Source organism: Dreissena polymorpha, chromosome 2, assembly GCF_020536995.1.
Source record: "Dreissena polymorpha isolate Duluth1 chromosome 2, UMN_Dpol_1.0, whole genome shotgun sequence".
In the NCBI taxonomy this organism is placed as follows: Eukaryota; Metazoa; Mollusca; class Bivalvia; order Myida; family Dreissenidae; genus Dreissena; species Dreissena polymorpha.
Window position 1 is genome coordinate 40,737,749 of NC_068356.1, and position 63,516 is coordinate 40,801,264.

Sequence of the window (63,516 nt, forward strand, 5' to 3'; positions counted from 1 at the left end):
CCCGAAATAGTAAAATGGTTTCCGGATAATAACTCAAGAACGCTTAGGCCTAGGATCATGAAACTTGATAGGTAGATTAATCATGACTCGCAGATGACCCCTATTGATTTTCAGGTCACTAGGTCAAAGGTCAAGGTCACAGTGATCCGAAATAGTAAAATGGTTTCCGGATGATAACTCAAGAACGCTTAGGCCTAGGATCATGAAACTTGATAGGTAGATTGATCATGACTTGCCGATGACCCCGATTGATTTTCAGAGGTCACTAGGTCAAAGGTCAAGGTCACGGTGACCCGAAATAGTAAAATGGTTTCCGGATGATAACTCAAGAACGCTTATGCCTAGGATCATGAAACTGCATAGGTACATTGATCATGACTCTCGGATGACCCCTATTGATTTTCAGGTCACTAGGTCAAAGCTCAAGGTCACGGTGACCCGAAATAGTAAAATGGTTTCCGGATGATAACTCAAGTACGCTTATGCCTAAGATCATGAAACTTGATAGGTAGATTGATCATGACTCGCAGTTGACCCCTATTGATTTTCAGATCACTAAATCAAAGGTCAAGGTTACGGTGACCTAAAATAGTAAAATGGTTTCCGGATGATAACTCAAGAACGCTAATGGCTACGATCATGAAACTTCATAGGTACATTGATCATGACTTGCAGATGACCCCTATTGATTTTGAGGTCACTAGGTCAAAGGTCAAGGTCATGGTGACCCGAAATAGTAAAATGGTTTCCGGATGATAACTCAAGAACGCTTATGCCTAGGATCATGAAACTTAATAGGTAGATTGATCATGACTCGCAGATGACCCCTATTGATTTTCAGGTCACTAGGTCAAAGGTCAAGGTCACGGTGACCCGAAATAGTAAAATGGTTTCCGGATGATAACTCAAGAACTCTTATGGCTAGGATTATAAAACTTCATAGGTACATTGATCATGACTGGCAGATGATCCCTATTGATTTTCAGGTCACTAGGTCAAAGGTCAAGGTCACAGTGACAAAAAACATATTCACACAATGGCTGTCACTACAACGGAGAGTCCATATGGGGGGCATGCATGTTTTACAAACAGCCCTTGTTCATAATTGCTTTTTAAATTTTGAGTGATTGCATTTTTCTTCAAAAAAATATTTAAGACTTCCAAAGACATTTGAATTGACCGTTGATTTAATGTATATGCATTACCTAGTGCATGCACCATGTGTAATCGCGTTTGTTTGTACGGCAAACGTTTTGAGCTCAAACAGACTGGAAGGCTTTAAGCGTTTGCGCTCGTCCGGGCGCCCTTGCCTACGTTCATACGTACTTTTCTTGTGTTTTACACTCTTCCTTCAGTTTTTGGTGGATCTCGCTTTAAAAACAAATTTGGATGACCTCAATGTGTATATAATCGGAAAGAAAGATTTACTATGTCCAGTTTTGGCCCTTATGGCCCTTTGTTTGTTTTACAACTGTAGAAAATAAAGTCCACAGAAGCTCGTGTTTTCAACTGTTCATTAACTACTGGGTGAATCTCGCTCAAACTTTCACAGTTGAATGACGTTAAAGTGTAGATGATCGTAAGAAAGGCACTTCGTCTCCGACTATTTTTGACAGAATTATAGCACAGAATGAGTTTGTTTTCCACTAAAACTTCACGGAAGCGGACAACGACAACGAGCGAGGCATGGTATTGTAATGCGCATGGGGGAGGGGGGTTTAGAGGGTTACGGTAAGGGTTAGGGTAAGGGGTCGTGTTTGGGTTAGGGTTAGCCTAAACCCTAACCTTAACCCTTACCCGACCCCTAACCATAACCCATGGTTATCTCCCCTATACCATGCCTCGCTCGTTGTCGTTGTCCCCTTCCCAAAACTACATGGTCTCAAATTTATATGTTTTGTCTACTCCTCTTTAGCTTAGGGGTGAATCTCGATTATACTTTCACAGTTTCATGACCTCTATGTGTATATGATAGTTAAGAAAGGAATTTGGAAAGGATTGGGCTGAATTATGGTCCTTTTTCAAACATTATTTCGGGGGCACCAGTGTCTGTGACATATTTCTAATTTTATTTAGTATTGCCGAGTTTGCTATTTGTGTAATATTTAATGATTATTGTAAGGACTTAATGCATACATAAATATTTATGTAATTAGAATTGATTTTTGTGGAACTATATGTGTCAATTAACTTTCATTGTGTTACCAAGTCCCTTTACGTTTTATTATATCAAATTGGGTTTAATATCAGTATAAGTATTACGTGTTCGCTGTTAATTTAAAGAATTTAGCATGCATTATTATGCCCCCCTTCGAAGAAGATGGGGTAAATTGCTTTGCACGTTTCGGTCTGTCTGTCGGTCCGTCCACCTGGTGGTTTCCGGATGATAACTCAAGAACGCTTGGGCCTAGGATCATGAAACTTCATAGGTACATTGATCATGACTCGCAGATGACCCCTATTGATTTTGAGGTCGCTAGGTCAAAGGTCAAGGTCACGGTGACCCGAAATAGTAAAATGGTTTCCGGATGATAACTCACGAACGCATACGCCTAGGATCATGAAACTTCATAGGTAGATTGATCATGACTCGAAGATGACCCCTATTGATTTTGAGGTCACTAGGTCAAAGGTCAAGGTCACGGTGACCCGAAATAGTAAAATGGTTTCCGGATGATAACTCAAGAACGCATACACCTAGGATCATGAAACTTCATCGTTAGATAGATCATGACTCGCAGATGACCTCAATTGATTTTGAGGTCACTAGGTAAAAGGTCAAGGTCACGGTGACCCAAAATAGTAAAATGATTTTCGGATGATAACTCAAGAACGCATACGCCTAGGATCATGAAACTTCATAGGTAGATTAATCATGACTCGCAGATAACCCCTATTGATTTTGAGGTCACTAGGTCAAAGGTCAAGGTCACAGTGACCCGAAATAGTAAAATGATTTTCGGATGATAACTCAAAAACGCATACTCCTAGGATCATGAAACTTCATAGGTAGATTGATCATGTCTCACAGATGACCCCGATTGATTTTGAGGTCACTAGGTCAAAGGTCAAGGTCACGGTGACCCGAAATAGTAAAATGGTTTTCGGATGATAACTCAAGAACGCATACTCCTAGGATCATGAAACTTCATAGGTAGATTGATCATAACTCACAGATGACCCCTATTGATTTTGAGGTCACTAGGTCAAAGGTCAAGGTCACGGTGACCCGAAATAGTAAAATGGTTTTAGGATGATAAGTCAAGAACGCATATGGCTAGGATCATGAAACTTAATGGGAAGATTGATCATGACTCGCAGATGACCCCTATTGATTTTGAGGTCACTTGGTCAAAGGTCAAGGTCACGGTGACCCAAAATAGTTAAATGGTTTCCGGATGATAACTCAAGAACGCTTACGCCTAGGATCATGAAACTTCATAGGTACATTGATCATGACTCGCAGAAGACCCATATTGATTTTCAGGTCACTGAGTCAAAGGTCAAGGTCACGGTTACCCAAAACAGTTAAATTGTTTCCGGATAATAACTCAAGAACGCTTTTGCCTGGGATCATGACACTTCATAGGTACATTGATCATGACACGCAGATGACACCTATTGATTTTCAGGTCACTAGGTCAAAGGTCAAGGTCACAGTGACAAAAAACGTATTCACACAATGGCTGCCACTACAACGGACAGCCCATATGGGGGGCATGCATGTTTTACACACAGCTCTTGTATTAAATTAGTTTTTCCCGTATCAGTGGACTTTTCAGATTTATTGCTTTTTTTTACAAAATGGCCATGAAAAGGCATGATGTGTCAATATTTGTTGATAAAAACATTCCAATATGGTACATTTTATTGAAAAAAATGCTCAAATTTGCCATTTTATCGAATAAAAAATCCCAATTACCAGGGTAGACTCAAATTGGCTTGGAAAACTGAGACTGCATGCATACACAGTGAATGACGGCTGAACTGTCTGAAACTAATGTTGAAAAAATCATTGATATATATTTAAGAAAAAGGACAACGACATTCAGCTGTGAATATTACATTCATACATACATGTGTATTCATATAATAAATTTCATTACATATAAAAGAGTGAATTTTTAGATTTCCCCTTTTCCTAAAAAACGCCGCGTTTTTCCCGTTTGGATGGGCCCCGCCACCATTACCCTATAGGTGAAAAAAAACACTGTTAAGACATGGAATGTTTAATTAAATGTCTAACTTTTCTTGAAAATGTTTTTATTCAGAATAAAAAGTCAATGAACTCTGAATAGTGGCTGAATATGCTTGAAAACAGGTTATATGCTTATCGAAATTAAAAACAAAATAAGTACTTAAACTATCTATGCATTTTCTGATCAAAAGTGTTATTTATATTTATTTTAAGAATAAACATCTGAATTCTAAATGTTTTGCAGAATGTGTGCATTTTATCCATTAATCCCATAATACCAGATTTTGGTTAAAAACCAATAGCATTATAATAAAAGTTTGCAACCCCTTGTTCCGAAATAAAAATCATTAAATAATATGCGGAGTAATTCATTTAAACAAACAGAAAATGAATTCTTAAACCCTAAATAGGAGTCCTGCAATCATTTGTAATCAATAACTTATGTTTTAAAAAATCATTGGTTCATGCTACCAATTGTAAAATATTGCAACCAATCCCTGAATGATGTAAATATGCCATGACGTTGGAATAACATATATTTTCATTTTCATTTGATCTAATATGGCGACCAGCATGTATGAACTTGATGATATTCCCGACGAAGGTCGCTGGGAAATGGGAAAAAGGCGCAAGCGAAATACAGGCGAATATCCGACACTTGTTGTTGATGAGAACTCTTTGAGTAAATCACTGTCATTAATATATGATGAACTGAAATCTATTAAAGCAGATACAAGTCATACTCAAAAACTACTTGCCTCACAAATTGAGAACATCACACATATCAACAAGAAATTAAATGAGGTCACCACCGTTGTAAATACACAAAGTGAACTTATGAAAACATTAGCATATAGGTCGATAGATAGTGAGGCCAGAGACAAAAGAAACAATCTGTTAATTTTTGGTGTTGGTGAAACGAAAAATGAAAACTGCTTTAGCGTAGTCCGTACGATATTGAGTGAATGTCTGAGTCTTGATAGTGACAATATGTACCTGGTTAGAGCACATCGATGCGGAAAATTCAAACAAAATAATTCAAGGCCAATAATTGTCTGTTTTCGGGACTTTCCGGACGTTGAACTCGTAATGAGTAGTGTCTACAGATTGAAGGGTACAAGGTACTCTATTGATAGAGACTTCCCGCTAGAAATTCGTCTAGCACGAAAACGACTATGGCATGATTTCCATGACCTCAAATCAAAACATCCGAACTCTAAAGTACAAATAGTGTACCCTGCTAAGCTGGTACTTGACAAGCAGGTGATCCGAGATGAATTTCCAGACTGGTTCTCTATTCTTGGCAAAAACAGATTAATCACTATGAGTAGTATTGACCCTCTTGTGAATGGAGCTCAGCAACAATCGTCAGTTCATCGGCAAAATGAAAAGAGCTCCATACCAGTGTTCAATTTTTCAATGTCTGACTCACGACAAAGCACATTGGAGCCAAATACACGAATCTTTCAGTTTTCAGCAGCTCAAAGTCAGTCATCACTTTCGTCCACGGTTAATGAGCGTCCAAGTACTCAATCCCTGGCGATGACGTCTTCATCTAAAGCAGCGCCTAATACCAATCAGTCAACGGGGTCACACAATATCAGTGAACACGCGCCTTCTACTGCGCGCAAACCAAGGTCGCTAACACGTAGCGATGGCGCCCGCCAGCGAGTTCATTCATCAGTCGTTACAAGCCGAGAGCGCATAGCATCAAACCGAATGGCTAGCAAAAATGCAAATCCGAGCACTACTGTAAACTTCTCGCAAAGCCAGGCTAATCGTTCGCAACGCACAAAAAGTACGAACAGCTCTCTAGCGGCGACAATTATCAATATTGCCAATGCTAGTTCAGTGAAGACGCAGTCGGCTTCAAAAACAAAGTCTGGTGACGTGCCACGTCCACAAATACCCGCGTCCTCCATGGACCCGGCGAGTGTCACTCCGACAGAGGTCAAAACACCAAATGTTAGCTTGCAGGCTGAGAGTTTAGACCCAGTTGTATAGGGAACGCAGGAGAAGGTCAAATTACGTTTTTCGCTCCTAAACGTTCAGGGTTTGATAACTAAGCGTTTAAATAAACTAAAAAGTAGTGAATTACAAGCATTATTCAATAAAAGTGATATAGTTTTGCTGACAGAGACATGGTCTGAAGAATTCATTGATTACAAGGTTGACGGTTTTGACTATTTCGCGCTTCATCGAGTAAAGAATACTAATAGCAAAAGGAGCTCAGGGGGGATTATGATTTATATTAGAAATAATTTAGTAACTGATGATATAATCTTTATGCAAGACTCAGATGATCTTTTGTGGATAAGGATTAACAAAAATCAATTAGGGATATCAGATGATTTGTTTATTGGTTTATGTTATATTGTCCCAGAATCCAGTGCGAGATACAATCTATATGAAACAAACCCATTCGATAGAATACTGGATTCGATTGTGAAAATTAAAAGCGTCTCAAATAGTTCCCAATTAATCCTTTGTGGTGATTTTAATAGCCGTACATCTGATATACCAGATTTTGTCACTAACGATGTTGATTCAGATTATTTACCGTTACCCGATGATTATGATATTGATGTATTTTTACCTAGATTTACACAAGATAAGTGTGTTAATAACAATGGAAATTTGCTTATTGATATGTGCATACAGTCGGGCTTACGAATCTTAAATGGAAGGGTAGGAAACGATAATGGTATAGGAAATTGTACTTATATTGGAAGCAGAGGCTCTAGTCTTATCGATTATGTTTTAGTAATGCCGGAATGTATGCATATGTTTAAAACTTTCAATGTAGAAGATCCAATTGTTCTATCGGATCACTGTGTTATACATTTTGAATATGAATGTATTTTGCATAACAATAGTATTCACAGCACAATACGCAATGAAGATTGTAACACGGTTCAATACAAGTTTGTTTGGAACAAAGACTATGAAAATGATTTTCTCGATGCAATTAGAAGTGAGGCTACACAAAACCAATTTTTAGCAATATTGAATGCACTTGATAATGTACATGAAGATAAAAATGCCTTAAACACATGCGTTAATGATTTTGTTGATATTGTTGAAGGAGTAGCAGTCCCGTATTTTAAAAAACAAACAAAGAATAATAATAACAATGATAACCATAGCAAAAACAACAACAATACATGGTACGATGATAATTGTAGAAATAAAAAGCTGCATTTCAATTATACATTAAATAAATTTCGACAATGTAATTCCAATCAGAATAGAATTGAGTTAGTAAAGGCTAGAGGTGACTACAAGAAAACCTTACGTAAGTGTAGACTTGAATATGACAATAAACAATCAAAACTGCTAGATACTAAACGCGTAAAAAATGCGAAAGAATATTGGAAAATGCTTAAACAAAGTGCTGGCCTGCCGACACCAAACATACCTATATCTTGTTTTGAACAATATTTTGAAAGCATAAATAATCCAAATGATCACTTCTTTAATCCAAATGAAGACGTGTTATATTTTAATGAGAGGTTTGTAAAACAAGAATTTCAAGTAATGTTTGATGAGCTTGAATGTGAAATAAGTCAGGAGGAAATAAATAAAGCAATAAAACAATTAAAAGGAGGGCGTAGCCCCGGGCCTGATAAAATGATTAATGAATTTTTTATGTACGGACATACAGCGTTTTCGCATTGCCTACTTTCTATATTTAATAAAGTATTATCATTAGGATTTTTCCCGGAAACATGGTCAGAGGGTTTTATAGTTCCGCTTCATAAAAAAGGGAGTATTAATAATTGCAATAATTATCGCGGCATTACTTTATTAAGCTCAATGGGTAAACTGTTCACTAGAATTATTAGCAATCGAATAGATTCATGGGCCGAAAAGTATTTTGTCTATGTTGAAGCGCAAGCAGGTTTTAGAAAGGGTATGAGTACCACAGATAATATTTTTGTTTTGCATGGCCTTATAACACATATGATTAATAATAATAAACAATTATACTGTGGTTTTGTCGATTTTAGCAAAGCATTTGATTATGTGGTCAGACCAAACCTGTGGTGTAAGCTTATTCGTCTTGGTGTAAGAGGTAAAATGCTAAATGTTATACAAAGTATGTATCATTCAATTAAATCCAAAATTAAAATTCATAACACAGTTGGAAAAGACTTTAACTGCCTTTTGGGTGTAAGACAAGGTGAGTGCCTATCTCCATAACTGTTTTCTCTATTTTTAAACGATTTAGAAGAAACATTCATCTTAAATGGGTACGAAGGGGTCGACCTTTTGATGTTTCAAATATTTATTCTCTTATATGCTGATGACATTGTACTATTTGCGGTTACACCTCAAGCCTTACAATGTGGATTTGAAATTCTTAGCAGCTACTGTCAAAAATGGCAATTAAAAGTTAATGTTAACAAAACGAAGGTAATTGTGTTCCGAAAAGCGGGACCACTTGCAAGGAACTTACAATTTAAATATAATAATGAAAATATTGAAATTGTTAGTAATATATCTTATCTTGGAGTCGTTTTCACGAGTGGTGGATCTTTTAACCAGACGCAAATAACCTTAGCAGGGCAAGCAAGAAAGGCCATTTTTAAAATGAAAAAATACTTATATACCATTACAAATATAACAGTAAGCCATCAATTAGAATTGTTTGATAAACTCGTTAAACCAATTTTGAACTACGGTTGCGAAGTATGGGGCTTTCATAAAGCACAAAATATTGAACGTCTTCATACTCAATTTTGTAAAAATATCTTAGGTGTTAAAAGGGCAACTCAAAATGATTTCGTTTACTGTGAGTTAGGGCAACATTCGCTTATTGTAAGTAGATATTTTAAAATAGTTAAATACTGGTTTAAAATAATAGAAAGCAAAGAAAATAAGTATATTAAACTTATATATAACATAATGAAACATGACTTTGAATTAACGCCGTCTAAAAAAAAAAAAAAAAAAAAAAAAAAAAAAAAAAAAAAAATTGGGTTAGTTCGTTGCATCAACTGTTGTCAAGTTTAGGGTTTTTAGAAGTATGGATACACCAAGGGGTAGGACAAAAAGAAGTTTTCTTGTCATTATTCAAACAAAGAATTAAGGATTGTTTTTATCAAGATATGAATTCACGATTAACGGAATCTAGTCGAGCCTTGTTCTACAGGCATCTTAACATAAACAATGATTTAAAAATGTACCTTACAAGCATCTCAAATGAAAACCATCGCATTGCTCTTTCTAAACTCAGAGTATCATCTCATCGTTTAATAATTGAATCTGGCCGCTGGCATAAACCCATTGCTACTCCTTATAATGAAAGAAAATGTACACATTGTCAAAAAATTGATGACGAATATCATTTTATTTTAGAATGTTCTTTATTAAATGACTTAAGAAAGAAATATATCGATAAAAAGTATTGGTTACGACCTAACATGCAAAAATGTATTGCACTTATAAATTCACAAAATGCACTAACATTAAGAAAACTAGCTTCTTTTACATTTCTTGGTTTTAAAGTTAAGAATTAACACAATAATCCTTTATATAAGTAATGTCATTCATTAAATTAAATCTCCTATACATGTATAGCCTGACATATTTCATTACGAATTGTTTAACTTAACATTAAACTAAAGCTCCTATACATGTATAGCTTGACATATTTCATTACGAATTGTATAACTTAACATTAAATTAAAGCTTCCATGCATTTATAGCTTGACATATTTCATTACGAATTGTTTAAGTTGCTTATCCTGTTTACCGGTAATTAAAATATTCATATGAAAAGTAACTTATCTATGTTTTGCTGGTGTTCATAATACTGTTCTTTCTTACGTTCTCATGTATCCAATGTACACAGAAAATTATGATGCGTTAATATACTCATTCTGAGTGATCGGCAATTAAATCTTGATCGCCTCTATTAAAGGCTCATCCGTTTATGTACTAATTATGTATGTTTTGTTTACTTGTGATCGGCAATTATTTCTTGATCGCCTCTTTTAAGCTCATTTCAGAAATTATGGGAATAATATTATTTTGTAATGTATTTTTTTATTATAATTATTTATCACTCATAATGGGTTTCTCCGCTTGTTTTCATGATTATTGTGTTGTCCATGCACGTTTTATGTATGTTTAGTTCACTTGTGAGTGTGGGCATGTGTGTATGGGAGTGGGTGTATTCGTGTGCGCGTGTGTGAGTGTGGGTGTATGCGTATGGGAGTGCGTGTGTATTATTATCTTTATTATTTATTTATTTTTGCATTTTGCTTTGCCTACGTTGTTGTTAATTTTATTGTGAATTTATGTTGTCCTCATGTGCCTACTATGGCGTATTGGATAGAAATAAACACCTATACAATATCCTGATCAGACTAGAATATTTAATATACCCATTGTCTGTTATAAAAAAAAAGTAACATAGGTAACAACTCAAATTTCTCACTTTGTTTAAACTTATTATAATTTGTAAATTAGTAGCAGAGAAACATAAATTTATGTTTGTTCTCCCTTTCTTCTGTTTGAATCACATTCTGAAGAAGTACATTTGAACTTTAGTAAACTACTTTATAATTTTAACAAAGAAAATTAAAGCAAATTTTGTCGCAGAATTTTATTTTATTTTGCATACCCTCTTGCTATACCATTCGACCCTAACATATTGACTGATTATATTCATAAATGTAGCAATATTTGTTTGTTGGCTATGGTGGTCTTGTGCTTCATTTAAATAAAAAAAGCCTGTGTGGTAAGAGTGGTACAATTGTGTAGTAAAATATAACACCCTGATGCCTGTGATGTTAATCAAGATTAAAGGTAGAGGTAAATATTACTTTAAAGAGTGATTTGCAGGACTGTTATACACTTAGAAGCATGATGATGATCATACATTGTTTAACCCCTTAGAAATGATCTACGTAAATTGATGTGGGGGCGCTGCATAAAACAACAATCAGGTCTTGTGTTCGCTGCATAATACAACTAAATAAGGTAAACATGTTCGCCGCATAATACAAATACATATAAATGAGACCAACGTGTTCACTGCATAAAACAACAATAAGGTCATTGTGTTCGCTGCATAATACAACTTGATCATGGCGATCAATCCCTTGACAAAGAAATAAGTTTTTACAGTAATGTATGCAATTGATTTTGCGCTCATTTGCTGTTCTTGTTGATATCCGAGTTTTTCAAATGGCAGCGTTATATGTTCCATTTGATATATTGCTCAAGAGCTGGAAAGTTACAACATTGCAGGCATAGACCTCATTTTTGTAAGTTATACATGTTAATTATCCAAAGCCTACTTCATTACATTTCTACTGTATTTATTGTTTTTAACAACAAAACATACATCTGGAGCAGTTAGGCAAAACTTCTCTCTCATACAAAATTAATATTAACAACCAATAATAAACATCCTTTAGGTAATTATATTAAAATGCGCAGACATGTTATGTTGTAGGTAATTGTTTAACCTTAATGTTTCCTTGCTTGGCTTTTCTTGTAAGAATGAATGTGGCTGTCCCACTTGTGTTTTCTGATAATAATTCGCACTGTTTGTATTAACCCTAAGCTATGAATAAAAAGAACAATTTTTAGCAATTATCTGATATGACTGTAAAGTGGTTTACTCTTTATGGTGTTTAATTTGGTTGTAGTTGTATGCATGAACTAGGATGTACATGATTGTAATACTTATCTATCTATTCTCCACAGTCAACATCTAAGCATGCCCTTCCGTTTACCAGATCAGCCTGACGCTCCTCACCAGTGGTTATTTCCGTTGATCACAATAATAATAAGTGACAGCAAAATGTGTCTTGTTCTCAAATTAATATATTTATGAGTAAACCAAAAATATTGTGTATGCCCCTGCATTAACTGATTTGGGAGGTACATATTGATTGACCCATCCTTCCATCTCTACACGGTGAGCACAAATCTTTCTTACTTGCATGGATTTTGTACTTGAACACTACCAACACACCAATATCAACCTTACTGCATGTTGCTGTTGACGCTCACCTACTTTTGGTTTAGACTAATGCAGAGTCCAATCTCTTGTAGGCTAAGAGCTTATATAGGCTGAGAACTTGTATAAGCTGTATTGCTGAATAAATGTTGTTGTTTTTGTTGTTGTTTATCCCTTTACCACTTAGATACGTATTTTGACGCATTTGTATTCCCTCAGAAAGTTAAATTTAAATAAAGACTTATCTTACTAGATGCAAGTTTAAAAGGCTTCATTTCAAACTCTTAAATACAAACAGCATAAAACCTTAACAGCATGCGAGTTACTCACAGGCTGTTCTGGTTTTATGCTGTTTTCACATAGCCATTTTTACATTGCTTTGAGTGGGAAAGGGTTAACTAAAATTAACGCATTCCATCTAACAACATTTTCGCTTTCTACAATACTTAAACACTGACATGGATGGTTTCTATGAACACTCTTAATAAACTCAAATCACCTGCTTCATATTGACTATGACATTGACCAACTTTGGGACTTACACCAAATTTACCCATCTTTAGTTTCTCCTTGAAATTAACCTCATTTTGTACTTAGATTTCTCACTCTGGCCTAGTTCTTGGTTAATTATACCCCAAAAAACGAAGTTGAGCTTGTCTGTTGGTCAGTCGGTCGGTCGCTCCGTATTAAGTGTCCGCTCTCTGATTAAAGTTGTTTTCATCCGATCTTCACCAAACTTGGTCAGATGTTATATCTAGGTGATGTCTAGGTCTAAGTACGAATATGGGTCATGCCGGGTATAAAACTGGGGTCACGGGTTCACTTATAAGTGCGTTTTAAACACCGAGCATGGTGTCCGCTCTCTAATTCAAGTAGTTTTTATCTGATCTTCACCACACTTGGTCAGAAGTTGTATCTAAATAATGTGTAGACCAAGTTCAAACTTGGGCAATGCTGGGTCAAAAACTAGGTCACGGGGTCACTTAGTGCGTTTTAAACATTGAGCTTTTTTGTTAAGACAACATGCAAAATATTCTGTTTCAATGCGTCATGTGGGGGTCACGTCTGTGACAAAGCTCTAGTTATAATTGTCATTATTCAATCTCCTTGTATTGCCTAACGTTTTATTTCAATTTGCTATCCAGTCATTGTTTTTTGTCTGTCTGTTTGAGAGTAACCATCAATGATATATTTGATCTTGCATCAATTATGATTATGGAGAGCTTTGTTTCATGCAAGAGCATTGTATTTTGACAATTGCTTGGATATCCTATATACCTGACTTCATTATGCCCCCCTTCGAAGAAGAGGGGGTATATTGTTTTGCACAAGTCAGTCGGTCGGTCGGTCCGTCCGTCCACCAGATGGTTTCCGGATGATAACTCAAGAACGCTTAGGCCTAGGATCATGAATCTTCATAGGTCCATTCATCATGACTGGCAGATTACCACTATTGATTTTCAGGTCACTAGGTCAAAGGTCAAGGTCACAGTGACTCGAAATAGTAAAATGGTTTCTGGATGATAACTCAAGAATGCTTACACATAGGATCATGAAACTTCATAGGAACATTGATCATGACTGGCAGATGACCCCTATTGATTTTCAGGTCACTAGGTCAAAGGTCAAGGTCACAGTGACTCAAAACAGTAAAATGGTTTCTTGATGATAACTCAAGAATAATTAGGCCTAGGATCATGAAACTTCATAGATAAATTGATTATGACTGGCAGATGACCCCTATCGTTTTCAGGTCACTAGGTCAAAGATGAAGGTCACAGTGACAAAAAAAAACGTATTCACACTATGGCTGCCACTACAACTGACAGCCCATATGGCGGGCATGCATGTTTTACAAACAGCCCTTGTCATATTTTAAGATATTTTTATTTCCCCAATATTGTGTTTGCCCTGTCTGTTTGTTGGTTTGTTTGTTTGCGTCCGATGGAGCTGAACATTTTGAGTGTGAAAGGTCAAGGTCATCATTCAAGGTCAAAAGTCAAATATATGGGGGGCATAGTGTTTCACAAACACATCTTGTTTCATAAATAAAATGGCATCGAAACGGATTTATCATCCTTAATTCCTAACTATATCTACTACTTTATAGCATGTCGACCAAGAGCTACCTTTTGCCAGAAAATTACTCTGTTCATGTGAAAAAAATAATAATTCAAGATTAGTTATCTTGGTAAACATTCAGTTGTTGCAAATAAATTACTCCGAACATAGCTCTTTTTATGTATTTAACAGAAATGAAATAAGTGTAGCATATGTCGGAAAGTCAATATAGTAGATTGTGTTGACTATAGTGGCAACGTATATAGTCCTTTGTTTTCATGTCACATTAAGCAGTCGTAGCAACTACATTCAAACTATTAAACAGTTTATTTTTTCTGTTTAGATTTGAAACAACTACATGTATATTCATGTCTTATACCGTGTTTGTAACAACTGATGAGGCAATAAACCATTTATTATTAATATTATTAGTGTTGCTACTATTCTGTTTGTCAAAAAGTAAATGACCGAGGAATGTACTTCAGAATGTTTTGAAGAAAGAACAATTGCATGTACTTAAAACAGCTACACTTTCAAACACGAATGATTATGGGTAATACAGTACTTTGCTTTTACAAAATTTATAAAACATTGCTAGAAAACAATACAGTTGGGTAAATAGAAAGGAAGCATACAGCGTTCTGCAAACTTGTGTAAGGAAACAAGTGTGCTTATTGAAAAAAATGCACCAATTCAATAGACTTCAGGCAACAAAATAGTACTTAACTTAACAGTTAAGTTAACCCGGGTTGAAGTATTAAGCTCATTAAACATTTGCAAAACTTACTCCTCCGCTCCCCCCACCCCCACCCCCAAACAAAAATTCAATAAAATCAAACACATTTATTTTACAATGTAGATAAAAACGCGAAACAGTATGCTCTTAATTACAGTTGGCTCAACTTATCAACAAACGTAGTCACCAAAGTAGGTCATATATGTATATACATACAAATCGGTATTTAATGACGGATGTATCTTCTATCAGAAAAGTCTTCAGTACACGTTAATATTCCTGACTGTGTATCAAAACATTTTGTCAAAACAGCTCCATTTCCCCTACTTGGTTATTGTGAAGCGGACTAGAAATGAAAGGACATTCACTTTTAGTATAAATAATTACCTTTCGCTAAGATAAATATAAATTAATGTTATACAGTAACTTACACTAACACAAAACCATGCCAAGAACACAAATCAATTTGATACACAAACTACATTTTTCTGTGTGTTGCAAAATCCGATAACATAAGATAAATTAAACTAAAATAAGATCATGCAATACAAAATACACAATAAACTCAATATGAACTGTTGTTACGGTGTATTTTAACCGGTATCATACCTGTGCAGAAGCAACTTACATGTTCCAAGTTAACATACGCATATATGCCTTACTTTAAACAAAGGAATAAGGCGTATGGTTGTAGATATTATTTCTTGACATGAGACACAGAGGTTATAATTCGGGGCTTGGATTCGAAATTATTATTCCTAGACTTCCAGTCCAACGCTCTCCATTTAATCCAAGCAAATAAGAAATACCCTTGTTTATATTATACTTTGATATAATTAGTATTAGCATGCCGATATAAACGGTTAAAATTTTTGATAAATCAGGAAGCACAATTTGAAAAGAAATACTTGCAATTTTAGTATGTTTTTATAACACATATATCACAATAAAACAGATAAAAGCATACAAGCGAACTACAGCCTAATAAAATGTTTCATATTATGAACTATGTATGTAACAACTATTTGTTCACACTTCCTTAATTTTAAAGTTCTCACATAATTAGTTTGAATTTTAAAACTTACTTCAATGTATTAACACATTTTTAGGGGAGATGAATGGTCATTGATCCCATCGATGCTATTTTTAGATTGAAAAAAAAAACAACAAGAAAAAAAAAACAATGCATAACTTTTTCCAATTTATGTCAATATAAACACTAAGACATTAAACATTCGGAAGTATGAATACTTGTGTAAGCTCTAAAACATCTGGAACTTTATAAAAACATATTTGGTAGTCATACCACTAACCAACACCTACCATCCGAAACAACATGAACATGTGTTTCTTTAATCATAAGCACAATGGACATCTCAGGTGTCGAAATACATATATCAAAACGTTGAATATCAAGCTTAAAGATAAGTGCATAGCTTAATAAAGTGCTATTCTCATTTAACTTAAAAGTAAGCACAACTGAATACTGTAAAAACATGTTAACATTCCCTATTTTCTATTTTATTTTTACAGATCTAACTAAAAAGCCTGCAGAATAAATTGTATACCAATGTGCTAAAAAACATTCTGTCAATCATTCAAGTCACAACATCAACCTCCGCGAAGAGATTTGAATGGTTCCGAGCATAGCTCTTTATCAAATCCCAATCTCCACGCAGAGTTGTCGTTCCATGCTCGCATATACAATCTCGGCCATCACAAGAAACTCCTACCAGATTGGTAGTTTTTCTAATTATTATATTGGAAAAGTAGTATCATTTTCTTTTATATTTTGGAAATAGTGCAAAAGTTAAGGTTCACAATAAAAACCTATTAAAACAGTACAAATAACAACGGGAAAATTATTGTACCACGTGGCTCGGCTCTCATGACGTGGTTGGTTATGAAGGAAGGGATTTGATCAAGCTAAACTGATTTCAGTCAAATCTCTGCGCGGAGGTTGGTCAAAGCCTTGCCGTTATAACCAATCACGTAATGACAGCCGAGGCACGTGTTTCACGTTGTTTTTGTTTTATTATTAACCTAAACTTATACTCTTTTTTTCAAAATATAAAATACAATGGTACTACTGTTAACAATTCAATACTTAAAGAAACAAATAAAACCCGTCCAGATTTGGAACGATTTTCTTGTGAGGGCAGTGGTCATCGCGAGTAGTGCAGTTTGTCACGACATGTGTTCAAAAATGAAACTGATAAGAAAATAAATGCATACACACAACGAAAAATACGTTAGTATACAGAGTTTCGCAGCTATGTAATTAATTTTAAGAATATATTAATTGCTAAGCTTCCACCGTAAAGCTATACTGTATATAAGGTTTTAGTGCATAAGTAGCCTGGTGTTACTGTAAGCTCTTATTTGGAACTTATTTACTTAAGCTGTATTGCATAAATCCTAAGGCTTATTTGAAACGATATCGATCCGTTTCCTGGGACTAAAAACAGTACTTAATGTCTATGGGATGATCGAAAGAGATGTAAGCTGTATTTGGGGAGCGTACCTGTTTTCTTCAATTGTCAAGTTCAGTAAACAACGAGGTCTCATTCTATTCGTTATTTATAATAAGAACTATGAACTTATATATTTATCTTAAGTGTTAACTACTATCTCTTACCCTCCAAAGGAGCTCTGTGCGACCGTATGCCATGCAATTCCGAATGTTACCTGACTGATTTCACGACCGTTTATCACTGGTGCCATCTCTTTTGGAGATGCATTTATGAAGGAGCTTATATTACTTCGGGTTTATAAAAGAAAATCAAGCTTAACTTAGTTCGATTATTGTGTCGTTATTCCCATATTTGTCTCTGATAAATTTAAGGGAACATTTACTTGGAAAAAGTATATTTAATAATATTTTGAAGATTGATTCTAATATACGGTCCATATGTTTCACTTTTAAAATAAACCGTACAATGTAATGGTTCAAAACTAACATTTTGGTGTTAATGACCGGTATAAAAAAACAAGAAGTCGTATAAATTGTATCAACATTTATCAACTAATAGACCAGATTCTTAATTTGCATCTACACATTTCAAAGTCATACACGTATGTAGTATTATTGACGGCATCATTTTATTGCATATTTTCGTATTCGCATGATTTAATATAATTTGATAATTATATATAGCAAAACAAGTTTAGGCCTATGCGAACATTTAGATTGTTTTTATTCGAGCAATATAGCTCAATATAAAATTCCCACTAAATTTGCGTCCACGTCTTATTTATTACTAATGCATCCTTTTTCTTCCTATAAATGATTATAATTTTGATTTGGAATCAGATAGGTCTATAGTACTTCTTGAATGCTTTGCACTTTAATGAGTATACGTACAGCTCAATGTTCTTCCGGAAAAATCCACGTAGAAAAAAAAGTCCCAATTCTGTATTGAAAATCGAGTTCAAGCAACCTTATACATCGTTAAAAACACAATACCTGTTACCATCGACACCAATTTGCGCGTTTTTTGTTGAAAAGAAATGCTCTAACAAAAAGTTGATAAAAACCGAAATCCAACCGTAAGGCGATGTTTTAATTGACGATTCAAACTATCTTATCCGTCGATGTTGAACAATAGGTTAATTAGTAACAAGATCTTTCTTGCCGAGGATTCTTAAGAAAATTGATGCAAAATAAGCATATTTTCAAATTCGGAATACTCGGCGTTTTCAATTGGAAAAACGTACACATTTTCTTGATTCGTTGACATGTTTGAAACTTGGAATAATATCATTATTCTGCGAGCACACCATATCACGTAAGTGGTTTTAATTTGCGCAATAGGGCTATAGGGCTATATTTATGATCCGTTTGTGTTTATGTATGCCAGAAAATAGTTTATGCGGCTCATATTACCTATAAAAGTGCCGCCTGGAATCCACATCTCCATTTAGATAACTTTTCTAGTTTTCAACATAGTCATCATACATTTTTGGCAGCATATTTATTAGTACAAATTCTTTCGCATAAGGTGTATCAATATTACAAAATGTGTCTAAATTATACTGTCTGAACTTCTGACAAATCTCCAAAATTCCAATGTTTGCATCTAGTGTCTGACAATCTATTAGCCCATTTGAAAAGTTTCTATTGGTATCCATTAAAGTATATCTACATCAACTAGTAATACAGTTTTCCCTAATGAATAAGAAACCGGTTTCCAACCAATATCACCAGAAACGGCTGCATTTGGAGTCCGACATTCGGAAAGTACCGAGAAGCACTTTTTTACACTGTATTTATGCACGAATAGTAATCTTGACCCCAAATGGCTGAAGCATATGTAATAACAGGTAAAACAGTAAACTAATACAATTTTGTAAAAGCCTCATACGGGATACCTCCAAATACTGTCGTTTTTGCAATCAACATTCATAAGGCTCTATGAGCAGATTGTGATACAGTTTAAGCAGTTATTGAATAGACTAGATGCTAAATGTTAAAACTAGTCCCAGGCACTTGTACTGTGTAACATAGTTCAATGGTACATCACCAATCTTAAACACATATTTTGATTGAATAACAGATTGATTTCTGAATTGTACAATATTTGATTTGAGAGGATTTACACTCATACCATTACATTTACAACAAGAATTAATAGTGTTAACATGTTTTGTAAGTCTGTTTGTACACTATCATCTGCATAAAGCAAGATTTGAACATTCTCATCATCAATATCTACCCCTCTACACGTTGCTTTCAGTTTTTGTGCCGGGTCATTCATATAAAGGTTAAATAGTAACGTTGACAATGAACAACCCTGTTTTAAGCCCATATTAACAGTGAACCAATCAGTATTAAAGTTGTTATGTTTCACAGAGTACAAAGCATTGTGGTATTGTTACGTGCTAAGTGACTTTAACAAGACTGAGATTCACGCTGGCTAAGGATATATAATATTATCGCCTGGCTGTTTTACCAGTGTGATTAGAGACAAAGGATTTGGAAACAAGGATTGGTGCATATAATTAATCACAGTAGAACTCAACAAAACAAGGTCAATGTAACAAGCTAATAAATAAGAACAACGGACGAGCCCTTCTGAAACTTTGGATGAGCCTAGTCTGAGACTATGGATGAGCCTGGTCTGAAACTATGGATGAGCCTAATCTGAGACTATGGATGAGCCTAGTCTGAACCTATGGATGAGCCTAGTCTGAAACTATGGATAAGCCTGGTTTGAGACTTTGGATGAGCCTGGTCTGAGACTATGGATAAGCCTGGTTTGAGACTATGGGTGAGCCTAATCTGAAACTATTTGCGTAGACGAACGTCAAAACTTAAACTGTTAGCGTTCGATATAGACTGATGCTTTTCCACCTAGGTTAACTCAGCAGGCAAGCCCTAACTAACAACTATTTCTGTCACTTTTCCGACCACAATGTAGAATTACTCAATAGACAGAAAGCTACAGTTATTTACCTAATAATATTCGATGTGTACGCATTGAGAAACAACTTCGGACTCATTCTAATGCAGAGAAGCCACTGCTTATATACAGACAAGTCACGTGATACCCAAGACGCAACTATTCTACAAAAGGGGTAGAAACTAATTAACTTCAACCTAATGAAACAGCAATGAGATACTGTTAAACAATGTTCAATTCACATTAGTGAGTAACCAATTACAGTCATGCAATTAAAAGTTATATTGTAAGGCAATAATGCAAATTGTTTTATTAATATTAGAATAAAAATATATGTATTACCCACATTGAGAAACGATGCCGTATAAAGCAAATGGTTACACTCAACTATTGTAAAAAGAACTGAATAAAGATTATTATTTGCTTGATGATTATCTCACACTTTTTCCTAAAACTTTCACTGATAACAGTCGCTACCATTTTCTTGATCCCGGGTGGCAATGGTGTCGTGGCATTTCTCTTTATAGGCGCTGCTTCTAAGCTATCTTTTTCAATCCCTGTGCGCGGTGACGACATTGGCGTCTTCAGGGCCGCATTAGCATTGTCATCCAACTCCTTCAACGCTGCTTGTTCATTTTCAACTCTCAATTTTTTATCATTTCCATCAAACCGTTCCTCATTCTCCACATTTAATCTACTTCAACACGTGGATCCTCTCCAATACTGCACGTACTCATTGCATCCTCCGACTTCTTCTTATCGGCCTTCTTATCGATGCCGTGCTGAAGTTTTAGGTGTTTTTGCAAATAATTCTGCTTTTTAAACACCTTATCACACAACCCGCATATCACATTCTCCTAAGTCTTAGCGCATCTTACCAAGTTATCTTCGAACTTCCTCCAGCTGGAATCAATGTTCTACACATTGGATAGAGATGTTTTCGTGGGGTTGTTTTGGTTTTCGCCATTTCGGTCATGTTTTCACAAAAAATTGAGATTACATCATCTTTAGCCCAAACAGGAGGTTTCCTCTTTCGTCCATGAAACGAAACCTCTAATCTATCATCTAACTCATCTACACATTAATTGCTCTCAGCTGTACCTTTAGCTCGATCAAACTGATCATCAAATTCATCGACCATGTTACTTTCTGAACTAGGCTCAATATCTATCCTGCTATCTACATTACCATCAAACTTATCCTCTCCTACTAATACGTGCTGTACGCTAAGTCAAAGCCTATAACAATGTACTGTTTGATTAGTCATATTTCTGCCGCAATCTACTTCATATACGACATCTGACAACTTCCGAATAACCGTATAGGGGCCCCTCCAGAACGATACCAGTTTTGACGACATCCCTAATTTCTTCACCGAAAAATATACTAGAACTTATCTCCTTCTTTGAAGGTCTCATTATTTGTCCTCATATCATGTATTCTCTTTTGACGTTGCATTGCGTTTTCGGTATTTTGCAGGACCATCTGATGTGCCGTCTCAAGCCTCTCCTGTAATTCCCATACCCATTTGTTCACGGGGATTGATTTTTCTTCTCTTGGTAGCTCAAACGCTAAGTCAAGAGGAGTACAAACTTTTCGTCCTAACATAAGTTTGTTTGGGGTCATGCCAGTGGTCTCGTGTTCTGAACTTCGATAAGCCATCATCACGTATGGTATCTGATCATCCCAGTTTGTCTGGTTTTCGTTGACATATGCAGACAACATGGTTGTTAATGTTCTATTGAACATTTCAACCACACCATCCGATTGGGGATGGTATGGCGTTGTCCTTGCCTTCACGATACGCAACAGCTGACACATTTCATGGTACAGTTTCCCTTCGAATTGTCTCCCCTGATTCGAATGAATAATGTTTGGTTTTCCGAACCGTGTCACTACTTCCTCTACAAGAATTTTAGCGACCGTCGCGGCCTCGATATCGTTCATGGGGAAACATTCCGTCCACTTTGTGAAGTAGTCTGCTATGACTACAATTTACCGGTTTCCGCGTTCTGTTTTGGCAACTCTCCTGAAATATCAATAGCTATCTACTCCATAGGATTGCCACTTCGGACGATTGGCATCGGTGCCTGTTTCGTGCGGTTTGGTCCTTTTCGTTTTGCACACGTTAAACATCCCGCAATATATGTACGCATATCAGTTCGTAGACCGGGCCAGTAATACTGCTGTTGTATTTTATCAAGTGTTTTCTTCATACCCAAGTGTCCCGAGATCGAATATCGTGAGCATATTCGGGCACTTTCCGTCTGTATGCCATAGGTATGACCTTTTGTACAATATTCTCGTTGGTCGATTGAATGGGTCTCCAATTGCTAACCAAAATTCCATCATGCAAGTATAGAGTTTTAAACTGATTCCACATTGACTTCTAATAATGATTCCCTGAGGCAACGTAACGGAAAGGTGGTTTTGACTTAAAATTATCATTTTAATTATATTATATATATATATAATTATATACTTGGAATTAAAATTATAGTTTTCACATCTTGGTCTCTAGCTTGAATTTCCTTTAGATCGTTCGTTTCTATGTCCTGCGTCACAGCTGTTACTCGTATTATCTTGGCTGGTTCGGAGTCATGTTCATCCACGGTATTTACACTTCCTGATAGTCCGCACTGACGACAGGGAATATTACTCAGCCCATCGGCGTTTCCATGCTTTCGTCCCGGACGATGCTCGATCTCTAAATCAAAGGCTGAGAGCACCTCCAGCCAACGAGCATTTTGCCCCTCTGGGTTTTTCAGCCGCAAAAGCCATCTCAGAGAACCATGATCAGTCCTTACGAGAAACTTTCGATCGTACAAATAGTGCCTAAATATTTCACAAAGTATACCAATGCAAGCATTTCTTTTCTCGCCACACAGTATCTCTTCTCTGTCTTCGACAATGTGCGGCTAGCGTAAGCGATGACTTTCTCCCGACCGTCGACCTTTTGTGAAAGAACGGCTCCAATTGAGTTGTCACTAGCATCTGTATCTAGGACAAACGGCACGCTTAAGTCCGGGTGAGCGAGAACAGGTGACGTGGTAAGTTTTCCCTTTAACGTGTTGAATGAAGTCTCTGCAGCTTGTTTGTCTTTGTCGGTAAGCTTATACAAGGGGTTTGCTATTTCAGAACAAACCTGAACGAACCGTCTGCAATAACTACAGAGATCTAGGAATGATCTTATCTCTGTTACACTTCTAGTGGTGGGCAAGTTCTTTAGGCATTCTGTCTTTTTAAGGTCGTTGCTCACGCCTGAGCTATTTATGACATTCCCTAGGAAATTTTTCGTTCTCTTGAATAAATGGCATTTCTGTGGCTTAAGTTTCAATCCTGCCGATTCGAACCGACGGAACACCAGATCTAGGTTTGCTACCATCGCTTTGAAAGTCTTTCCGGTCACTATTATGTCGTCGAGGTGACGAGGCATATCTTCCAGTGGAGTCCTGCTAAAACGATTTCCATTAAGCGCGTAGCAGGCGCGTTGCAAAGACCAGACGGCATGAAATTAAATTCAAATAGGCCTCTTCTAGTCGCAAATGCCGTTTTGGGTTTGTCTTGCGCGGACATCTCAACCTGTCAGTACCCCGCATGAAAACCAGGTCGCGTAAACGCCCTTTGGTGGGGGCAATCCCTCTTTAAATGTTTGTCTGATCAATAAATAAAACATTTCAGATAAGCGATAGGCGGGGTCTGCCAGACTTTGAATAGGTTTGGATGTGCTGAGACGGTTGCCTATATTCTTGTCTTTTATCCGAGAAAACATTTCTCGGACGTTTGCTCCTCTAATCTATATTTTCTGCAAACCTTTTATTGTGTTTCGCATTTCATTCATCTCTTTCGTGCCTTGCTGACAACGTTGAACCCTGTAGAACGACTCAAGTTCGACGGGATGTCGTACAGCATCATTGAGATCTACAGGTCTGGATTGCTTAATTTTCATGTGCATTTCTGATTTTACTAGTGCGTCTACAAACTGTTCCATTGCGAGCGTCTCCTTTACGTCTTGGGGCGCTTTTGGATAGGCCAGGTTGGTCAGTATGTGAATGTCCTGGTTGCGCAATGGTTTCTGTCGCTCGTTGCTGCCGCTCTTTAAGCTGCACTCTGTACAACTCAGTTTGATTAGGCGGAGCTAATCTCTCTTCAAGCGTCCGCACCAAGTCTTCATACGTTGCATAAGATGCTAAGTTCCCATACACTCCCTGTGCCTGACCCCTCAGGGACACAGATAGATACATTGCTTTTTGGTCACTGTCCCAACCGTTGAGATTTCCACAGGCTTCAAAATGCGCCTTGTAGTCGGCCATTGCTCCGACCCCATCGTATGTGGCTGGCTTAACCTTCCCCCCATAGTTTGTAGTAGTTGGGGGCTCGTCCTTTGATGTTCGACTGGCTGGTTCCCTGTGTGACATATGTGATTCAGGTTTCCGCTGGGTAACAAATCTATCAAGCATGTTGTCTTTTATCTGTTCAGTTTGACAAACCATGCCCATCCTGGACTGGCGTCTTGGGCAGTAGCCTCCTTCGTTTTGGAGAAGAACCGAGCATCGGCGTCGCTGCTGACATTTTCTTCTCAGACTTTATACCATCCCTTTATGAGTAAACTTCCGGTCTGCCACGTTCTATATTTGTTTTGAATGGCGTCGATGCCAACATATTGAGTATCATGCTGGGTTCATCAATCTCATGCTGCATCCTATTTATCTCATGTTCTAGCTAGTTGCAAGTTATACAGCTCTCGTCTTAACATGCTTTTTTCAACTTAAATTTCAAGCTCTAATTCTTGGTTCCGACTAATGTCCATGATCGGGTCGTGAATAAGCGAATGCCCAATGACGTTCTAATGTGTCCCCCGTTGGGCGCCAAAATTTGTAACGTGCTTAGTGACTTTAACCATACTGAGATTCATGCTGGCTAAGGATATATAATACTTTCGCCTGGCTGCTTTATCGGTGTGATTAGAGACAGAGGATCTGGAAACAAGGCTTGGTGCATATAATTAATCACAGTAAAAATCAACAAAACCGGGTCAATGTAACAAGCTAATTAATATGAACAACGGACGACCCAGTTCTGAAACTTTGGATGAGCCTGGTTTGAAACTATGGATGAGCCCAGTCTGAAACTATGGACGAGCCTTGTCTGAGACTATGGATGGCCCTAGTCTGAAACTATGGATGAGCCTAGTCTGAAACTATGGATAAGCCTGGTTTGAGACTTTGGATGAGCCTGGTCTGAGACTATGAATGAGCCTTATCTGAAACTATGAATGAGCCTGGTCTGAAACTATGGATGGCCCTAGTCTGAAACTATGGATGAGCCTGGTTTGAGACTATGGATGAGCCTGGTTTGAAACTATGGATGAGCCTAGCCTGAACCTATGGATGAGCCTGGTCTGAAACTATGGATGAGCCTGGTTTGAGACTATGGATGAGCCTGGTTTGAAACTATGGATGAGCCTGGTTTGAAACTATGGATAAGCCTGGTCTGAGACTATGAATGAGCCTCATCTGAAACTATGGATGAGCCTAATCTGAAACTATTTGCGTAGACGAACGTCAAAGCTTAAACTGTTAGCGTTAGTTATAGACTGTCGCTTTTACATCTAGGTTTTCAGAGCAGGCAAGTCCTTACTAACAACTAGTTCTGTCACTTTTCCGACTACCATGTGTTATTACTCGGTAGACAGAAAGCTACAGTTATTAACCTAATAATAGTCGATGTGTATGCCTTAAGAACCAACTTCGGTATCATTCTAATACAGAGAAGCCACTGTTTATATACAGACAAGTCACGTGATACCCTAGACGCAACTATTTTACAACATGGGTAGAAACTAATTTACTTCATCCTCATGAAACAGCAATGAGATACTATTAAACAATGTTTAATGTTTAATTCACATTAGTGAGTTACCAATTATTGTCATGCAGTAAAAAGTTATATTGTAAGGCAATAATGCAAATTGTTTTATTAATTTCAGAATAAAAATATATGTATTACCCACATTGAAATGCGAGTGTCCAATCTATAAATTAATCATCCGAATAACTGTAAGAGAAACGATGCCGTATAAAGCAAATGGTTACACTCTACTATTATAAAAAGAACTGATCGTAGGCAAGCAATTTCGCTACATTATATTGACTTGACAGCATTTGCATATTAAGTGATTTGGCACATTAAAATTAAAGCGCGACCTTGAATATCTGTCACTTGAACTTTATGAGTGCGCTTATTCCCACTCATATGATTTTATTTTAATAAACCAAACACGCATGCTTCAGACAAAAATACACTTTCGTTAATTTCGCGAACAAATACATTTACTGTTTAAAAATGTGAATGCAACCATTTGAATACTTGGAATAACGTATTTGTTAATAACACACATGTATATTTTGCACTTTTTTCATAAACCTATAACGGAGGATTCCGGAGTGTCTCACGATTTTCAACTTTAGCGAATCGTTACGATTTCAGACCGTGTTAATTTTGATACACAAGTTTCGCATTAAGTGTTCAGTGTTAAGTAAAGAATGTATATTTTGTTTCATTTTAGATATTGAACGTAATCGTATTTAATTGACAACTTTGAATCACGGACTCTAGATTACACGGATAAGAAACGGGACCGTTACGCCAAATATCTTGTTGTGTCTAAGTCACGTGACTGTGTCGTAACTATCGATCTTTTATCGAAGCGCCGAGGTTATAAATTTGATGTACCCAATCACGTATTTTGTTAAATTATAGTTTCATTTCTAGGCCGATTTTGACAAATTATATATCATTAGAAAGCTTACTTAACGTAGTTTTCAGATATATAAATATATATCAAGTTTTTCTTCTGATTTCGGCAGCCCGGCGAGTTATAACTTTAACTTTTGCAAATATCATACCGTTTTGGAGTTTTAGAAGCTAGATTTACGGTTGACATGTTCGTACTTTATACCGATTTGTAGCGTTTATATTTGGAGTTCAGTTTTAAAAATAACATCTTGCTTAGGAGAATAGAATTCTGTATATGATAAAAAAAGAAAGAAAAAAAAGCGCGCGTTCGTAACGCACTGAACTGATGCTACGGTCTTGGCGATTATGCTTTTGTTTAGAAACCGGCCATTTAATTTCCTTTGCCATATTATTATATTTTATGGAATATATTGTAGTATTTTGTTCACGAAACATATCAATAAAGCTTATTATAAATGAATCTTAATAAATTAACGATTTCAGCTCTTGTTTATAACACAGAAAGGGTGTTAAATTTATGATGAAACAGCGTATATAGCGGACCCTCTTATTAACCATCATGATATGGATGTGTCATTTGCATTTAATAAAAATATTTCAAAATTATATATGAATAACCACCGGATTCACTGCCAGACGGTTAAATACAAGTTCAAAATCAATATGAAATAAATGCTCATTTTTACAACGGATTTTTCATCAACTCCCGATAATATGTATAAGAAACGTTTCTGATAGTCAGTCTGCCGTTAACTCATTTATTTTGATTACGCTATTTCTCTCTAAAGCATTTATGATTATATTTAAGTTTTACAAAGCAGTTTAGTTTAGTGTGCGGCTTTTATAATTTATATTATAGAAAAGAGCATGATACATCGTTACAAATATAGTATTTCACTGACGTAATCCGCTATAATTGCGATCTGCTTGTCGGAGTTTTCTAATCACTAGACCACGTGACTATGTGGGCGGAGCGATCGATAATTTGGCGACTGGTCAATTGGCATGTTATTTTAAACTAATTGTTGATAAGCTGATAATAATCTTGAGAACAAGTCACCCAGATCATTAAACCGTAGCATAGCGGTTTTTACCAATATATGAATGAGATAACGTAAATATTAAACTTAACAAATTTCAAAGGAAATATTTTCTAATGACATCTTCACTAATTGCACATGCAGGTAAAAGTACATAAACGCTGTATGTATTATGTGCAGCAAATTTGAATATTTAAACTTCATGAAATAAAAAAAAGTATAATATATTTGTCGTTGTTTTAATTTTTGTTTGTTTCCGTTCTTATTATGTCAAAAAACCGACATTCACAATATGTCGATGTAATCGCAATTCATATGTTCATTTATAAATGAAATAATTAATTCGATGTTTTTCTCACATTTCCACCAAAATGCATGGCTTATTGATACTTTTGTTTGATCATCCAAGTCTTACAACTTACCGGTTAATAAGTAAGGAACAATTAATTTGTTTAGAAACAACTGTAGACAAACACTCAACAAATCAACTTTTATTATGTTATTAAGGTACCATGTCTGTTAAACGTTTGTAATTATTCACAGATTGATACTTGGATTTGTTATGATCTGCTATAATGATTGACAGTTTTACCTTTAATTTTCATTAACAATTTTATGATTTAAGCCGCATATCACACCTTTAACAAACAGTAATGATTGTCAGTAAGTTGCACCGTTTGAGTTCCATTAACAAGTATATGATCAAAGCCACAGGTCACACCTTTAACAAACTGTAATGATCGTCAGTCAGTTGTACTTTTAATTTACATTAACAAGTATATGATCAAAGCCACATGTCACACCTTTAACCGAACAGAACAGAACAGAACAATACTTTATTACTCCCAGGTATACATAGATACAACATGGGGAACATATAATATACACAGTACAAAATACATTGTTTGTTTCCGGTTCAAGTACGGGACATTTTGGTATAGGGGGAAGTCATATTTATATAAGCAGTTTGAATCACTTAACAGTTTTAACAGTTACATTGATTGTTTGTTAGTTTTAAATTAAGTTCGCAAAATGGGAGAGATAAAAATTAACATTGGTTTTCAATAATAGCATTTGTGCTTAAACAATAATTTAGTAATAATAATAGTAATTAAATAATAATAATAATAATAATAATAGTAATAATAATAGTAATAATAATAATAATAATAGTAGTGATAATAATAATAGTAGTAGTAATAATAATAATAATAATAATAAATATTATTATGATAAAAAAAATAATAATAATGATATTGATAATAATACGCATAAGAATCATGCATGCACAGAATAACCCTATACATTATCATCATTTACATGAAACGATTTCATAATCAAGATATTCACATTCACAATCTCGTGTATTTTAAGCAGTGTCATAGTCATTGGTAATATACATCAACATAATGTTAGGAATAATTTAACAATAGATAATGTAAGTATACATACATAAATGCTATTCATTGTTCATCAGAGAAGAAACATCACACAATTATTAACGTGATAAATAACAGTGTTTTATTTACTGGTGTATGGTACGTCTACATAGATTATAATTGTAAGTGTTTATAGAGTCGATGCGGATCATTTCGTGGAATAGCCTCATTTGCGGACTATAGTAAATCACAGGTGACGTCACTGCACTACTGCAGTATTTAACATACGGGTCTTTGCGACCTAGTTTGAGACCGTGTACAGTTAAAAGTTATGGATCACCTCGTGTGATTTTTATCGGTTTAGACAGACGCGTGTTTTTAACAGATGTCGGTGCAAAATTAATTGGATATCACCCGCGAATTGAGGTAAGCCATTTAATAGTTGGAGAGTAAGTAATATATCATGCTTTAAAGTTATACAGTAGGCGTTCGATAAACTTGCATCGTGAATAATTAAAGCAAGTGAGTTCGGAGGCATTGGCGTTTTGTGGTTGTTGTTTTTCGAAGATATAAAACTCAATGCAATAGTCTAATGCCTGATAAATTTCTTCATTATAATTCTGCTAAATTTCGAAAGCTCTTTCATTTCTAATATTGATGACGGCGTCATGATTTCGTTAAATGTTGCATGCCTTTCTATTTGGTTTCCTAAATATCGATGCCGTTCGTTATCAAAATAAGGGCATGTCATTAAATAGTGTTTTTCAGTAGCTATTTCGTGTGTGTTACATAGGTTGCAAAGACGATCATGGAATGGAATGCCTTCATAGCGGCCAGTTTCTACAGGGAGGAGGTGGTTGGCAGTGCGGAATCTAAAGATACTTTGGGACTCATCGGGATGAATTTTAATCAGGTAAGGCTCAAACTCATGGTTACTTTTATAACTGCTGTAGATGCGCCCTTTGTTGCTTATTTGTAGTTCAGCGTTCCATGATTGCTTAAATTGATCAATTAGTGTTTGTTTTATTTGTATGTGGATGTTGTTTTGTGTAATTTGTGTTTGGTTTTGCCAGATGTCTGGTCTTCCAACAGATGTAAGGATTTCTTTAATTTTATTTAACCATTTGAAATTTAAATTTGGTTGTGACAACATATGTTGGTAAGTTAGTAAAGATATTTTGCTTTCTTTGCCTGTTATAAGTCTATTCCAAAAGGAGATCATTTTTGTTTTAATATTAATGCTTAAAGGGTAGCGTCCTAGTTCACCATATAGAAAGTTGATTGGTGTTGACCGACGGGCTTTTGTGATTTTTCTCATGAAATCTTTGTGAACCTGTTCTAATATTTCTAAATTTTCATATCCAAATATTTCTGAGCCATAGGTAAGAATGGGTAGAACAGTATGATCAAAGAGTTTAAAAGCTAAGTCGATAGGTAAATTTGCATTGTTAACACGAGTCCAAAGAAGGTGCATGGCTTTTGAGGCTTGTTCTTTTACATGTTTGCGGGCGTTTAAGAAGGATCCATTACTAGAGAATGTGACGCCAAGATAGTGATAAGTTTTTGTTATTTCAATTGTGTTATTTCCACATTTAAAATTAAAGTTCCTTGTTTGTCTAGCGCCAAAGATAATAACTTTTGTTTTTGTAATATTAATATTTAGGTACCAGTTTTTGCAATAATTATGAAACGTGTTAAGGCTGTTTTGCAGGTCAGAGGCACTACTTGAGACAATGACGGTGTCATCTGCATACAATAGGACCAGAAGCTTAAGCCACAATATTGCAGTATCTGGGTTGATAAGTTCAACCCCAACAGATCCATTTATATGCAGGTATGAATGAAGGTCATTTAAGAAAAGCGAGAAAAGTACTGGTGATAAATTTTCTCCTTGCCTTACTCCTATTTCTGACAAAAAGTACTGGGAGCATTCTCCATTTAGGGAAACGCATGATTTTATGTTACTGTACATATTTAAAAGGACTCTGAAAAAGTTGCTATTAATTTGCGTGCCTAGTACTTTATGCCAGAGGCCAGCTCTCCACACTTTATCGAACGCCTGCGAAAAATCAATGAAGGCGCAGAAAAGTTTTTGTTTGCGTTTTTTAATTATCTCTATTAATGCATGAAGGGTGAAAATATGGTCTGCGCAAGAGTAACCCTTACGGAAGCCAGCTTGATTTTCCTCTAAAATGTTATTTAATTCAAGAAAAGTGTTTAGTCTTTGGTTCAAAATTGAGGTAAACAATTTGCCCATACAGCTGAGCAGTGTTATGGGCCTATAATTGCTCGGTTCAGTTGGGCTCCCTTTGTTTTTAAAAATTGGGATTATAGTGCCTTCAAGCCAGGATAGTGGGATGATACCTGTTTGTAGGACACAGTTGAACAATTTAGTGTAGAAAGGGAGCAAGATATCTTTTGTTGATTTGATGTATTCATTTAATATGTGATCGGAAGGACTAGGTGCTTTTGAATTTTTCAGTTTTAGTATACATTTGCAAATTTCATCCTGGCTTATTTCCATATTTAAAAATTCATTTGTGTTGGGTATATCTTCTATATCATTGTTGAAACGGTTATCGTCTATTGAATTTTTATTTATCTCTTTGAAGTGTTCGTGAAAAGATTCAAGTGGTGGAGAGCTGGATTCTTTTGTTTTTGGTTTGAGACCCCTAATGAACTTCCAGTATTTTTTAGGGTTTTTGTCATTCATTTCACGTAATTTAGCACTGGTGCTTAGTTTTTCTTTATTAACATAAAATTTGATAGTCCTTTTATAATGATTGCTGGCATGTTTCAGACTTAATTTATTATCACAATTTTTATACGCCCGTATAAAATACGGGACGTATTATGTGAAACCCCGCGGCGGGCGGCGGGCGGCGGGCGGCGGGCGGAAGGCATCACTTTGTCCGGACTCTAATTCAAATTGTATTCATCCGATCTTCACCAAACTTGGTCAGCAGTTGCATCTAGTTGATATCTAGGCCAAGTTCGAATATGGGTCATGCCGGGTCAAAAACTAGGTCATAGGGTCAATAAGTGCATTTTCAAAGGGGCCACTTTGTCCGGACTCTATTTCAAATTGTATTCATCCGATCTTCACCAAACTTGGTCAGCAGTTGCATCTAGTTGATATCTAGGCCAAGTTCGAATATGGGTCATGCCGGGTCAAAAACTAGGTCATAGGGTCAATTAGTGCATTTTCAACGGCGCCACTTTGTCCGGACTCTAATTCAAATTGTATTCATCCGATCTTCACCAAACTTGGTCAGCAGTTGCATCTAGTTGATATCTAGGCCAAGTTCGAATATGGGTCATGCCGGGTCAAAAACTAGGTCATAGGGTCAATAAGTGCATTTTCAAAGGGGCCACTTTGTCCGGACTCTATTTCAAATTGTATTCATCCGATCTTCACCAAACTTGGTCAGCAGTTGCATCTAGTTGATATCTAGGCCAAGTTCGAATATGGGTCATGCCGGGTCAAAAACTAGGTCATAGGGTCAATTAGTGCATTTTCAACGGCGCCACTTTGTCCGGACTCTAATTCAAATTGTATTCATCCGATCTTCACCAAACTTGGTCAGTAGTTGCATCTAGTTGATATCTAGGTCAAGTCCGAATATGGGTCATGCTGGGTCAAAAACTAGGTCAAAGGGTCAATTAGTGCATTTTACTTTGTCCGGACTCTAATTCAAATTGTATTCATCCGATCTTCACCAAACTTGGTCAGCAGTTGCATCTAGTTGATATCTAGGCCAAGTTCGAATATGGGTTATGCCGGGTCAAAAACTAGGTCACAGGGTCACTTAGTGCATTTCAAGCATTAAGCATGGTGTCCGCTCTCTAATTGAATTAGTTTTTTTCCAATCTTCACCAAACTTGGTCAGAAGTTGTATCTGGACAATGTCTAGGTCAAGTTCGAATATGGGTCATGCCGGGTCAAAAACTAGGTAACGGGGTCACTAAGTGCATTTCAAGCATTTAGCATGGTGTCGGCTCTCTAATTGAAGTAGTTTTCATCCGATCTTCACCACATTTGGTCAGAAGTTGTGTCTAGACAATATCTAGGTCAAGTTCAAATATGGGTCATGTCAGGTCAAAAACTAGATCACGAGGTCACTTAGTGCATTTCAAGCATTAAGCATGGTGTCCGCTCTCTAATTGAAGTAGTTTTCATCTGATCTTCACCAAATTTGGTCAGAAGTTGTGTCTAGATGATATGTAGGTCAAGTTCAAATATGGGTCATGGTAAAGTTATCAAGTTGTCCAAAACCTTCAAACGGGCGTATCTTGTGACAGTTTGGCACTCTTGTTATTAATATTGTATTTGGCTTTTGCTTCATGATATTGATTTCTTGATTGGTGACATTTGGACCCAAACCATGGTTTATTGTTGGGATAATTGTTTCTATAATTTAGATTTTGGTTTATAAATGTTTTTGAGGAGGCATTTTCAAAGATGTTTTGCAATTCATGTGTGATATAGTCCAATGTTTGTTGTGATTGAGGGTATGTATTTAGGCTCAGATATAACTCCTCTAATTGGGGTTTGTTAATGTTAATTATAAATTGGTCTTTTTGGTCTTGTTTCCAGGTAGGGCAGCTAGAATTGTTAGTGTTTACTGGTTTTTTGCTTTGGGGTTGTACGGTAGAGATGTCCCATGATAGCACATTGTGACCATCTGAGAATAAAGGGTCAGTTTCTATAATTTCGAAGTCTGTTATATAATTGAAGCTCTCTGCAGTTGCCAACACATAATCAATGACTGATTTGTCCCTGAAAGTAAACGCGCCAATTGTTTCATCCTTAAATAATCTGCCATTTATGATGAACATATTATTGTTTTTACACATATCAAGCAGTAGGAAACCATGAGTGTTTGTACGTTTGTCCAAAGAGTTTCTATTTAGGGGGACAGAAAGGTTTTCAAGTAAAGTATGTTTGTACAGGTCATTTTCGAGGTCAACATCTATTCCAAAAAGTTTATTAGTGTGGGGATCAGGAAGAATGAAATCTTTAAGTGTCCCTACTCTACTGTTCGCATCTCCAGCTAGGAATACATATTTATTATTATTACAATATGAGGACAGTTCTTCTTCAAGTATATTCAATTCATCGGGAGAGTAAAAACGCGAATTTTCAGGAGGTATATAAATCGATCCTAGTATAAGGTCTTGGTCAAATCCAGTAATTGTATTATCAATTTTTAGCCATAGAACATAATCTGTGGAATTTGGTAAGACATTTACATGTGAAGAAATACTTTCTCTTACATAAACGCCAATGCCTCCGGATTTTCTTTTATATTCTTTAGAGCGGTGCTTATGAAAGAAGATAAAATTTTGAATGTCCAGAATGTCGGTTTCATCAGCATGAGTTTCAGAGACACAAAATAAATCATAATTGTTAATAAAGTTTTGAAATTCAGGTATAAACAGTCTTTTTCCCAGTCCACTAACGTTTAAGCAACCTAATTTAATGTTACTGTTTTTCAGGATAGAGGCACAGTGTCTTCCCCCGGGGTCCTAGTGAGCTCCGCCCCGGTTTGGTGTGTTCCTGGATCCAGAAGTGTCCCATGGGCTGTAATGATAGAGTAAATGTCGACTGCGTATATATATTTCAAAATCATCCAGCATTTTTACAAACCTTTACAGCATATCTATAGTATAGTGAGCATTGCACAGTGTTTTTTATTTTGAAAAAGAAAAAAAAACAGTGTTTTTTCGTAATAAATATTTATTATTAAAGCGTGTGTGTGTGTGTGTGTGTGTGTGTGTGTGTGTGTGTGTGTGTGTGAGTTTGTAAAACCTACCAACCGGGGAAAATCGTATGAATACACACCAACAAACCGGGGAACACCTACCAACCGGGGAATTCCCCGGTTGGTTTTAGGCGAAAATCTCTAATCTACGTGAATGAAATACCAAACTGTCAATTTAAATTAGAAATCCAACGCCTTCCCCGATTAGCGGGTTTGTGGCATGCACAAAATATACACAAATCTTCACCATATTACAATCGAGTGTGTATCCAGGCTTATAACAGTTCCCCGGTTGCGCTGTTTAAAAATCATACACTCGGTATTTATATCATTTAGTGAAAGTCAGTTGGAAAAATGGAGTTTCGAGCGAACAAACGCATTAAACTAAGGTAAGTTTTTTAATTATGTTTATAATTTTTAATTACTATTAAAAAGCGCTTTTATGTAAACGTTAAAGTAATACTGGAAGACGAATTCTAAAGATCGATTTATATAAATATCATTTGATTACAAAGCTTGTTTTACGGTACATATTTCAAGAATATATTTTATAAATATACGTTAAACAAAGTAGAGCTCTAGGCAGTTTTTAGCTCGACTATATATATACAGTGGAGCTATCCTACTCACCCCGGCGTCGGCGTTAGCATGAGCGTTAGCGTGAGCGTTGGAATGTTAAAGTTTGCGTACCACCTCAAATATTGTCTATGTCCCTTGACATATTGCTTTTATATTTTGCATACTTCTTTACCAACATGACCCCAATCTATAAACAAGAGCAGACAACTGTAACAAGCATCTTGTAAGAATTATGGTCACTTTTTTCCACTTAAAATATGCATATTATTGATAAATCTTTGTGAAAGTTTACGTACCACCTCAAATATTTTCTATGTCCCTTGACATATTGCTTTTATATTTTGCATACTTCTTTACCAACATGACCCCAATCTATAAACAAGAGCAGACAACTGTAACAAGCATTTTGTAAGAATTATGTCCCCGTTTTTCCACTTAAAATATGCATATTATTGATAAATCTTTGTTAAAGTTTACGTACCACCTCAAATATTTTCTATGTCCCTTGACATTTTGCTTTTATATTTTGCGTACTTCTTTACCAACATGACCCCAATCTATAAACAAGAGCAGACTACTGTAAACAGCATTTTGTAAGAATTATGGCTCCTTAGTGATTTTGTTATTACTACACATGCCTAAATACATATTATGTATATCATGAAATTAATGTAATTTGTGTACAAGGAATTAATGTCAATGTGTTGTACTAAATGGTTTTATGAATAACGAACTTTTTAACTCTGACTAGATTATGTGTTATACCATTTTTTATTGTTGTTGTGAATAGGCAACACAATGACTACTAGATCTACGGACAGCCAGGAACCAGGACAAACAACATCCGTACACACGGAAGAAGTCGATGAGACGGTTTGTAATATTTCACTATGTCGAAGCTACTAAGGCGTATTTTCTGGTTTGGTTTAGTCTTCAGTGAAATAGGCGTAATTTTGCCTTAAATTATATTGTGCCAATATTTATTCCGGGTGATGCTAATTGGTATTTGGGCTTAACATAACACGTACGTCGATGATCATTATATTAACATGTTATGCGAATTTTAAAAGAATAAAATATTGTTTACCAGTTGTAGTGACTTTGAACTACTTGTCTTTCAAAATCTTCATATACACAAAGAATTTAGAATTTACACCTGTCAATGAAACTGGTGCGCATGTGTATTAACCACTGTAGTTTATAAACATCGACTTCATCATAATCACAAAAACGTTAATTATCGCTTATCCAAGAAGTGTAATATCATTAATTTTAATTTTCAGTGTAAGACTTATACGCTGCCAATTACTGTGTATGAAACTCTGAGACATTAAGAAATTTAACTTGCGTGTTACATATGGTCATTGGTTGATATTTCATCTTAACGACAAAAAAACAATAGCGTCTACTCGATATTTTGCTATACGATACATTCTGACATGAATAAGAAAAGATAGTTCATTTTACACCAACCACCGCACAATACATACATGATTTACCGTGAACCACAGTCCGTTCACCAGTTCTTTTTTCTTCCAACACATTTGTCCAGAGAAGTACAATACCTTTCATTTAACCGTGCATACATTTTGTCTTATTAGTATCTGTAAAAAAATATTCCTTGTATACTTTTTCGAACTTTGATAACATGTTTGGAACAACCTGGTATATGTTAAGACTTGCTACGTCGGTGTATTCAGCCAATCTTTAAACAAGCTTGATACGTTCAAGATAAATAATCAAAGATATGTTAAATTTGAAACCGTTTTGTTGAAATTGATCATTTAAATGCAACCTTTAAAAATGTTTTATGGGTGTTTTTCAGTTTGTTATTATGTCGACAAAACAAGCTATCAATCTGTTTCAAATCTTCCCCAATGACAGTGAACGGCAAAAAATAAAACATGTGATGTAAGATAAGCAAAAGTAAACTATTTTGGACGAAGGTGAATTAAACTTGTATTATACCATCGGTTGCAAACATTTACACAAAATTCTCATGTCACTTAGATTTTCTACATCTTAATAAAAAGCCACATGAGTGATGATATCAATTGAAAATGCTGCTACTAAAGAATTGCAATTTCAACTGATACTAAGTAACTTGGATGTATGAATCTTACTCTATTATTGTCTCATTGAATTGTGTTGCAGAGTACCGAAACTAAAGAACATAGCGACACTGCACACGAGTACAATTCACAAGATGCAGCAGAAAATATGTTGAACAGTGAATCATCGGATATCGATGTACGTAAACTTATAACGATTTTGTGATTGCAATACAGTACACACATTTAAACATTTTATCTAAGATTATATATAGTTCCGATTTTTTTCAAGCTCTAGTATCGAACTGTAATTAAGACATGCATTCTGGTAAGTGTTATGTTACACTTACACATTTTTATGGATGTAGTTCACCAACAACAAATTATGATGTTGTGATATTTTCATATTTTTATATGATCTCACACACAGGAAAACAACTTTATTTTACAGGATAGTGACAATGACAAAGACTATATTCCGGAAGAAGGCGATGCATCGTCAGATGAGTCGATAGTTGTCGAAATCATACCAAACATTCAAAGATTTCAAAAGAAGACAGCGTCAACACTACCTCCTGTTGAATCCTTGCAATCTCGTGAACGTGACGAATCATCCGCAGAGGCACACAAAACCAACATCACCATCGCTCAAACAAATAACAGTGAATACAGACATTACGATAAGAGATTTTATTGCATGTTTTGCGAAAAGGCTCAAATAAAACTAAAAAAAACATTTGCTTTTGCAGCATAAAGATGGGCAAGATGTGAAAGATCTATTAAATACGGAAAATTCAGCAGAAAATAAAAAAATGTATGAAAAAATAAGGAACGTAGGGAACCATCTCCATAATGTTAAAGTATTGCGAGATGGCCAAGGACAGCTGTTTGTGTCATACAGACAAAGTCACAATCAACGCGTAGCTGCAGACGAGTATGGACCTTGTCCTTACTGTTACGGGTATTACCCGAAGAAAATCCTGTGGAGGCACACTCAAAAATGTAAGTTTACAATGCGGCGGGATCAAGAAAACGACTCGCTTTAGAGAGCAGCCTGCTATTACCAAAATCAAAAGAAGGAAGCACTATTTTAAGACGAGTAATCGAGTCCATGAGAAACGACGAAATAAGTCGCAAAGTCAAAAGTGATAATACAATCCTTGCATTCGGTGAAAAACTCTGTACAAAAAAGGGCCATGATGAAAAGCAACACAATTATATTAGACAGAAGTTAAGAGAAGTTGGTAGATTGCTGAAAGACATGCGATCTTGTCCAGGCAATGTTGAAAAGTCTTTGGAGAATTTCATGTATCCAGATGCTTTCAAATTTATTACACAATCTTGCAAAAACGTTGCAGGCTTCGACGGTAACACCAATACTTATGCTACACCATCATTAGCCTTAAAGATTGGCACAACGCTTCAGAAATGTCTAAAAATTCTAATTTCGAAAGGAATCGAAACAAACAACCAGGATCTGCAAACAAGGGCTGAGGAGCTTTCCAAACTATTTGAAATTAATTGGACGGATGACGTGTCTTCCAATGCCTTAAGAACACTTCATGAGGCTAAGCAGAACAGTCAGAAAGAACTGTTGCCATTGGCAAATGATGTCAAAGTAATGTCTGAATACTTACGACATGAAGCAGAAACACATGCAAATACCTTACAAGAATCAGCAAGTGATTGCGAGAAAAGGCAAGCATGGCATAAGTTGTCTGAAATCTGCTTGTGTTTAATCGAAACGATCAGACGATGTGTCAAAAATGACAGTCGAAGAATATTCAAAAAACAAATTGACAAATGACGATGGAGAATTAGATTGATGTTTAACAAAACTGGAAAAAACCTGTGCCGTTATTTTTACCGTACAGAGATTATTGCAAAACGAGGTCGAATAGCTGCAGTACTGTTTCCAAGACAGGTGAAAGAAAATATCGACCTGCTCATACGCAGCAGAAATTCTCTAACAAACTGTTTAAATAGTAAATATCTTTTCCCAACAAAATCTGCATCATCGCATATTCGTGGGACAGATGTATTACGTTCAATTGCAATTGACTGTGGAGCTGAACATCCGAAAAGGCTTCGTTCTACAAAGTTAAGGAAACATATTGCCACAATGACTAGGCTTTTTAACTTGTCTGAAAATGAAATAGACATTCTAGCTAAATTTCTTGGTCACGACATTCGGGTACATAGAGAATTCTACAGATAACCAGATGGAACTATGCAGGTTGCCAAAGTCAGCAAGCTGCTCATGATGATGGAAAATGGACAAATTACCAGAAATTCTGTCAATTCGCTAGACGATATTGATGTGGACGACGAATGTATTGTAGGTATGTCGCATTTTTAGTGTTATATTCATACAGTAAACTTAATGTTATTAATGGGCTCATTACCGAACTTGATTACCTAAAGTGATAAAAAGAATTACAAACATTTTCTGAAATATACTTGTGTTATGCAAGGCAATTCTTTTTTATCGGAGACGACCAGGTAAGGCGGAATTTAAAGTCTACACTCATTTTGTGCTCAGTAAGGTTTACATTGGCTACTTCTAATTTTTCAATTTCAATGCACTAACTGCATATTTATTTGGTGTGCTTCGGTTGTTTCCATCATTGTTATATTATAAACTATATATAATTTTTGATCTTGTGATTTACACGACAGATGAACAATATTCTTCTGAATTATCAGAAAATGAAAATACTGAAGACCTTGAAACTCTGCTTCCCAGCACCAGTCAACCAAAAATAACAGACAAAGGTATGCATACACATGTGAATGCATTTAAGTTATGTATCTCCAAGTTTCTTATGTTTCTTAGAACATGATTTGCTTACATGTAATTGTTTGATTCATTAGGCAAAATAATGTTTCCAAATTTGTCGTGTGACATCGATGTCATTATCAGGTGCCGTAAGTACCTGGACGCTTTTGTCGTAATTTTGCTATGAAAAATTGTACTGAAGTATATATATTTAATATGGATATCTTACACATGGCAGTTAGCGACGTCATATGGTGTTTTATTATCCATGTACAGAAAAGGGTACTTCAAATACCAGGAGAACAAAACAAGCAGCCAAAAAGCAACGGAGTGAAGACGAAAACAGGAGCTGTTCACAGACACTTAGATCGTTTTTTGATAATTGGTAAATTACCAGGGAAAAAATCATTACTTGCATGTATTGAAAGTGAGAATGACCTTCACAACAGAAGTTGGAAAAATGTCAAAGACTTTTGCATAAATTTAATTGAAACAAAAAAGCGACGGGGACTTTTAACTTAAAAAAATATAACACATATAATGCACGTTTAGGAGAATACGTTAAAGGATGAAGTTGCCACATGTGTTTTGTGTGTTTTCTTGTTCTATATACTCTTTTCGAAAACGATATATGTGTGCTTATTGTATTTGAATGTTTTATTAATACGGTTCAGTCAAAAACGATATTTGTTCATAATCATATCGCCGAACAAATTAGGATTGGTATATAGTTCGGCCAAAGAGTGTTTCTTTGTACTTTCTATTACGAGTTTCTACGAGTTACTCACTATACAAGTTATTTTTTACCCCAAACTTGGTGAATATGAATGAATATAGCAAACATGATAACAAATCAATCTAGAAGGCTAAACGTTCAGAGAAGGCACAAAAAAATTCAGTCGGATAAATGGAAACAAACATTTTGTTCAAGCATAACAAACAAACACTTTTAGATATAATAAGATAAATGTAAATAACATAAAAAAACTACTGCTAAACTACTGCTACAATGTGAAGAATACAAATGAATATTTTGTCAATTTTACAAAATTTGTTTTGAATGACAGGTGTCTGACTTGCAGTTGAGTACTTAATAGTTATTTTAAAGTAAAAATTTACCAATATGTAAATTATTGCGTAAATATCGCACTAGAATTGATTAAATAGTTGTTAAATATTACAATAATTTCCTACACAGACTTTTGTGCATTTGTTTTGCGTGTAGATATTCACATTAACTATCAATTCACATATTTGCTTTGTGTATATAATTGGTATGTTTATTTTCAGAATTGAGTCACACTGTTATAATTTCCCTGTTGGTACATATTATTTTTAAGTTGGCACCAACAAGGGTCTAACAATTGATTCACATGTGCTATCCCCAGTAAGTATATATACTATAATGTAAGTGATGCAAAATAATATTAAACTACGTGTTTGATAAGTGTTTGCTTTGGTACATATTTAATTATTAGTGTTTTTATAAAATGATAATGCTGTCAAAGTCAGCGATGATTATACGTGTATAACAACATTAATTATAACTTTTATATTGTTTTCAACAAATAATATATGGTTGACACATCGGCATAAATTTTCAGTGCTTAAAATACACTCTTTCTTTTATATTTTATGCAAAAATTAGGTACATAAGTTGGTTTACATAAAGGTAGTTTGAACAAAGTACGTGAATTCAAATCTTGAAAAAGGTGTTTGGTTTGCAAGGGAAAACTAAGCGATTGCCAGTGACTATTTTCCTTAAAATATAATCTGTTATTTCGACAGGTAGAATTTAATGTAAGTTCATTATTAACGTTAACCCGTTTTTGGCATTCTCTACTCAAACAAGTGCATACATAATGTATTTTTTTAATACAGCACATGTGTAATGGTATCACAGTTGTAGAATTGGAATTCATATATTATAACAATAAATACTGATCATTATTCAGATTGACCTACCGCCGTAGACTAAGTCACTGGCGCATCAAAATGCATTGTTATCAAGTCGTTTTGCTAGTTTACTAAACTATTTTGTTTCTCAGGCCTCGCCACATACGTTGTGAAACGTTCATGATTGTTTAAAGTTACATATTTTATTATTTTTGAAAATGCAATAAATGTATTTAAGACAATTTAAGTGAAGTGGAAGTTGCCCTGCGTGTGAATGAATTTTCTGATGTTTACCTGTTTCAGGGGATTAAATGCATGAGTTATTTTATAATGTCAGAGTAAGGACAAAGTAAATTTACACTACTCAATCTACATGCTTATGGGCAGTTCTACTTTTAGGATAAAAAACTTCATAGTACGTGAACATCGTGAATATTTTTTTCTGATGGAAAAAAGGAATTAAACAAATAAGCCGCCTCCCCCTCTCCTTCATTCGGTTTGACAAATAGCGTGGCCTAAAACAAAAACATTATTTTTTAGTTTTAAGAACGAATTGTATTCATTTGTTGATTAATTCACCATGATTGATATGGTATAATGCAGCACTTGCATGTTTGTAGTCGGCTTATAGCTAATAAAGTCATAAATGTATTGTTTGATTTGCGTTATGTCTCGTATGCTTATATTGATGTGAATAATATTTGAGTCAATCAAATGAGGCATTTTTGCAGAACTTATATAAGGTCATATAATAAACATATTTAATTAAAATATTGTTTCATACATATTCTATTCAATTTTTGTACTAACTTAAATATTATCCATGAACGTGCACGCCATTGTCCTATCAACAACGGTACCATGATTACACACAATTACCCCTGTTGGTAAACGCAAGTTCCCCGTTGGACATTATTGAAGTTCCACAGGGATAGCGCGCTTAAGTTCCTCTCTTGGTTAACACAATTCCCCTGTTGGCACACATTAAAGTTCCACGGTTGGTACGCACATAGTACCCCTGTTGGTATACACCGTTCCCCAGTTGGAACACATTGAAGTGCCACAGTTGGAACGCACTAAGTTCCCCTGTTGGTATACACCATTCCCCTGTTGGTACACATTGAAGTTCCATAGTTGGTACGCACTAAGTACCCCTGTTGGTATACACCATTCCCCAGTTGGCACACATCGCAGTTCCTCATTTGGTACGCACATAATTCCCCGGTGTGCATGTAAAATTTTCTTTGATTTATTACCCTATTTATCATAATTGTTATGTCAAAATCGTATTTTAGGTTCGAAACTTGTCTGTTTTTTATCACTTTCAGCTTTCTAGAATATGTGGAAATGGTGGTCCCCGGTTTGTAGGTTTAGAACACATTTCCCCGGTTGGAAGGTTTTACCAATATGTGTGTGTGTGTGTGTGTGTGTGTGTGTGTGTGTGTGTGTGCAGAAATAGTGTGATATAAACCGGTGTGTGTGTGTGTGTGTGTGTGTGTGTGTGTGTGTGTGTGTGTGTGTGTGTGTGTGTGTGTGTGTGTGTGTGTGTGTGTGTGTGTGTGTGTGTGTGTGTGTGTGTGTGCAGAAATAGTGTGATATAAACCGTGTGTGTGTGTGTGTGTGTGTGTGTGTGTGTGTGTGTGTGTGTGTGTGTGTTTGTAAATGGTGGAAACCCACTACCGGTCTATCGTTACACACCAAACAACCCACTACATATTGGCAACCCACTACACAAAACCTGGTAGTGACTTTGACATTTTGCTTTTTTGGGCTAAATTTGACATTAACTTTTTAAAAAATGTATTTTTACCATGGAATTGACTTGGCGGTTTTTATTCGCGATTGTGTGTTGCCGTACACTCTTGCGCGATGTTGCCATTTTTATGTCTCACACATTTTGCTCCAGTAATTGTGCGCATGCGCGCGTTTTCCAAAATGTCCTCCAAGACCGTGATTCAGATGGGAAATACAATTTAAGGTATTTGTATGCTGAATACATTAATTTTAAATGCGATATTAGGCGGTTAAATAATAAATGTTCTTCTTGTATGAAATAAAGCGCACGTTGTCGGTTAAACTGCTTATTTTCGTATATAAACAGATACGATTTTACTAACAAATGTCATTCGTCCTTGCTTGTATCAAAATAAACATTTTCAAAGCTAACCTTTTACAAGTTTTAGGTGATGTGGAAATTAACTCAATGGCAACGTTATTGGAAACAGAAAAAGTATTCAATTTTCATTAGTATTTGCGAAATACGATTTCATTGATTGTTGTTTTGTGAATCATAATCGGTAACTGGTCAGTTCGTACCTATTCTAAGCTCGTACCCTACAGCATTGTACATTGTACAGATGCTGAACAAATTTGTTGCAGGCCTAAAAAGCTAAATGTTTTGTGCAATAGGTAACTTAAATTTTTTCCGTCAGGTTCTTCTTCCATGTGATGACATCATGTCTGCAATGAGACCTCAAAGAAAGAATTTCAAGAACTTTAGGCGATAAGTGGGACAGATCTGTTTCTAAAACAGGATGAAGAAAAAGGTATGTGCATCAATGAAGGGAAGCATTTAATTGTATGCTGATTCATCATATAGACAAGTTGATCGTTATATAGACGAGTTGATTGTTATTGCTTACAATCTGTATTTTTCTTGCATGCGCAGTTACTGGTTGGGCTATGGCAAAAGCGCTGATTACTGATAGCCTCAGGGTACCAATTCTCGAATTTTTTACCGATTTTATTTAATTTGTCAAACTGTTTCAAGTTTTAAGCTGATATTTCATGTAAAAGACTTCTCTTTCTGAACCTATAAAATGTTAAGAAAACAAGTATTAATAACTCGACCTTACCGTTGGTCAAATGAAGTTGGTTATGTTTACATTTTGCAACCGATTCGGAACCAATTATCGAACGCTCACTCATGCAAGCCATCAGACATTTGCAACACACATAAACTGGTAAAATAAATTCATTTACATTGCAACTGACGTGGATAATCATTACAAATATATTTTGTTCATTTAATCAAAAGATTAATACTAATTGATACTTTGGACAAACATTTTCCTTTTTTGACTTCTCTAACTACTGCTTGTAGAGCACAGACTGAGCATTTATTTGAATTTTTTCGTGTCATTTGTCTAAATGAGAGAGAGAAAATTAAATCTAAATAGATGTACTATATTTATCAGTATAATGATTCTCAATAAATGTTGTTGAATGGTACCGAGTTATAAATGTGGTTGAATGGTACCGAGTTACGAGTTGGCTTCAGTACGAATTGATCATAAAACAACTTAGTTGATTGCAACCTAAGCCTTTAAAATAATATTGTACTCACCGAGTTACAAGAGAAGTTCCGCAAACAATCCTCCACAGCTGGACAGAGTGATGCCGAGAATAATCAGGAATTCTGGGTGATTTAGTTGTCTTTACAACTTCAGCTTGTAGCATTTTCGTGTTAAATATTAAACTTTTACTTGGTTCAATGAATCTTTGTCTGCAGTTGTGTTTATAAGAGGCTGTCAAAATGGAAGTTTGCAAATAGAATGTATTCATATTGGACTTACTTAAATAGGACCCGATTTCAAATTAGATAGATAGATAGATTTATTTCGGAGATAGCATACATACTCACAATGCATCGAAACAACATGTACATAAAACAATATGAAGTAAAAACAATCATAATTGAAAAGTACATGCATAGAATGCACTATGGCATGCACACTAACGCCAAGGATTACACAAAAAAGAGTAATATCCCTTATTTCCATTGTGGTCCTTGAAATTCAACTATTCCACCGTGTGTAAATTTTATAATTTATAAAAATCGTTCGATAATTGGTTCCGTTCGAGAATCGGTACCCTGAGGCTATGGAAAATATATGCAGTAAGTCATGTTTTTATCAGAAAATGAGAAAGAACTTCTAAAATGAATACTTTAACACAATAAATGAATTTAAGAACTATATGACACCACACCAACATCGGCTTTGGAATAATTGTATTGTTATTTTTTGTAATAATAAGCCTACATTTGTAAATGATTGAGGTTCACCGTCCATTGGTCTTCAACTTGGAAGCTCTGTCAAATGTTTTGTGACAGAAATAAAAGTATTTTATTGGGAAAAAAAGTTATAATCTTTTTGAATTAATATTGGAGCAGTTGTTGGAATCATTTTAATGAATTAACCTCGTTAGTTCTGTATGTATTTGTAATACACAAATGTAGGTGGTAAATTGGAGAGTAAAATGAACCTACAAATGATTCATAATATCAATTTAAAATAATTACATCAATATAAAACTATTTTATCCTTCAATGGACAAATACATAAATAAAAAGGTATATATATTGTGTTTTTGTTCATTGTAGTACGCATATATACATATTTAGCAATGATTTCATAATTTATTCGATCAAAATATATGCCACTGATGTACGATGAGCTTTCAATGTTTGTATTAAGGATAAATAGTTTTTGATCTAATTCATTATTAAACATTGTTCACCACATAATGACATTTTGATACTAAAATAATCGTAATATAACATGCTTACAAGGTCATCCCTTTAAAAAAAAATAGAAAGATACAGGTTATCTATACTATACAAGTGATGATGGGGATGATTATGGTGATGATGCAGTTGATAATGATTAAAAGTGCGAGCATTCGCTGATTGCATTCAAACATTTATGTTTACTGAACCACCATTTTATTGGATTAGTATTATAAAAATTTTATTTATATGCAACAATTTATTGTCTATTGTTTCTTCTATATTATAAAATGTATTTATTAAGATGAAGAAAGAGATAAAAAATGACACAACTGCATGCTTTTTTTAAGGTTCAAGATGAAAGCATTATTAATCTTGTTTAATTACTGGACAGACATTCGCCACCTGTTGGGGGCGGGCACTTTGGGTCACTAAAGTTTATGACACCCGTGTTAATAGTAAGTATATGTCAAACAAAGGGCCAATTATACCACGGTTTACATGTTGAAATCACGAGTGTCGACGCTTGTGAACACATGCAAATTATTTTAAAGTAGACAGCCACTTTCCATTTGTGCTTTTAAATTTTGTCCAGACTTGGTAAGGTTTCAATATTCAATTTATCGTAAAAATCAAAGAATGCAATCTAATAAGAAATGTTTTTTATACATGTTGGATTAATTGCTTAGTCCATTTAGTTTATTTTAGAACCATATATATGCTGAAACAACTTTAAATGATAAACCAATGATAATCAAACGGTGTTAACTTGTTTGTACAAGTAGTTGTCACCTAAATATTGTTTGTGTATATTTATGTTGAACAAGTTGATTTCATAACTTCAAATGCTTTATTAGCGAAAACAAAAATACAATCTTACGTTTTTTATTAAAGTTATTTATTATAAATAATTATTAATATAATTGAGTTTCACTGTGTTTTGATGAGTTAAATAATTGCGGAAATTACAGTTATTTTCAACATAATCTATAGATCAGCGTAAAGCCAACTGCCTTTTTCCCACTAGTGGGCGTAGTCAGAAAATAGCAGGTGCGCGTAACGTCATTCTTCAAATTGTCTATAATAGCACATTAGAGCGTAGGCTACTTTGCTCCATATTTTCTTGCACAGTCCAGCATTTATGTTATACTAATACGAATATTTTCCATATAGGAAACAGTAATTTATAGAAACGTGATATAATGATGAATTGTTTCACCCAAACTTTATAAACTTTCCAGAAATGATATTGTTTGCTCTACACTATTTTACCTAGTACTGAATATGGATGTTTTGTGGGTGGAATCAATAGTTCGCTTTTGCAAGAGTGTTATTTAGGTTGAATTGATTAAAAAAGATATGATGCTGTATACAATTGAGCGCTTTTTAATATTAATATAAAATGATGACAATGGAATGCAAGTGGTAATAAAGTTTAACTTTGAAGAACCAAATGAATTGATATTAAATGTTGTTATATATTAGACCTATTTAATTTATCATTTTGCCTGTTCTTTATTGTACATGATTCTGATACAGTGCAATGTCTTGCAAGGACCTGTCTTGTGTAATTTGTTATAGCAACTATCTCTAAAATTAACACTTATGCCAAACATAAATACTTGTATGTTTCTAAACAACACTTTACAGGCGGACTATGTTGACGATCTACTTTCTGCAAAATTGGCTCATATGAAGAATCGGCTTACATTCAAATGTTTCCGATCAATTCATGTTCGTAGGCATAGTCAAAATAATTAAAATAAAAAATAATAAAAATAAATTGATTTCAAGTTAATTTCAGTTTTTCTTGTTTAATCTTTGCTTATACATAAAATTAGTATTAGTAAAATAAACAAAGGTAAAACTTTAGCTGCCCCAGCACCAGAACATTCCCATCATCAACCGCGCCTACTTGAATTACGATAGCTCCTTAAAAGAAGTGTGAGAATTATATTAGAATATAACTTTTTGTATACATTTTGAGAAAAAAAACAACATAACACACAAATTGTATTTATCTGTTACTCTCAATTATAGAACTACTTTGAACAAAAATATTATAGCAGTTCTCTGTCTGCAGGCCCTTATGTTTTGCTAAAATCAGTTAGTTAACAGGTCTACACAATATATTTCTAAATGAAATACAAAAATAAGTATAATATAATTAATAATATTAATAAACACACATGATAATATTAATTACACACATGGCAAGATTAAAGTTCTAACCAAAAATCAATTAGGCATTCCTGGTATTAATTTCGTCAAGTCCTTCGTATAATCCTATGTATAGAGAAACAAGTTATTTATAACCGACCAATGACGTTAAACAATGCAACTTTCAATTGACACAGTGCCATACGGTACAATCGGAATGGAACAATGATAGTGTTTTTAGATCTGGAATAGCATTACTTGTAAGTTTTTATTAACTTTATTGTAATGCAACTAGTAAAATAATGTTTATATTTTATATTAAGTAACTCTTGCATGATCATCTGCACTGTTTGCAGCCGTTAAAGCTTCCTACTTTTCTTAACTTGTTGAAACGATGCTATTGTAAATGGACGTTCAACAATATGAGGTCGATATATATTTATAGGAGTAGTTTGTAAGCTGTAGTGACTTGCATAGTTTGTTTGCCAACGTAGTAACTAACTTAATTTGTATGACAGTGTAGTGACTTGCCTAGTGTGTATTCCAATTACATGACATGCCTAGTGTGTCTGCCGCTGTAGTGACTTGCATAGTTTTTATGCAAATGTTATAACTTATTAAGTCCATAGTTTGTATGCCAGCGTAGTGACGTTCCTAGCGTGTATGCAAATTTCATGACTTAGTTACATAGTGTGTGTGCCACTGTAGTGACTTGCATATTTTGTATGCCAATGAAGTAACTAGAGGGAGCAGTGGTCTAATGGTAGGACGCTGGCTTAGGGATCGAGATGTCCCGGGTTCGAATCCCGCCCTGACCACTGAAATTTCCTTGAGCAAGAAATTTATCCCACATCTGCTCCTCTCCACCCAGGTGTATAAATGGGTACCTGTGAGGGAAATAAGCCAATGTGCAGTGGCTGCATACTGCGCCAAGATGTTAACGGACGACTTATGACCCAGTGATCAGGGCAAAAATGTAAAGCGCCTTTGAACGCACATATCGAGTATGAAAATGGCGCAATATAAATGTGGTATAAACAAAAGTGACTGGCTTAGTTTGTATGCCAGTGTAGTGACTCGCCTAGTGTGTATGCCAATTTCATGACTAACATAGTGTGTAAGCCACTTTAGGGACTTGCATAGTTTGTATGCCAATGAAGTAACTAGCTTAGTTTGTATGCCAGTGTAGTGACTCACCTAGTGTTTTTTCATGACTTACATAGTGTGTGTGCCACTGTAGTTACTCGCCTAGTTTGTATGCCAATTTCATGACTTACATAGTGTATGTGCCACTGTAGTGACTTGCATAGTGTGTATGCCAATGTGCATGTAGTAACTTCCATAGTTTTATGCCAGTTTAGTGACTCACCTAGTGTGTATGCCAATTTCATGACTTACATAGTGTATGTGCCACTGTAGTGACTTGCATATAAATATAAAATATTTATAAAATTTTATATACTATATGGTTAAATATGTATAATATTGATTAACTTTTACAAATCTTTTATTGTTTATTTCTCTTTCAATTAGGTTTGATGAAACTACAGAAGATGGCAGTTTTGGAAGGCTTGTAAATGACTCCACACACCCCAATTGCAAAGTGCAGTGCTTTGAGGAGGAGGGTCTACCAAGCTTGTATGTTGTTGCCCTCCGTGACATTCTGCCACTGGACAGACGCTACAGGTGACTGTGCCAGTGTCATCTCTCGTGCAGAGAAGAAGTTGTGTATAATTATGGTGCAGGACCATATCCATGGAGGAAAAAGGTACTTATTAATAAAGAAATGTTTCCTCTAAATGGCCCTTTTTACACCCCCACTACTAGATGATCCGTCTGTCCCAAAATTGGCTGTCCTCTAACTTCCTGATGAATTGCCTGAGGCCTGTTTCTACTGCCTTCATGGGTCCGATAGTCGGACCCTTTCCCAATGCCAAATATGCCTAGTTTTTCTCAATTCGTACCCCAAAATTCCCAATTTAAAAAAAAAACCTGTTATTTTTTAGCTCATCTATGCTATTATGACCTGTCTTTTTCCGTCTAGGGGGGTCGTGTGTCAACATTTTTACTTAAATGACATCTCCTACTAAATCGATGGGCCAGTCTTGATGTAAATTGCCAAGAGTGAAAGTTTTTCAAAGAATTGCATGCCAACCGAAAGGAAAAAAAATCTCTCTAAAACTGCAAGGTTTAAGACTTTAATAGATATTTGGCATGAAGCATCGTCTGTTGGAACTCTACCAAGATTGTTTGAAGTACATTGTAACGCCCATTTATCGCAGACCGGTAATGCGGCCTACTATGGCATGCAATGAAGCATGAAAACAGTCGATTAGTGACAGTGTTGTTTGCACACAGCCGGGGTTGTTTTTAATATTTAAGAAATAACTAATTAGTGTCCCTGCATAGGTTATAATGGCAGTTTACTGTACTATAAGTCGTTAAATTTCGCAACTGGTCATTCTGTCTCTGTACACGAAATACATCGCAAAAATGGATACGCATAATACTGTCACACGCAAACATAAACAATTCTCGATTACTGAGAAGATCGAGATAATAGACACGAACTGAAGAAGATGGCAACAGATTTCCATTGGTCATTCCATACTGTTTGATAGGAAAGTATGTGTACATAACATTATTTCATTTATTTTGGCAGTCATTTTAAGGATCATCTCATGCTATTGAATTACAGCAATAGATATACCCTGTTGAAGGTTTTATAGAGATGCCACTTAAGCAAACCTTTATACATAAAATATTGATTATCTAAAACTGAACTAACTACAATGCATTGCAGTTATAATGTGATCAAAGTCTTCTAGTCATTTTGTGAGAAGGAAATTTAAGTTGTTGTGTCATATTTGCTGCTATGTTTCATATACTGATACAGTGTGCGAAATTCAGATTTTAAAGTATTAGCCCAAATTCTTACATATATAAAAAGTAAAATTTCTTAGTAGCCCGACTATATAAATGTTTAAATTGTTCCCACTAGCCCGAATGGATTTTCACTAGCCAAAACCCTTCAGGCTAGTGCGAATTTCGCACACTGCTGATAGGTAGCAAACAAAGTTAAGTCATTAAAAGTTACAGTTTTATTTATACAGAGTTTTTTTATGCCTCTGACATCTTGATGCAGGACACATATAATGATTGTGTTGGCCATCAGTAAATCCGTCCATAGGATGGTCTAGCGCAGGGATTGACCTTTACTGTTGGGAGGGGACGGTCCACAGGACTGGCTACCCTCAAAGCCCACTTGTTTGATACTGAATATGCATGTACTGGTCCTGATAATCAAAAAACACCAATTTGCATTATCCCATAGTGCATACAATAGCATAAAAATCCAAATGATTATCAAAATTGAATTTTGGCAAATAATAAAGCACATATAAATATTTTCAATGTATAATATAACATATTTCGCTTAGAATATTATAAACCATTGTTGCTTAAATAAAGATCTAATATAGAATACTTTAACTTGACTTAAATTTGACACTATGGTTTTTTGTGTGCTGAGCAATCAATAAGCAATTAGAGCAATTTAAATATTTATCGATATTTGATAGGGCTTTCCATTTCTTTTTGTTTTGCAATAATTCCTAAAATGTGAAATCTTGACATGAATTTTGCTTACTTTGATTGTGTGTTTTTTAAAATAGGGTTACAATTTAAAACTGCCTTTTGTAGAAAAAATAATTGCTGAGTTGAAAAGTTGTTCATCAACTATTATTGCGTCTGGAGAAATACTAATGATATCCAATTTTAGTCAAATAATGGCCTAATGACGCATATAAGCCAACCTCACTTTGGCCTTGACATAGTTTGTACTTAAAATATTAGAAATGGGTCATCCTACACGAGCAATAAGCCTGTGTGGGCAGTGAGCACAGCATCTTGTTTTCAAGGAAAATAAAAATATGCCTAATGTGTATTTTGTGCTCTAATATATAAACTAAATAGTACATGTACAAACACATTACTGGGATTATACATATAAATTACAAAATAGCCTATGCCTTCCAACACAGCTTGTCAGGGCATAATATATAATAATACAGTAAATATATAAATGAAATGTCGCTATTTAATTTGAAACATGTTTTGAAATCCAAACAGTATTGTTATTTTTAAACTGCAGTTCGAAAAGCTGTGACGTTATAGTATCCAAGCCAGGCGTGAGACCAGTCCATTGCCTACTTGAAGTTTAAACAACGGAAAGGTAAGTATTTAAACCCTGTAGATTATTTTTCATGGCATTGTGTAATATGACGCATGTTGCATTTAGCTACAAAACTGTGTTTTTGAGCAAGCAATCAATTTTATTCGCTTACAACTCTTATAAAAAAAAAAATTAGATTGATATCAAAACTTAACAATTAGTCATGTTAAGCAGTTTGATCTGTAATAATTGACAAAATCCTGTCCGTATCAATCCTCGAGCCATATTTACTGTGTTGCAACAAATAAGAGCACAGCAAATATGAGTGCAAGAAAATCGGAAGCTGTCTTAATAAAGATAACTAACAATAAAGAGCTTGAAACTAGATTTTTAGCTCTTGTTACATTGTTCAGAAAGTCGATAATGTGAATGTAAAGAAATAGTTTTTCCTGTTCTAATTCATAGCGATAAAACCTGTAGGCATTTTTAAAAGACAGTGCTAGTAGCATTGTAAACATATCTGGTTTATTAAAGTATGTACATTTGATCTTTCCTATCAGTTATTTGCAAAATAATCAGATTAAAATGACAATAAAACTTGAAAGCAGACACGAAAGCATTGAATGACAAAAAAAGTGCTTCCATAAGCAATAAATAAACAAGTACTGATGTAGATTTCTTCCATCGTTTATTAGGGTTATGTACTTTAAACCAACTGTCAATTTAACTTGTATGTTCAGATGAAAACTAATCGTTGCTTTAAAACAAGCTTATTGTTCATTTGAAAGCAATGATTGTTCTGAACTTTTATTCAATTTTAAATTGAAATATGTTTATTTACTTTATTTGGTTAATTTTATTTATGTCACTGTATCTGATGAAAAACTCTACCCAATCTAAGGTAGCGTTCCCCTCTCATCATTCTGTTTATACAAGAAATGCAGTTATAAAGTAAGTACTCAATTCTAATTTGATAATCACTTTAAAAAAGATAATAAAATCACTGGCATAACACTTCCTGAAATACTAGATTATTGTTTGATACTAACTTAGTTTTAAGAATTAAGGGTTATACTAAATTGACCTAAAATGCTCTGTAGGTGTAGTATATGCTACTAGTAATTCTTATCTACTGGTTTCATTTACTGCCCTTTTGGGGGATCTTTCAACTTGCTTTCTTTATGAAATACATGAAATTACATTGTTATATTTGTCAATGCTTAAAGAAACATTACTACTCAAAATGAAGGAAAATTTTGTTCAATATTTCGTAAAATAAAGCTAAACAATTAAAAATCATTGTATCTTATGGAAATTGCCAAAATTTCAACGCCAGACGTGGTCTGATAAAATAGATGTTTGTAGATACAAAATGCGCGTTTTTATTCTTGTTTTACATATTTAATTCGATTTAATAACATGGAATTAATTGTGTCACAAATAAATAAAAACGAGCATTTTGTATCTACAAAATATATGTTATCATACCACATCCAGCATTGAAATTGTGGCTATTGCTATAAGGAACACTGATTTTTAAGGTGTTTACTTTATTTTACGAAATACTTTACAAAATTTTCATTGACTGTGAGCGTTATAGAGGCTTTAATTGGTGGCTCCCAAAGTGATAACCCATGACAATGCAGGCTCTAGTGGCTTGAGTGTTTGTACACACATGCAAGTCACTACACAGTACACACTATGCAAGCTAGTACACACTATGCAAGTCACTACACAGTACTCACTATGCAACAAGCCAGTACACACTATACAAGTCACTACACAGTACACACTATGCAAGCCATTACATACCATGCAAGTCACTACACAGTACTCACTATGCAAGCTATTACAGCATAATTAATTAATTTGACATGAGATCTATACAGTTTTCAAGCTCTTCATTAAGTTCATGAGTATAATTTGTATTTTTTATGTGTTTTAGTAATAAATTTTTTAATCTTCAGGACAAGTTTGCTTTATACACTGATGTCGGAGCTTGGAGAAATTCACTTGACTACATTACCCAGCTCAGGCAGTCTGCAATACTCAAAGAAGTGAGGACTCTGAGATAAATAATTTGTACGGATCATGGTGATAAAACAACATGCATCATAGATAGCTAAATCAGGGCTTTTTCCTTCTGTGAGAATGGGCGTTTTTCACAAATTTGAGAAATTGGCGACTCGAATTTCACAATTTCAAGAAGTTTGTGACTCAAATTTTCAAAACTTAAGAAAGTTCACGACTCATTATTTCACAATTTTGAACAGTTTTTGACTCATTTGTTCACAATTTTGAACTGTTCGCGACTCTTTTTTTCACAAAAGGAGGGTTGGGGCCAAGGCCGCTCCACAAAAATAGGAAAAAAAGCCCTGTGAATGAGTACTTTGTATTAAGTAGTGTGTTAATTTTTGAAGGCATTATGAATACTATTGTGTGAAAATCTGTCATAGCCTAGGACTATAATTACTATATTTAATAAAACTGGTCCAAGGAATTTTGACTATATACTTTTGGTAACAAAATCAAACATGTTACCACTGAGACAATCAAAAATTATAACTGAAAGCTATATTTTAAGGATATGTGAGTAATGATAATACATGTTTTGACATTATTGGAGTTTTCAGACATAAGTGGAATGTAGGGCACCTGTGTCATTTGAACATATTTCTGTTTGAATCTGTGACAATGTTTTGGATATTTGTCATTTTGTTATGTAGACAATTCTCTTTGAACATTGTGGCATGCGTAAAAAAGTTTTTTCTAATGTTTATAAGGTATTGAGCTTTTCAAAGAATGAATTTGTCTGTGCCATGTATATTGTTGGCTAAGGGATTAAATTTGTCTTTAAAGGGATCTTTTCACGCTTTGGTTAATTGACAAAATTGAAAAAAGTTGTTTCAGATCCGCAAATTTTCGTTTTAGTTATGATATTTGTGAGGAAACAGTAATACTGAACATTTACCATGGTCTAATATAGCCATTATATGCATCTTTTTACGATTTTAAAACCTAAAAATTATAAAGCGTTGCAACGCGAAACGATTGAATAATTTGGAGAGTTCTGTTTTTGTCGTTAAATTTTGTGAAACTACGAATATTGCTTATATAAGGTATAAAATACGTCAAGTATGTGTACTCGGCGGAATAGCTCAGTAGGCTAAAGCGTTTTTACTTCAGGACTCTGGCAGGACTCCAGGGGTCACTGGTTCGAAACCTGCTCCGGGCCATGTTCTTTTCCTTTTTTTAATTTTATTCTTGATTTTTTACTGGAGCTTTTACGATCCAATGTTTACATTTATCAATATGAAGCATTTAATGAATAAGTTAAAAAATGCCAAAATCTGTGAAAAGGCCCCTTTAAAGTGGGGCTCATAAAAACTTTTATCTGCAATATGTGCCAGTTATCCACTTAAATTGAACAGGATGGGTCACATATAACTACACCGCATTGCATTGCTGCGTGTCCCTATTTGAATGCTACACTGTCCTCAGTTTGACTTTTCACTGTCCTAATTAAATAAGATATTACTTTTTAACCAGGTTTTTAACCAGGTTTTCCGAAGGAAAAATTAACCAGGTTTTCCGAAGGAAAAAACTGGTTATTAGATTGGCGAATGCGGGCGGGCTGGCTGGCTGACGTGCTGGCTGGCTGGCGGGCGGGCGGAACAAGCTTGTCCGGGCCATAACTATGTCGTTCATTGTCAGATTTTAAAATCATTTGGCACATTTGTTCACCATCATTGGACGGTGTGTCGCGCGAAATAATTACGTCGATATCTCCAAGGTCAAGGTCACACTTTGAGTTCAAAGGTCAAAAATGGCCATAAATGAGCTTGTCCTGGCCATAACTATGTCATTCATTGTGAGATTTTAAAATCATTTGGCACATTTGTTCACCATCATGGGACGGCGTGTCGCACGAAAGAATCACGTCAATATCTCCAATGTCAAGGTCGCCACGACTAAAAATAGATTTTTTTTAAAAACAAACTTACAAAGGGGGTTAGTTTTGTTTGTTCATTTCAAAAGTTCAGTTTGAGTTTTCTCCCTTTATCAGATTTTTTTTTCACAATGAAAACCTGGTTTTGTGACAATTTTGTCCCTTGTTATAATAATATTATACAGTTCTTGATGACTGCAGTGTCCACGACTAAGATGTTGAACCAGATGGCCTACATCCAGAACTGATGCATGGAGTTCAAAACTACATGGATAAAGGTATTCTTTTCTGTAAAACCTTTTGAAAAAAAAGATTTCATGTACCTCAGGCTAGTTCAGTTTATAGGGAATTTGTCCATAAACCCCACATTCAAAGGTTAGATTCAAATAAAGAAGGAATTTATACATATGGAGGTGCAAAACAGCTTGGAGCAAGATATTCTTTGGTGTGAAACATGTTGAAAAAAAAAGGTTTACATATACATCCAGCTAGTTCTATTATTTTGGAACTGGTTGATCAACCTCACATGCACAAGTTGGATGACAGTGACAGTCACAATGTTTACATTTTAAAATTAATGTATGTGGCTCAATCTGTTTTCTTATGTCATGTTGTTACATGTACAGTGATGAGTCTGCATCGGTTACCTTCTAGGCAGCTACGTTCGATTCGGCTTAAGGTCACCATAGTTAGCCCAGACAGCCCTCCGGCACTTTGTCAGAGGACAGATCATCTGAGATGTGATTGAGAGTCATGAGGTAACCGCTGTGCAAATATTTGGCTCGGATCTGACAAACCGCAAAAAGTTTGCCTTTTAAAGAGTGTGGCATATCATTCCAACAAGGTACATTTTATAACAAAATGATTAAATACTTGTTATATATACATTTGTCACTGTGAGACCATTATTTAGTTTAGCTGTTCGTAATGTTATTATATTTTAATAAGAGTGAATTGAAACCTAAAATTTTTGTATTGTATTTTCACCTATATGGAACATGTGTTAGTAAATGTTTTTAATGTTTCTTATGATTCGAGACAAATAGTGTAAGCATTTTTTGTTTTGATAATATATTAATTGTAATGAGTTAAATATTTTAGAAAAATATGTACAGTACTATATGCGTAAATGCATATACTTCACATTTCTTATTTTATCCGAGGAAGAACTTGTCCAAAACACTCAAATGTTGAGTTTGTAAATATGTTTTGACATTTTTGGTGGTCAGTAGTTTTTTTAGATTCTCGTCTTGTAGTTAGTTCATGTACTGTAATAAGGTATTGATAAGAAAAGTTTATTGGTTTGGTTTAAAAATGTATGAAGCGTTTAGATGATTAATTACTTCAATGTATAACTGTCATAGACTTTATAACTGGCGATTTATTTTAAATAAAAATTAATGTTGGATTGATTGTGGCTTCAAGTCACAGAAGACATCTCAGATACAGATCATTCCTGGAGTTCAAACATCACATTAAATTATTTCATTTTTCATATGTTAATGTTTGGACTAACAATAGCAAATAAGCAAGCATATACACGTATATATATATCCAGTTCAAACTGTGTTTGATTTCAGTTATAAGTGCGGTGTAAAATATTCATATTGTATAAACCATAAACTTAAACATAACAATTACAGATGTGCATTGCCCCATCACCTTTGTCCAGCCACCTGGCAGATTCCCTGCGGAGTAGTTGTGTGCTAACTTCTCGGGTTCCATCACCAATGATGGCTTCCCCAAGGCTACAACTACATACAGAAGATGATAGTCAACATTCAGCTTGTGATGTAAGAAACGGGCATTCAGCCGGCGAATATAAACCAGCACACCTTAACTGCTTGGTAGGTATGTAGTTACGAGTACATGAAACTGTTTAGTTGTTGAAAATTAAAAATAGTTTTCCCTTGAATCATCAGTAGCAACATTAGCCAATGTAAATTTTGATGTATTCTTAATTAATTTATCATGGAAACTTTGAAAAGAACAATTTAAGTGTTAATATCTGTAACATTATTGTTAATTTTATTATTAAGCTAAATAATGTTTTTGTACATTACTCTTTCTTGAATAAATTTGGGATAAAATAATTCCACTTTCCAAGCACGTGTACTTTGTACACATGTACATGTATTTGACTTTATCTGTTTGTTTTACATTTTTATACTAGTTGATAATAGTAAATGTAGTTGACAGAAATAATTGTAAACAATATTGCTGTTACTGGAAAAATCCTTATAGTGTAAGCAAACACACCTTTCCATATGGAGAGGAAATCCAGGTTCAAATCCTGGTGGGGATCCCATATAAGCAGCAACTTACATAATGTGCATATAAATTATACAAATAATAGTATATGTTGTCATAGTGTGTGATATTTAATATTCATATTAAAATAGTTATTAATTTTTTGACATTTTCTCTATCACACACACACACATACGCAATATACGCTGGCAGTGACATATTATGTATTTTTACTTTATGTGATTTATCATTAGGACACCATCATTAGCTTTACGCTTCAAAAAAGGCCCATCACTTTCTCCTGGCAATTAATTATAATTATTACCCTTTTTTAATTTAAAAAGAAAAGGGTTTGTTTTCAACGAGTGTGCATCTTTTTTCAACTACAGAATCTGATGTTCATATCTTCAGTGTCTTATTATAAGGCAAATACTGAAATAAAATGAATATTTCATGCAGTTTTTGTGTCAGTTTTCATGTGCAGTGCTCATGGAAAGTGCAGGGAGAGGATCTTGCTGGAACAGGTGCTCACCCTTCAGTTGGCTCGATTGGTAGCGCCCAAGTCACTGCCAGCGCCCATGAAAAGGCCAGATGCCCTGGAGATGGGAACCACTGACACATGATCAGTTCCCCATCTAGAGCAGCACTAAAGGCGACCTCCATAAAGCCTACTTTCTGGAATACATCTGTGTGCAGAGCTTGTACATCAAGTTGAAGACTTACAATTCATCTCATTGACAGTGATACAACATTTAAACAAAACCGTTTTATGACTGAAAAATCTAAATAAAAACAAAATATGTTGTTGCCTTATACCAGTGTCATGGCACACTGGTCGCTTTACTATATGCTGCAATAAATTGATTCTTTTCAAGGATGAGGCTTTGTTGACTGCTTTAATAAATATATAATGTAAAATTACCTGCTCAACTATGAAATTATATGAATCAAATATTGTGTACAACTACTGCTTGCCTCATTAAAAAAACACAATATGAAGCTTCATTACTAAATGTGTCCGCAAAATTTTATTCCCGATTCTGATCAGTGACTCCTTTGTGTAGCTTATGTTTAACGACTGTTCAGTTTAGTTGCTTTTTTGACCAAGTTAGTTATTTATCAAATACAGTGTACTTTTCTAATCATTTTGCTCTATGTTGTATAAAGTTACTGTTCAAAATGAATCAGATATCTAAGATGAGTATTGTCTAATCTTTTTTAATTAAAATCACTTGTCATAAATATAACTTCCTGGGCTAGTTTTCAAAATTGCATATGTATTGCGCAAAATGTTTGTTCATTTGAATTCAAGTGTTTCAACAGTCAATAAATTAATATTAAATAAAAACAGTTTTAGTTGAATAATAATTGATGTTTTGGCTATTCGGTCTTTTTTACACTTACACAGTATTTCTATACAATTGCGGATAGAATTGAATTACAGATTGATATTATTTGACTATTTGACAATTTGCATTCTACTGATTAATATACACAATCGAATAATTAACATGTATCTGAAAATCAAGAATAAATACAGTAACTTATTGTTATGAGTTATTACGGATTAAGTTCATATTGTATATTAATGTACATATATATCTTGTATAGTTGGTTGCTCATTCGATGATGCAGCCTGTCAAGTTTATAAATGAAGGTCACTCGCTGAATGCCAGATATATCCAAATCTTTCATTTACATTTAATTGATTGTATGTCTTTAATATAATTAACGGGTACTTCAAATATAGAAATGTTTTAAAATAGGTATCGTAAGGAAAAAAATAATCATAAGGTCCGTTTTGCGATAGACGTCTGCAGTCGAACATGAATTTTGCTATTATAATAACCGTGTAAATAAAAACTATACGCAACTACAGTGCCTTTAACGATAATCGATTTTTATGCCCCCGAAGGAGGGCATATAGTGATCGGACCGTCCGTCCGTCTGTCCTTCCGTCACACTTTGCGTTAAGGTTTCTCAAAATGCTCATAACTACTATGTCCCTTGAGATATAACCTTCATAATTGGTATGCATGTGTATGTGGAAAAGACCTTTCCATACGCACAAACATGTTGACCCCTGTGACCTTGACGTTCAACCTAGGGTCCGCATTTGGGTTTCGAAATCTACGTTTAGGTTTCGAAAAATGCTCATTACGTCTATGTCCCTTGAGATATAACCTTCATATTTGCTATGCATGTGAATATGGACAAGGCACCATATGCACACAAACTTTGATCCCTGTGACCTTGACCTTGAACTTAGGGTCCGCGTTAAGGTTTCGAAATCTGCGTTTATTTTTCGAATTATGCTCATAACTTCTATGTCCCTTGAGATATAACCTTCATATTTGGTATGCATGTGTATATGGACAAGACCTTTCCATACGCACACAAATTTTGACCCCTGTGACCTTGACCTTGAACTTAGGGTCCGCGTTTAAGTTTCAAAATCTGCGTTTATGTTTCGAACAAAGCTCATAACTTCTATCAAGCGTTTATAGGGGGCATAAGTTATCCTATGGTGACAGCTCTTGTTTTCTATATAAATATATATATATATATATATATATATATATATATATATATATATATATATTTATATATATATATATATATATATTATTCAAAACGATGCACTACTGCAAATGATGTTCTGTGCACTCGAAGTGTCACATTAACAATCCTTTACAATTATGAAGTTAAATATTTCTTTTATAAAATCGTACCCTATGTGATAAGCAATCATTTTATAAATACTTCAAAAGCTTAAGTAAAAATTAACGAACACCTATTCTCATTGATCAGCTATCGCGTGTGCATCTAATAGCTATTGCATGCGCACGTTATCACTCTTACGTGCACACTTAATAGCTATCGCATGCGCACGTATTAGCTATATCATTCTAACACAGTAACTGTAGCGTGCGCTCATAATTTTATTGCGAACATGATCAATACTATCGCCCGCGTATGTAATACTATCAAGAGCGCACGTTATAATAGTGTAACGCACATAATAATTTAAGTGTGTGCACGTGATAACTATCGCGTACTCGCGTATTTACTATCACTTATGAAATAGCTCTCTTAATATCGCTGAACCATTATATCCCAGTTTCAGCATATCGGTCTTTGCATGGCGCACTCACGACCTCCAAGATATACACAGAACGCAAAGGTGCTCGTTATGCAGTCGCCGGCAACGTTTGGCGCAGCGACTAGGCATAGGCGCCATGTCGCCGCGATTACTTTGACCTTATTTCAAATAGGGTCGCCGTTCAAATGCATTGAATATGACTTTTGCAAGAGGCTATAAAGAGAGTGCGTATGAAACGCCGTAGAAACACATCTTTGGCATCGTTATCTCTACAGGCGCTGTATAGACGCGCTAGAAAACGTTTAGGGTCGGAGCCATCGGCGTGATGTGTTGGCGTCCTTCAAACCTGCTTATACACCTATAAGATGTCAGAAAGCAGCCACCAAACCAACATACATAAGGATATAGCGTCTGTTAAAAGCTTGCTTATCAACATTGCAATGCAAATGTATATTTACATGTTTTAACTTAAGACATATTTTAAATACATGTAGACATGTCGACCTATAATACGCTGTCATTAGTGACAGGTCACACTGTCCTCAGTTATGGATCACACTGTCCTCAGTGATGGGTCACACTGTTTTCGATGGTCGGTTGCCAAAAAATAAAAATAAGCTTTGTTTTGGATCCTGCGTCCCTTTTCACAAACATTTAGAGTCTGAATCCGATACTAAAATACAAGTTACTAAACTGTGAGACATCTTCAGCTAGAAAATTGTTTTACTCTACCTGGTCATCTAAGTG

General features: G+C 35.0%; 4 long non-coding RNA genes across 6 annotated transcripts; all 4 read left to right on the forward strand.

Moving 5' to 3' along the window:
* The first annotated feature begins 1,424 nt into the window (after window positions 1–1,424).
* LOC127866730 (uncharacterized) lies at window positions 1,425–4,114 on the forward strand. Its single transcript, XR_008043085.1, has 2 exons — window positions 1,425–2,472; window positions 2,618–4,114. It is a non-coding gene; the product is annotated as an uncharacterized LOC127866730 (long non-coding RNA).
* A 28,318-nt stretch (window positions 4,115–32,432) lies between these two features.
* LOC127866729 (uncharacterized) lies at window positions 32,433–33,650 on the forward strand. Its single transcript, XR_008043084.1, has 2 exons — window positions 32,433–32,891; window positions 33,048–33,650. It is a non-coding gene; the product is annotated as an uncharacterized LOC127866729 (long non-coding RNA).
* A 1,675-nt stretch (window positions 33,651–35,325) lies between these two features.
* On the forward strand, window positions 35,326–43,116 carry LOC127866731 (uncharacterized). The gene is made up of 6 exons (XR_008043086.1): window positions 35,326–35,707; window positions 36,688–36,770; window positions 38,052–38,147; window positions 38,400–40,290; window positions 40,628–40,723; window positions 41,004–43,116. It is a non-coding gene; the product is annotated as an uncharacterized LOC127866731 (long non-coding RNA).
* Window positions 43,117–44,441: 1,325 nt separating this feature from the next.
* Window positions 44,442–60,543, forward strand: LOC127866727 (uncharacterized). 3 transcript variants are annotated; one of them, XR_008043080.1, is made up of 9 exons: window positions 44,442–44,601; window positions 45,056–45,169; window positions 50,827–51,061; window positions 53,447–53,527; window positions 55,435–55,524; window positions 57,618–57,694; window positions 58,071–58,260; window positions 59,060–59,267; window positions 60,138–60,543. It is a non-coding gene; the product is annotated as an uncharacterized LOC127866727 (long non-coding RNA). The 3 variants fall into 3 exon arrangements; XR_008043079.1 differs by having other exon boundaries at window positions 59,060–59,263; XR_008043081.1 differs by having other exon boundaries at window positions 58,071–58,174; window positions 59,060–59,263.
* The last annotated feature ends 2,973 nt before the right edge of the window (window positions 60,544–63,516 follow it).